We start from the raw sequence: 71,334 nt of genomic DNA, 5'->3' as shown, positions 1-71,334 counted from the left end.
TGATTTCCAAAAAGTCTGGAGGAAAGTGCTTGACTCTAACTAGCAAGCTTCGGTGCTGCTTTGCTTCGTCAGCAGTTTCAGAGGCGTGCCTTCTCTTTTCTGCACTGGCACGGTTCTGAACGTCACCTGTGGGACGGCTGGCCACTGGTAGAGTCCATTCTTTACCAAAGGGGTCTGAGGCAGGGGACAGACAAACCACTTGGGCTACAGCGATGAGGAATGCATGGTATTCAGCCTGGAAGCCTGGCCCAGGTCCACTCCATGGCACTGCAGCCCACGCAGAGGCTGTGGTCTCGGGGCTAAGGCCTAAGCTGACCTCCCCAGTCAATCCTGAGAAGGGAGGCCAGGCCAGAGCCCAGAGGAAGAACTCTGTGACTTTTCAGGAGGCCTATACCAGGGGCCAGTGTGTGTGTGTGTGTGTGTGTGTGTGTGTGTGTGTGTGTGTGTGTGTACTTTTGTGTTGTTGTGCATGTGTATGGTGTGTGTGGTATGGTATATGGGTGTATGTACAAGCGAATAAGCTGGAGGAGTGTGTCTGTATAAATGTATGTGCTGTGTAAAACTGATAATGTCTGTGTGAATGTGTAGTGTTGTACATATGTGTGAAGGTGTGTGTGTGTGTGGTGTGTATGTGGTGTTGTGCATGTGTGTGGTATTGTGTGGTGTTGTATATGTGCCTGGGGTGTGTGTATGTGTGAAGGCGTGTGGTACAGTGTATGTGAAGATATGTGTGGCTCGTTGTATGAGTGTGTGGTAGTAAGTGTGCCCATGTTCCAGGGGCGTCTGAGTAGAGCTGAGCTCAGAGTCTGAGTACCATGACAGAATCCATCACTCCAGTCGTTTCCCTAACCCTAAATGCCAGCAGCGTGGCTGCCATCTCCAGATGGTCCTGGAGCTTCTGGGGCCTCAGGAAGCAGGTGCTTCTGGAATACTTCCTGCTGCTGGACTGTAGTAAGCAAGCCAGGTCACCATCTCTTGAGTACTGCCCCTGGAGCCCAGCTGCTGCTGTATCTAGCTGGCTGGAAACCACGACCACTGGTCACAAGGCCGGTCTCAATATGGACAGGCCAAAAGCGCCACCATCCCCACCATCACCAGCCAGCACAGCGTGTCTCAGGTAGTGCCACTAGCAAAGCAGTACAGTGTGCTGTGGACTCTTGGAACACCGACAGGAAGGTTCTGAGACATCTAATTTGCAGAACTGCTGCAGTTGGTCTCTGCAGCTGCTAAGAGCTGCCTCTCTGCATCTTAACCCCTGTCTGCATTTACAGCCCCTCCCTGCACCTTCCAGCCCCACCCTGCACATGACACTGCATCTTCTGGTCCTTGCGCCCCCTCTACATCCTACACGCTCCCCTACATCTTGCAGCACCACCTCCACACCAGCCTTATCTCTTCTCCTGAGCAGACGGATAGGGGACACTGGCACCTCCAAGGTCAGAAGGGGAGCATAGACTGCGCTTGTATTAGGAGGGTCTCCAAGCCTGCCTTGTGACAATAAGCTGGGTTACACTGAGGACAATGCCCAGTCACAGGAACAAACTAGGGGCGGGGACACTGATGGGTGGTAGAGTACTTGCCTAGCATGTTCGAGGCCCTAGGTCACAGTTCCAATACCTCCAAGACAAAACCAAACAAACCAGGACAGGTTAAATGTTCACTTTTCCTTTACATAATCTGAGATGTTGGAGCAGAGCAATTTGAGTCCCTCACGGACCATTCTTACACAGTTCCTGGTGCCCATGACGTTGAGCTGAACACCAAGCACCTGACCCAGACAGGCATGGACTCTCCATGCTTTGAACATTCCACAGTAGCTTCTAGGAGCTAGCTACAGAAACCATAGGAGCTGCAGACTTGGCAGAATCCCAGGAACAACTGCTTGAAACTATTTGGACAGTTTTTTTCTTTTAACCTTTTGAATCACAGGCCTCTGTAAACCTCTTTCTCCAGGCCTGGTGGGAAGCACCTCCCTCCTTCATTTGCCTGAGATGCTGCACTGTGATTGGTGTTAATCTGCCTTCATTTGCATTCGGGCTGTACCTTGGATCAAATCCCTCTGCTGTGCCCATTCTGGACACTAAGTGGCTGGCCTGACTGGTATTCCATCCTTAGCCCTGACCAATGCCTCTGTGTCTTTGGCTTTTCCTGCTACCTTTGAGATGGTAAAACATCAGACATACCCACAGATGCCAGCAGAAGTGACTGGAGGGAAGCTTTGGTTCCTGGCACCCAAAAGCTCCCTGTATCCAAGGGAGCTGACCATCCTGCTCTCCCCATGTGGACCTTTGGGCCAGGCTAACCATTCAGCATCACAACAGATGTCTGCATTCACCTGAACTGGTTTTCTGAAGCTTTGTTATTGCTCTTTAGTCCCTAAGGAGTCTTTTAACAAGTGATTCCAGTGTTTTACAAATAATTCTGATGGAACTTCTGTTTGCAGCAGGCAACTGCAAGCATCATCTGCCCTTTGTACCCTATGGTTACAGCTAGGGCAGGCTCTACACATTTTGTATGCTCATTAGTACCCTAGTGGGGTGATTTTCAGTCTCCCTGTTTTACAGTTAAGGAGACTGACAAGAAGAGAGTACAGAGTTTGCACATCTACATGGTGAGAACTGACATATACATTGTCTAGAAATGGTTAAAGCAATGCTTCTCAACCTGTAAATCGAGACCCTTTGTGGATCAAATGACCTTTCCACAGGGGTCTCCTAAGACCATCAGAAAACATTATGATTCATAATGGTAGAAAAATTACAGTTATGGGGCTGGAGAGCTGGCTCAGAGGTTAAGAGCACTGACTGCTCTTCCAGAGGTCCTGAGTTCAATTCCCAGCAACCACATGGCGGCTCACAACCATCTGTAATGAGATCTGGTGCCCTCTTCTGGTATGTAGGCAGAACACTGTATATGTTATAAATAAATAAATCTTTTTAAAAAAGAATTTAAAAAAAGAAAAATTACAGTTATGAAGTAGCAACAAAATTTGTTTATTTGTGGGTCACCACAACATGAGGAACGGTATTAAAGAGTTGCCGTATTGGGAAGGTTGAAAACCACTGGGTTCAAATGTCTTCAGTATCCTTTGCAATGTATAACAGTTTGCAACAAACAAATGAACTCTTAAGGGTTTGGTGGAAGGGACCTCAAGGAGGGCACACAGCTCCCACTCCTGAAGGGAGGGCGGCTCTGACCAGCTACCCTCAAAACAGCCCAGCAACTGTGTTTGCTTTTTATTAGTGCTCTATAAATAACTTAGCTAACTAGTGATTTAGTTTTATATCTAAGCTGCAATTAATCTTTTTATTTGGTGATGTTTATTTCTTTGCCTTAAAAAAAAACATTCAAGTTTTAGGTGTTCTGTTGAATCTAGAGCTTAGTCACCATGGCAACATATTTACTTTGAAACATTGCAAACAAATACACTAGGAGTGCACCCGTCTAACCTTCACTAGTTATTGTGAGATTGCTGCGTAAGGCAATAGACACGTTTGTAAATGCATTATTTGCATGGGGAGAAATCTGAATTCTAGCTCGGAAGAAGCTGCTGGCTTGATGTTGTGAGCATTCCCAAAGACGAAAAGGCAACAGTAATAACTTCCTGCTCCCTTACCTCCTCGCTGCAGCAAAGTCCTTAACTGGGAAGCCTGACTCCCCTTTCTTCCTCTTCTTCTGCCGCTTCTCACTTAATTTAGGAAGCATTGAGATTACGGGTATGAATAGAGAAATAGTTTCAGATAGACGTAAGCCCACACCCTTATATTTAAAGATGAGATAGAGCTGTAATGTGCTTATATAATACAATAACATTGCTAAAAGAGAAAGTAAAAACAAAACAAACAAAAAACAGGCTAGCATGGAGGGGACAGTAACTGCACCAGATCATAGATGAGAGGTGGCTCATGCTACATGGTGAAGTAAACACAGCCATGGCATCCTGCCAACAGTCTTCCCACAGAGTGAGCATGCACACATACACATGTAATGTACCCATAAATTCATATACACATACATGTATACACATGTGTGTGAACACACACTGGTTTGTTTGTTCGTTTTCCAGTCCACCTTCTGGGTTTTGTCTGGGCCTTGGCTACTAGACACTTGCTGGAGAGGAAGATTGTGCCTGAGGCCTGCCAGAGACAGACCATGGAAGACCTGCCACAGACAAGGGACCTCACTTCTCTGAGAGAAGCTTCTCCTGCTCTTGCCTCTGGGACCAGCTGTTGTAGCTGCAAGAGAAGATTTGTTGCAGCCTTTGATGACTGCCAGAGACCAAAGACCTGCAGCTTGGCCTGGCTCCTCCAGCGGCTGGCCTGGCTCCTCCAGCGGCTGGCCTGCCCTCTGAGACATGATCTGCAAAGCATTGTTCCCGGATTCATGTCGAGGCTCTCTGAGACTTAGAACTGCAACACTTGACCTCTTTTGGTCAACATCTTGCTGCCGTGAAGGCTCTAGAAAATTCTACTTTTCTGTTTGAATTGACTGCCATATGGACAATGAAACTTCCTTAGGGGCTGAAGAGATAGCTCAGCAGTTAAGAGCACTTTCTGCTCTTGGAGATGACCCAGGTTTTCTTCCCAGCACCCACATGGCAGCTTACAATCACCTGTAACTCCAGTTCCAGGAGATAAGACACCCTCTTCTGACCTCTTCCAGCTCCTGCACTCGTGTAGTACATATAAACTCACACAGAAACACTCAGACACTTAAACACATGTACACATAAATAAAATAAAATCTTTTAAAAAAAATCTTCTGCTAGCGGGGCAGTGGTGGCACACGCCTTTAATCCCAGCACTCGGGAGGCAGAAGCAGGCAGATCTCTGTGAGTTCGAGACCAGCCTGGTCTACAAGAGCTAGTTCCAGGACAGCCTCCAAAGCCACAGAGAAATTCTGTCTTGAACCACCCCCCAAAAAATATTCTCCTTATTTGGTTTTCCTTTGCTGTCTGCCCACTCCATTCTTGGAAGGGAGGCAAGATAAAAGCCTTATTGGGAGGTTTTTTTTATAAGGAGGATCTCTGTGAGTTTGAGGCCAACCTGGTCAAAAAATCAAGTTCGAGGAGAGCCAGAGCTACACAGGAAAACCCTGTCTCAAAAAAAAGTAAAAATAAAAATAAACAAAAAACCGTGTATTCCAGAAACAAAATTTCTACACACACACACACACACACACACACACACACACGGTGCTCTGAAAGGCCATTGCTACCACTAACCCCTGAGCATGTGAGGAGATGAAAAAGTTAAAGTAAAACGTTGACTCGGTGACTCCCAGTGAGAGGTGCCATACTGGATGGGAAACACACATTGTCACTTTAGCAGCATTGCCATCGGTTTGTGAGCCAGGCCACTCTCGCAGACTATGACATGAAGAAATGATTCTGGAGACGAGCTATAGGACCCAGCACCACCCATCACTGCCTCTTCCTTGCCCCTGAGGCCTCATCGCCCTCTCTCTCCACAGGGCGTAACTTCATCAGCACCTGGAGCTCCTGCCTCCTGGGAAAGATTTGCTCAGTATTTCCTCCATTCAGCTTTGTTTGTGCACTCTCTCTTTGGGTACATTCCTCTCACCCATTTCCCATCAATATAAACAGTGTTTCTAGCTCCACTCACAATAAGCAGGGCAATTTTGGTTTGGAGTTGCTCTCGGGGAATCTCGGGTGACTTCCTGTTAAGGATCAGGAAAGAAGAAGTCAGAGGTCAGTTGCTGGCTGGAAGTCACAACCTTGGTCCTGGGATGAGGGGAGAACCTCCACCCTTGACTTTTGTATGCCTCTTTCTGTGTTGATCTTTCGGTCACATTGCCTTGTGCCAGTCATGAGCTCTAGGATCCGGGGCTGTGTGGGTACCACAGGTAGCAACTGGCTTCCCGGAGGCTATCTGAGGGTGCCTGCAGAGGCTCGGCAAACAATATTGGCAAGAGCAAAGGGTCTGTTTCAAGTGCCTGAGCTCACAAGTGTGTTAGGATCCCAGCCAGACTGCACGGGGCATCCTGGCTCTGCTGCCGATTGCAGAGGGGACACACTGGACGTGGGCGCTTGGCCAGCCAGCCAGTCTGCATGCCTGCAGCTTGGTTCTCTCTTGAACAAGCCCTTGGCAGTCAACAGACTAGGTGGAGCCCTGGATCATCTGCTGACCTGCTTGAGGAGCTGTGGGGCAAGTCACTTGCCTCCCTTTGTCCTCTGTGCTATGGAGACAGTGAAATTCTATCCAGGGCTGTGGGACGGTGTGAATTATTACCTTTAAAACTATTTAAGCCAGGCCTGGCACAGAACGAATACTCAACAAACGTCAGCTGTTGTTAGAAGGAAAGGGAAATGGGGGCAAATTCAAAGGCAGGTGGGAAGAATCTGGCTAAGGCGGAGACCATCACAAGCGGAGGCCCCTCAGCTTTCAATGTCACTGTGACCTTGTGTTAGGACGGTGCCAACATGTTTTGAAGTTGAAAACTAATCAGCGTAGTGGTGGGGAGTAGCAAGTCTGGGGAGAGACTGGTCTTCAGAAACTGTGATCAGCCAGTCGGAGGTGACAGACTGGTCTTCAGAAACTGTGATCAGCCAGTCGGAGGTGACAGACTGGTCTTCAGAAACTGTGATCAGCCAGTCGGAGGTGACAGAGCCAGTCTCTCCCCAGACTTGCTACCCCCACCACACAGCCATGATTAGCATCATGATCTCCTTGTGGCATCCAGAAAATGAAAATTCCCCACCTTAGCTTAACTGCCTGGGTGCTAGCCAAGCCAGGGTTTAAACACAGGGTCTCCCTCCTCCAGTGTCCCTTTCTTGGATGCCTGGGCAGTGGTGGCATATGCACTTAATACCAGCACTCAGGAGGAAGAAGCAGGCAGATCTCTGCATTCCAGGCCAGATAGGGCTACATAGGAAGATCCTCTCTTAAAGAAGCAAATAAAATAAAAGAGCCTTTTTCTCACAAGTTTGATTTAATTTCTGACTAGTTCACTGCCCAGTCTGCTTTGCAGAATGAGACAGCCTGTGTGCAGCTGAGCTGCCAAGGTGCTCCTGTCCCCACCCCCATCTTGCCTGGCTCCACCCCCTCTGGGCCAGAACTCACTGCCAGGCCTTCCATGCTAAACAGATGTGGTGCCAGAACCCTTGAGTTACAGAGAAGACTACCACCTGCATCTCCTGGGCCAGGCTCCGCAGTCTGAGTCACACAGTTTTGCCATCACATGATGTAATGACAACAGCACAGTTAACTGTGTTGACTCTGGTGGGGGTGTGGGGCTGTTTCATTGTGTTGGCTTTTTTTTTTCTTCCGAGACAGGGTTTCTCCGTGGCTTTGGAGGCTGTCCTGGAACTCACTCTTGCAGACCAGGCTGGTCTCAAACTCACAGAGATCCACCTACCTCTGCCTCCCGAGTGCTGGGATTACAGGCGTGTGCCACCACTGCCTGGTTGTGTTGGCTCTTCATTTCGGAATAGATCCACGGCACTAGACACAGTGTTTCAGGATTTTAAAAATGCCTCATCTCACAGACCTGCACGATGACTCAGCAGGCAAAGGTGCCTGCCACCGAACCTAACACCATGAATTTGACTTGAGGGATTCCGGTAGAAAGAAAAAGATGTTCTCGATCCTCCACGTAGGCACGGTGGTATGAGCATACGACACCCTCGATAGTACACACACACACACACACACACACACACACACACACACACACACACACACAAACACAAAGTTCTTTAAAAATAAAAAAGAGCATCACCTCATTAAGAGCCCCAAACTCCCTCCTGTTCATCCCCACCCTATCCCAACAAAGACAGGAAGTTCACAATTTACCAACTAATTGTGTTGTGTTGCTAAGATTCCTCTGTGAGGCCACTGTTAGGATGATGGAAGTGGTTCTTGCATAAACAAAGCTATAAATGGATCTGGTGCCCCAGGAGCCCCTCAAGCCTGGCCTACTTTCAGTCTGTGTACCCCACCCAGGAGCACGGAGAGGAGAGCAGACTCCCCCTTCTACAGCCCAGAGGGCAGATGTTTACTGTCTTTGGCGCTAACTGCTTGAAGAAGCAGCAGTCGGAACTGTGACAGTGACATCCGGGGTCTGGCCTCAGAGCTGTTCTGGGCACTGTGAGAACCAGACAACAGCAGTCCAGGAGTCCCATGGAAGGCCACACCCTGTGGGATGCTGAACCTTTGAGAGCCGGCCCACAGAAGCCAGGCCATGGCGGGTAGCCACACCTGGGGTTCCTACATGAAGAGTAGGACACCCTTCCTCCTGGAGAGTGGGGGCGCTTCAAAGAAACCACATGAGTCAAGAACTTGATCCAGCTTCTAGCACACAGTAGGTATTCAGTAAATAAAGCTCGCACAGAATTCATGCTGAAGGGAAAGAGGCCAAGGAGAGGAGGTTCTGTGTGCCTGGCAGTGCAACTAACCAGAGAGACTTCCCAGCCCCAGGTTCTGTCCAGTGCCTAACAAGGAGTGAGAGGCTGCCTCCCAGGAGCTGTGAACTAGGTGAGATAGTCCTCCGGGACAGCCCCAAGTCTCCTGAGAACATGAGGCCACGTGCTGCTGAGGTCATGAGAGTATTCAGAAGACCTCAGATTAAATAAGGCTGATCACCCCTGGGAACAGGTGAGGTCTTTGTGGGTTGTTGCTTCCCTCTTCTCCTGTTGAAAGATGGCTGTACTAAGATCTTGGTTGTTTCAGTCATGGACTCATGGTGCCCACCAGGATGTTTGGGACTAGGGAGTATTGCCTAGGCTATTGAATCCAAGCTTCCAGGGTGAGACCCCCAGACATCTCTGAATGCCCAAACTGCTGAGGCACAGAGCTAGGCAAAAGGGGTCCCGTCAACATCTGTGACCTCCCAGCCATCTCTCACCCCCTACTGTGTGTCTTCCGGCAGGTCATGCAGCCTCTCTGGGCTGTGGTTTTGCATCTGTGAGCCATGCACAGAACTTACCTTATGTGTGAGTTATTTTGCAGATCAGCCATAAATAGTACATAAGTACCCAACTCTGCGCAGATGTTCAAGGAGTGGTACTGTGGTTGCTAAGATGCCAGAGCCAGGACCATTGGAGGCCTTGACACCGTGAAGAATTGGGGTCTGAGGATAGCCCGCCCCTTGCAGACAGCTATTGCCTAGGTATCTTGAACCAGCAATTTGCCACTTTTGCTCTGAAAAATGGGACAGACACTATTAAGAGGGGATCCCTCCCTATCAGAAAGCCCTCTGCCATTTTTCCTTCCATCATCCTCATCCCCAGCCCTAGAGCTGGCCCTACCTGACTCGTGTCTTCTGAGACCTTTGCAGATTGTCTGTGGAAGAGAAGCATGTTGTCCTGGGCTCAAAATTGTTCTGTGAGTCTGAGAAAAGTGTATACCCTCTCTGACACTGAGGTCCTCATCTGTAACTCCGGGAAAAGGCTGACACCACCTGTTTACCCAGAAGGTTATGCAGTGCCTATTAGTCCAGGGCATACCTGCTGATAGCCTAGAGAGAGTCAAGTTTCCATCAGTGCACCAGCAATACCTAGCTGCAAGACACTCGGCTTAGTCAATGTGCAAATGCTCTCGCCCTGGCTCTGAGCAGTTCCAATGGTTTAGCAGCAGAACCCTTTGTTCAAGTGGAATCTTACACGGCACCAGGTTTAGAACTCACATCAATGGGAACTGCAAGGAGGGATGGGAACCCTAAACTGTCTTCAGGGAGTCCCAGGGTATGAAGGATCCCCTGAAAAAGTGCCGGGGGCAGGGCAAGGCCAGCAAACATCTGCAAGTGATGGAGATCTTTGTCCATCAGAGACCCTAGAGAGAGAAGCCTCCCTCCCTCTCTCTCTCTCTCTCTCTCTCTCTCTCTCTCTCTCTCTCTCTCTCTCTCTCTCTCTCTCCTTCCTTCAAATGGGAGTGGAAGGTGGGAGGACCCAGGCTCCTGTGTCTCCTGGCCAGAAGCCCCTATCATCCTGGGCAGGGGTGTATTGAGTCTGGGGTCCTGGGAAGCAGAGACATAAGGCTGGGCAGCTGGCTGGTGCTGGAAGCCAGCTCACTGCAGGCCGATTATCTGATGGAGCGCTTCCTTCATCGGTGCTAATATCCATGTTGTGAAACAATGAGAGGGTTTCCTATCAGTTTCAAATAGGACGTGAAAAGCTTGGGCGCTGAGAGTAGAGGATGCGAGAATTGGGCAATGGGAAACGCCTGAGTCACTGCAGCGGCTTTGATTCCATGGCCCAATCCTGGAAAAGGGAAAAAGAGAGAGAGTGGTTCATTAGTGACCTCGGGAGGAGCAGGAAGCACTAGCCCTTCACACAGGATCTCCCCAGAGGGCAGAGAGACACGACCAGAGAAAGAAAAAGAGCCCACAGCCTCCACCATCCGCCCCATTGCCAGCATGAATGAGCTAGCTGCCCCGTGACAGTTCCAATGGCTACAGGTGTAAGTGTCTAGTAAGGTAAGACTTTGGGGACCAAAGTTGCATATATTGCCTTTGTATGCATGCACTAGGTTAGCCAGGCTGCCAGGCCTCCTGGGCCAGAGGCTGCCTACCCACTGCCTTGTCCAGGCTTGGAGCCGTTCCTTTGTCCTTCCCTGGCCCTCATAAGAGAGGGAAAGCCACAGAGAGATGCCCAGAAGCTTCCTGTTCCTTCTGACTAGACGGGAGCTCTTTCTTCTTTGAAAAAGTGCTGGAATGGGTGCTTCTAGAAGCATGTACTGGCTGAGCATGCTGAGACACTGTCTTCTACCCCTAGCAATGCAAAAGAGAAAAGTCTCCGTCCACTGTTTTTGAAAAGATCAGGCATGAGCATGCCCTGAAGCGTTTGCTTATGGATTCTGCAGCTGGTATGTGCACTCAAGGACATTCAGTCATCCATCAGAGTCAAACCACAAGGGCACAACAAGATGGCTCAGTGGGTGAAGGCATTTGCCTCCAAACCTGATGATCTGAGTTGGGTTCCCTGGAACCCACGTGGCAGAAGGAAAGAAATGACTCCTGCATGTAGACCTCTGACCTCCACAGAGTACTGTAGCTGATCACTTACACACAACACACACATACTAGACAAACAAACAAAAGCAATGAACGTCAAACCACAGGGCTGGGGACGTAGCTCAGCTGGCTGAGTGCTTGTCTGGTGTGCATGACGTTCTCTGGTTTCCATTCCCGGGTACAAACCAGACACAGTAGTACATTCATGCAATCCCAGTGCTCGGGACTTGGAGACAGGAGAACTAAAAGTTCAAGGTCATCTTTGGCTACATAGAAAATAAGACCAGCCTGGGCTACAAGAGAACCTGCTCAAAAACATAACAAAATACGTTAAACTGCAGCCGTTATACTGATCTCAGATCCCTCGGGAGCCTGGTACAATTCAAGGCTTTCCCATATCTCACCTAGGAGCTACCTTCCCAGCCTATCTGCCCAAGGAACCAACCCATCAGGCCCAAAACTGGTGTTCAGGATCACTGTTCTTCAGGTCCACAACTCTTGTAGTGCTTCTGAGCTGTCCCTTCTGGGTGGTGCCCTCAGACAAGTCCATTTGGCCTTCACAGGTAACCCTGCATATGGTCCCTATCTGCATGCATATACTGGAGTCTACACGTTTATCCTGATAGCCTTCAAGCTGCATCTGGACAAGGAGGACCAAAAGCCTGAGCCAAGCTGTGTTCTGCTCTGTGTGGGGCTGCTCCTCTGAAAACCTGAGCTGGCGAGTACACCTAAGGGTTTCCAGAACACTGTGGAACAAAACCGAGCAGAGGAAGCAGGCTCATGCCATGTTTCCAAGCTCTCCTTCTCTGGGAAATACATGACTGAAGAAGAATGCTGGTTTGGTCCTGAAAGCTACAGACAGACTCCCCAGAAAAGGAGGCCCCCCTTGGCCTCCAGCCTGAAACAATGCAGAGGGCTTCGCCCCCGGGCAGGTGTGTGGGTGGGGGATGCTTTCCTGAAGCCTCCCAGGACAGGGCCAGGGCCAGCAGGCTGCACTCATTGTTCATTGTTCCGGGCTGGGACAGGAAGCACTTTCTGTTCCCAATTGCTTGTGTGGATTAATTTACAGTGAGGAACTCAGAGCTCATGCCTGTTCCTGCTTTTCCAGAGGCCAGCTTCTGACTCAGAGGAGAAGCCCCCTCTTTATGGACCAGCTCCCCCAGGGCTTTCAGCTGGAGCCACTGCCCGACTCCCGTGGGTGCTGGGCATGGACCTATACAGGCTCTGACAGAGGTTCTGGGAGCCCGGAACTGCTGGCCTCAGCTAACTCAGCTGCTCCCCGAATCCAGGGGAAAAGTTTAGACCAGTAGACTACACACCACAAGGATCAGAAGGAAGAACTGTCAACAAACTCCTGTGATGGCATCTTCTCCTTTATTAGGGTTCCCCTTTCTGTGGCCCACTCAGCAGATGTCTGACACCATCCTTTTATCTTCCTTTGGTTGGTGCTCTGAGTCAGTCAATTCTACAGATGAAGAAGCAGGCTAAGAGTGGCCTCTTGTACCTGTAATCCCAGAACTTGGAAGGCTGAGGTAAAAGGATGGCTTTGAGGTCAACCTAGGTTACATAGTGAGTTCTAGTCCAGTCCAGGCTACAAAGTGAGTCAGTCTGAAAAAAACAAAAACAAAAACTAAAAGCAGGAAAGGGAGGGAGAGAAGGAGGGAGGAAGATAAAGGAATGAAGGAAAGAAGGACAGAGAGAGAAGGAGAAGCGAAGGCTGGGAATGGTGTAACTACTTAGGCTCAGTGGACATCTGCTCAGAGTCCCTGAGTTCTCAGGTCTGAAAGTCTCCATCGGTCAGGGAATAGATGCAACTGTCACTGGTCTGTGTGCCCCATGACAGGTGCAGTCCAAAGCGGCCAATGCCACTGGACTGCTTTCTCCACTTCCTGCACTATGCCACCTGTAGCCCACTGCCCAACTCCACCCTGGGGTGGCCTTGAACTGAGGTAGGCCCCATGCAGCCAGATTTTCACATTGCATTTGCATATCTTTCTATTAGTAACTCCAGTGGTATACTTTCCCACACTGGGCAGGTGGGAGAAAGCCTATTTGCAGGAGCCACAGTGCCTGTGGGCCCAGCAGTGCAGACAGTAGACGCCTGTTGGATACAACCTCAAGTCTTTTCTCTGCAGCTGATGTGTGCTTCACCGTGGGAAGGGAAGACAAGACTGTAAGGGACAATGTCACTTGCCTCCAGGTACCTGGTCACTCACAGCTTGTTCAGTTCTGTTCCTGACTCTTTGTATCCACTGTTTAACACCACGGACCCTGAGGCAGAAATGGAGGATGTTGGTGTCTGGTGGGGTTAACGGGGCTAAGCCTCTTTTAGGGCTCTCCTTAGTTTTCACAGAATGACCTGAGACAGCCTCCCTGCATAACCCAGGCTGAACACCTTCTGTGCCACGTCCAAAGTTACCTCCGCTCCTTGACTTGGGTGGGTCTGATGGCTCTGCTCTCCCCACCCTGTCCAGGCCCCCTCCCTACCGGCGCACCATGTGGAAGGCCATGGTTGCTTCTACTAGGCTGCTTCCTCTAATGTCACATGGCCCTGAATCCAGGTCCGCCTGCCGTCCCCCTGAGTGACAGAGCTGCCCTTTGTGAAGGGGGAGATTAGAGGCTGGCTGGAGGCTGCACAGCTTCCCCGTGATGACAGGGGCCATCAGCCCCGCACACTGCGGAGCCCAGAGCGAGCAGAGTCTTGACAGGCCTGGAGGGGATCCAAGAGGGGAACCGAGGGAGGGGGACAAGCGCCTAGCACACAAAGGCCGAGCCTGTCTTCACACCTGCAGGGACGAACAGAGTCCAGGCCGGGGGAGGCAGGGTTTGTGGGGGATGAATAATTCTCTCTGAAAGAAGCATGTCACCGGGAGATAGCTCAGCCAGACACTTCAAATAAAGGCAAGCAGCCACAGTGACAGGGGACATTCTTTGCCACCAATGTGCTGCTGGGACCTAAGTGCTGAGATGTCGTGAAAGAAAGGCATCTTGAACTCTTCATAGTTATTTTTATTAAAAGAGAGAGAGAGAGAGAGGGGTGCGGAGGGGGAGGGGGCAAGGGAAATACCACCTCGGAAGCAGCGATGAGCCTCAGTCCTACAGAGTCCCAGATAGCGTGTTCTGGCACCTTCATTTCACTGTTATCAGAGACTGTGGATACACCTGCTGCTTGATCGACTTCTGCACCTCCGGCCCTGCCGGGCGGGCGTCTGCCTGAGAGCATGCCGCACCTCCCCACCTCACAAACACTACCCAGCCTTCCAGAACCAACTCAGATGCTCTCTGCTTACTGGATAGCCCCTGCCACCCCAGGTTCTCACTTCTTCCTCCCAAATCCTCTCTCTACCCAGTCAAAGCCTGTAATCCCAGCATCCTAGCACTCTGACGCCCGAAGCAGAAGGATCCCAAGTTCAAGGTCAGCCTGGACTGCATAGCAAAACCCTGTTGCAGGGGTGAAGCTGAAACTGATCTATGCATGTGTTCTCAAGAATGAAAGCTAAACTACCAAGTGTGAAAAAAATATATAGAATGGTGTGTTTCTGTGTTTTGTGTGTGTATGTGTTACCTTAGTCTATTTTCCATGCTATCATAAAAGTTTCTGGGTCTGGGTTAAGACTAGCTGGGGCTAGTGAGGTGCCAAACATGATGGAGTAAATTTGATTTTTGAGACTCAGTGTGGAAGAAGAGAACTGATTCCCCCCAAACTGTCTTCTGACTTCCACTCATGCACCTGTATGTACAAGCGTGTACACACACACACACACACACGGAAGAGAAAGAAAGGAAGGAAGAAAAAAGATTAAAGACAAAAAGAGGGGCCTGGAAACATGCTCAGTGGTTAAGAGAATGGGCTGCTTTTGCAAAGAACCCAGGTTCAATTCCCAGCACCCACACAATGGCTTACAACTGTCTGTAACTCCAGTTCCAGGAGACCCAATGCCTTCTTCTGGCCTCCTCCAGCACCAGAAATGCATGTGGTCCACAGACTAACATGCAGGCAAAACACCCATGCACATAAAAAATAATAAAATAATTTTAAAAATTTAAGACCCCCCTTAAAAAACCCAGATTAAAAAGATTTATCTTGGGGCTAAAGAGATGGCTCAGTGGTCAAGAACACTAGCGGGTCTTCAGAGGCCCTGAGTTCAATTCCCAGCAACCACATGATAGCTCACAACCATCTGAAACAAGATCTGGTGCCCTCTTCTGGCCTGCAGGGTTACATGCAGGAAGAACATTATATACATAATAAATAAATGTGGTGGCGCATGCCAGTAGGATTTGCTGAAGAGGCAGAGGCAGGAAGATCACGAGTTCAAGGCCAGCCTGAGCTACACATTTTTTTCTTCTCTGGCCTGCTCCACTTTTTTTAGCCAGACGGTGGTGGCGCATGCCTTTAATCCCAGCACTTGGGAGGCAGAGGCAGGCGGATCTCTGTGAGTTTGAGACCAGCCTGGTCTACAATAGCTAGTTCCAGGACAGCCTCCAAAGCCACAGAGAAACCCTGCCTCGAAAGACCAAAAAAAAAGGTTATCCTACAGTATTGAGGATGGATGTCCCAACATCACCAGCCCCTCCCTACAGTCCGTCATAGCAGATGGCATCATGGGTGACCGTGGAGGGGGAGGACCACCCTTTGAAACAGAAAGCCAGAGGTGGGAAGGGCCTGTCTTGCTCCTTCTAGCAGCCGACTTGCAGGGCACTGCACTGGTCCTGAGGGTATGCTCCGGTGGCCTAATCGCCATACCCTCTGCTCCACCTCTTAAAGCTTCTGCCCCCTCAGTGACCGGGGTAGGAATGGCCTCAGAAACCCTGAAGGCAAATGACCTGGATGGACTGTGTTGACAGCAGGCGCCCACATTGAGTGTAAGGACCCCAGTGACAACTGAGCAGGCCTGCTGCCCCGACACCCAGGTGACATTCTGGTGGCCGATGTGGCAGCAAGGGAACAAAGAACACAAGGTCCTCGGAACCCACCCAAGAACCCCCTGAAAAGCAGGCTGAGTTTGACAACCCACAGGCCAACCACAGCTCTGAGGGGAGACTGGGTCTTTCATCTCAGCAGCCTGGGCCAAGCAAAAAGCAAGCTCAATTCTGAAACAAGCTCAACAAACTGCAGGGGATTTTCACAACTGCAGGGGATTTTCCCACCTCCAGGCTTCCCTCACAACACAGAGGAAGGGGGAGAGAGCAGCTTAAAGCACCTGATTGGCAAGCTTTCCCCACCTCTTCCCCCATTTGATAGTTCTCACCAGATTGATCCCATTTTTCACCCTATTTGCATACATACACATTCAGCCAATCAGAGCCCACTTTGCGCTATATAACAAATCTGGAGGTGCGTGTGTAGCATGTGTCGTGTGGGAGTTACAGGGGAAGAACAGAAAGAAAAATTCAGACTCTGGCTCCAGGCTGGGGAGGCTGGTTTCACACCCTCCGTGGGAGGAAGGCTCATCTTATCTATCCTGAAGGGCAAGCGAGGGAGCTCACTCAATCTACTGCTGCCCGAGACTCAAAGACTCAAATGCGACTCCAAGGAGGAGGACTTGCTCCCTCCTCAGCCTCCCAGACTCCACCTTGAAGTTAAAGATGGCTACAACGGATCAGAGGCGCACGTGAGGGGGAGGGGCCAGCACTGATCTCAGACATCATCTACTTCCCAAGGACTGGGAGCCACGTCTGGGGACTCCTTCAGTGTCTAAAACATGGCCACAGGATGGGTGATCCCCCAAAGTTTATGTGTTGGGAACTTAATCTCCTTGTTCATCTCTTGACTGTGTGGTGGCAGGGTCTTTGGAAGGTGATGAAGGGTAGACACAGTCATGAAAGTGGGCCTCCGTGGTGATACTAGTGGCTTTAGAAGAGCCAGAGACCTGAGTTTACACACTGCTCTGTCTCTCATGTTACAATATAGCAAAATGCCCTCCAGGGATTCCAGAGTTTCTAAGCCTGGGAGATGAATAACCATCTTTTCTTTCTAACTTACCCAGTGTTCCACTGTGGCATTCAATTATAGCCAAGGAAATTCAATTATAACAAAAGTAGGGCACACACAGCCCTAGCTGCAAGGGAGGCTGGGATTGGGACAGGGTTGTCATAGCCTCTAGCTTACAGCAGGAGTCGCTTTTGCTCTATCAAAGGTCACCACTGATATTTTTCTTCTTTCTTAATATTTTTCCCCCTTCAAGTCTGCTATAAGTTGTTCCTCTTCTCTTAAAACAAAGGAACTATCTCTAAATGGAAATGTTCCAACTTAACTCTGTCCCTTGTTCACAGAACCTCCCCAAGCTACCTCCTGGTCTAGGTTTCCCCCATGCTAGGCAATCATTGTACCACTGAGTTGTATCCCCAGCCCACTGCTTCACCTCTTAAGAAAGAACCAATAGGCTGGGTGGTAGTGGTGCACGCCTTTAATTCCTTTAATTCCAGCACTGAGGAGGCAGAGGCAGACCTGTCTCTGTGAGTTCGAATCCAGCCTGGTCTACAAAGTGAATTCCAGGACAGTTAGGACTCTTACACAGAGAAATTCTGAGAGAGAGAGAGAGAGACAGAGAGAGAGAGAGAGAGAGAGAGAGAGAGAGAGAGAGAGAGAGAGAGAGAGAGAACCAATAAATACATTTTTAAAATTGTAGGGGATGTGGGCTCAGTGTTTAAGAGTACTTGTTGTTGCGAAGGACCCAGGTTCAATTCCCAGCACCACATGGAGGCTCAGCACTTCCTTGGGCACCAGGTATGTATGAGGTGCAGATGTACATGCAAGCAAAACACTCATATGCATCAGATAAAAATAAATAAAATAAATACATGAGAGAGAGAGAAGGAGAGAGAGAGAGCACACGCGCAACAGAAATGGACTTCAAACTTAGTAAATCTGTGCCCTGAGTGTGGTGGCTTCCTCCCACAGGGGTGGGGTGCGTGGTGGTAGGTCTCATATATAGCTATAAAATGCAGATATGCCCTACAATAGCCCTACTCTTGGAATTCAATATGATGGAGTCACAACACCGAGCCTTTACCCTGTAGCCTGTCTACTCTGCCCCTTCCCTCTCTGTCCAGTGTTCAACCCCCCATCACAGTAGCCTTCTCGTCCAGCACCTCAACTCGTTTATCCCTCACTGCCTCCCAAACTCAACTCTTGCCAGCCCAGTCTTCTAGGTGATTTTAAATCTAGTTCGGTTGACAATGAAAACTAGCCACCACACACCCTTAGAGCTCAGGCTGCCCGCCCTTCTGTCTTGAGGGTCTCCCACACTTGTTTTCTTCTTTTAAGCACTAGAACCATCCTAAGTTTGGGGACTGGTTATAAGAAGCACAGTTTCTGAACTAGGAACCAAGCCAAATTGAGTATGGAAGCCTGTGACAGGAAGAACAGGCGTGTTCATACACCAAGGCAGACGGGGTCCACCTTGATCAGAATTATTTTGGTGGTGTCATCCCATGGCCAATGGGTGACACCATGTGCTATGATGGAGTTCATGCCTAAGAGGCATTCTTACTTCCTCTCAGGAAGCCTTACGATGCTTGAGGATGAGCATGCAGGCGGTGGCTCATGCCTGTGTCCCCAACACATAAGTTGCTGGGGCAGGAGGATTGTTAAGAGTTTGATTGCCAGCTGTGGGCTATAAAAAGAGACCCATTTTCAAGAAAATTGTACAGAGCGACTTATAAACCCTATCTTTCCAGTGACCCCATGGATAGCAGTGTGGGGGCTCTCAGGCTGTGGTCCCGGAAGTACCGGAACTGGGAGCCATAAGCCATTAGAGAAGAGGCCACCTCTCTGGCCTGTGACCACACCATGGTCAAGAGCAGCAGCGGACCGGTGGCCTCTGAGCATAAGTATCTAACCCTTTGCTCTCACTTTGTTCCCACAGTCTTGGACCTTTTCTTTCATACTTTCATCCCTACCATCGTATCACGAGACACCAGTCATAGGAAACTCAAGTCCCCTGGCCTCCTAGTACCTCCGGCCCTGGCTGCATACCGTAGTCACCTAGGGGTACTGGAAAGCAGCTCTAACCTTGTCCAAGGGGTGGTGGTGGTGATGGTGATGGCGGTGGGTGGTGGTGGTGATGGTGATGGCGGTGGGTGGTGGTGGGGATGGTGATGGCGGTGGGTGGTGGTGGGGATGGTGGAGATGGTGGTAGGGAGGTGAAGTGGTCATGGAGTGGGGGGGCAGTAGGGTGGTGGGGGCAGTAGGGTGGTGGGGGCAGTAGGGTGGGGGGCAGTAGGGTGGTGGGGGCAGTAGGGTGGTGGGGGCAGTAGGGTGGTGGGGGCAGTAGGGTGGGGGGCAGTAGGGTGGTGGGGGCGGTAGGGTGGTGGGGGGCAGTAGGGTGGTGGGGGGCAGTAGGGTGGTGGGGGGCAGTAGGGTGGTGGGGCAGTAGGGTGGTGAGGGGCAGTAGGGTGGTGGGGGCAGTAGGGTGGTGGTGGTGGTAGGGGGTGGGGTGGTGCATTTTAGAACCTCTCCAACTGATTTCAGGTCACAAGCAGAGCGGCAGAGCATGGCGTGCTTGGAGCTGGTGCACACTCTCAGACAGAGTGTGGGGTCAACTCTCCTGGCTTTCCGTAACAAGAAACTGCAAAGCTGTCTCCCATCTACCTGATGGCTGCCCTGGCTTTTCCTTGTCACTTCTCTTCTGGAAACGAAAGATGGCTATTGCTATACTTTCTGCAGTGTCTCAAGCGCCCAGGCTGACTGTAGGTGCGGACCAATGACTGCGGAAAGAATCTACCTTCAGGCTCTCAGGATGCCCACATGTGTAGCCTCACTGGGCAGCCATGTGCATGGGGAGTGGGACCTGCTGGGAAGCAGCTGTACCATGAGCTGGGGAGGGAAGTCCCGGTGTCTCTCCAACCCTGTGGGGTTCCAGGCAGTGAGAACTAGGAGTCAGGTCTGAGCTGACTCAGGGGAGGTCAGGGAACCATTTCATCTCAGCTTTACTTTCATAGTGGACTTGAGTTGGATTCTGTCTTGCATCTCAGTTCCTACCAAGTCCCTGCACACACGTTCAGAGGGTGCAGTGCAACCCAAGGCCTCACACATACTAAGAAAACTAACCCATGCAGTGTTTGCACTTCCTAGACGGCACCATCGGTCTGGATGTGGTTTGTATTGTCGCCATTGTTTAGTTAGAAAGCTCTCTGTCTCTTACAGGGAGGGGTTGGTACAGATCTCAGAGTCTTCTAAGTCCCTCTGTGTCTCCCTGTCCCCAGGAGGAGCTGTGGCTCCATCTTGCTGGACCTGGAGACCCCTCAGAACCAGCAGACAGAAGGAAGTGGAGTCATGCCGAATTCTCTTCATAGAACCACACCCCCCACCTCTGATCAAAGGCCTGAGGGCCGGCCTGGACAGGGAACTCCTGGTCTGCAGCAGGGTGTCTTTTTCCTGAGCAGTGGCTGCCCCCATGAGGGCAAAGGCAGCAGCTGTGTGAGGGAAGCTCATGGGCGAGGCATCGCCACATGGAGAGAGCCCTGCTGGTAACTGACTAAGGAAGAGGTTCCTGGGAACACGGAAGCCTGGAGAGGTGGGTAGGACTCAGTGGGATGTGTGGCTCAGGGATTCCTGGGGAAAATGAGGAAGCACAGTCGGGCTGCCTGTGTGAGGGTGGTCTTCGGGGAATATGGAAGGTCCCAGGGGCTGTGTATATGTCAGGACACTCAAGTGCAGCTGAGCGTAAAGAATGGCTACCTATGGGTAGCAGAAATCAGGAAGACTGTTTCGTACAGCAGGCTGCCAAGAAACATGGGTCTTGCAGGCTGTTGTCCCCCAGGAGAGGGTGACACTATTCATGCTTGTGAATCTACTCCCTGGAACAGGGACATGAGCCAGGCCACAGGGTGGAAAATAGCACTACTTGATGCTGTCGCTAGGGGTCCCTCTTGAGCTGTTCCTGCCCTCAGCTGCCTATCCTTCCTGTTCAGGGAGACAAGCTTCTAAGGTATGGGCCCAGAAAGGCTAGTGATCAATGTCAAGTCCCCTGTGCTCACCTGGCCACACTCTGGGAAACTGAGATGCCTGGCCGGGAAAGTCACCCATCTAAGTGGCAACACTGCCACTTAAATATCTGAATAGGTCCTGATCTGACACAACCATGAGACTGATGGCACTTGATGTCCCTTTTCAAAAGCCACCACCGAGAACAGCCCAAGAGGTAAACAGGCAACTGTGTAGGAGCCCAGCTGCTTTCTCTGATGTGACATCAATTTCACAAACATCCGCAATTGTCTAAGCAGGAGTATGGCTCTGTCTGTCCTGGCCCTGGGCAAAGAGAAGCTGTAAGATTGCAAATCAGACACTTTCTTCATGGGCTGGGGTGTATCTAACCAGAGCCCAAGAGTTTAAGGACTGGCATCACAGCAAGACACCACCTCCTCCCAAAAAGACATCCTAAGTGACAATGACCTGGATACCCCCACTACAAATGAGCATCACCATCGAGTCACTCTGCACACTGCTCGTTCAGGGAAAAACAAGTCCAAATTCATAACTAACTCAAAGGAAAGATTTTGCAGGACGCATGCTGCTTTGGTACCCTAAGACAAGCTATCAGGAAGTCAGGGACATCCGGAAATGGCTTCCTAATCAGCAATGGGCACCTCAGCCTGCATGGTGGCAGCCATGTCAACACCCATGGCTGTTGGAAAGCTTAGAGCTGTCCAGCATTGAAGAACCAGCTAAAATGTGATTGTGGGAATGCAGCAGCAGGGCCATGAGTCCAGTTGCTGTCCTGTGTGGGGTGGTTGGTAGGAAATTCTTCACAGACAACAGAATGGCTTAGAGCAGTGCTTCTCAACCTGTGGTTCACAGCCCTTTTGGCAAACCTCTGTCTCCAAAAGTGTTTACATTACAATTCACAACAGTAGCACAGTTACAGTTATGAAGTAGCAACAAAGATAATTTTGAGGATCACTAGCTTAATGCTAAGCACAAAGCACACACACATACAAACACATAAACTCTCTCTCTCAAACTCTCTCTCTCTCTCGGTGCAGATAAAACTAGGGTAACATGAATCAGATCGTCTGTGACATCATCCTGTAGTTTCCAAAATTATCACCACTGGGGACATGGGCGAAACAGGCATGTGATGACTGTGTTCCTTCTCACAGCTGTGCATGAACCTAAGATCTTCTCAGTCAAAGTGTCAGCTGCTGAGGTGTAGGTATGCTTCAGCCAATCACAGACAAGACCTAGAGACAGACTGGGAGGAGAGTGGGATACCACATTTGTGCTTGCAGGAACCAGGCTGAGAAACAGGACCTCATATGGGAAATGGCCTACGAGATCAGAAGGACCCAGGAGACAGTCATCTGCTGAGGGTGTCTGCTCCTACTTTCCTGGAGCATGATGGGAATATCAGGATCTCATCCCTGTGGGGCAGCCTGGCCCAGTCCCAGCCAGGCCTCTGGGCATGAGGCTTCAGCACGGAGCCTTGGCCTCCTGGACTGTCCAGGAGGCCTGCCTTGAATCTTGTGGCGTCGGGGGTTAACTGCAGGCAGGCTGCATATGTTGGCTGTGCCCTGTGTGTGGTGGATGCTCAGGAAATGCAGCTTCCTTCCCCTTGGCTCAGAGAGGAGAATCACATTGAAGGAGTGAGTTCTGCAGTCTCGGGGCCATCCCCCATCCTTTCCCAGAGCCCTTCCCTTTATGGGCGACAAACTCAGCAAGAGAAACTGTTGCTTGGAAGCATCCACAGCCGCATCCTCCACAGGAGACGCTTCACAGGGCAGTACGCTTTCAGTACTATTTTTTAAATTACATTTATTTGTTTTGTATATATCTGGGGATGGCGCATGTGTGGAGCTCAGAGGACCATTTACAGGAGCTGGTTTTCTGTTTCCACCATGTGGGTTCAGGGAATTGGACTCAAGTCCTCAGACTTAGAGGCCATCTCATGGGCCCCACAGTGGTTTTACTTTTAAATAAGCCTCACAAGGCTAGGTGCAACTGGCTTCTGCCTGCTCCATCCTCTCTGTGCCTCGGCTTCCTCTTCCACAGCGGGACTGTGTAAGGGTTAAATAAGGTGACAGATGGAAGGATCCTGCACCCATCACTTGCCATTATCACTACTGACCCAGACAGCTAAGGGACACGTCTGTCCTGCATTGTCACCTGTGGACAGGGAGTAATCTCTCAATTGACTGAAGATGGAACAGTTAGAGTGGCACTTAGATAATGAGCCATGGCTTCAAGTCCTGGGCTCATGTTCATTAACCCTCATAACACTACACAGAACTTTTCATTGCACCCCTTAATGAATTTGTTAACAGACTTTTGTGGGTTCTCGCTTCACTAGCCTGACCTTCTTTTCAAATGAAGAAAATGGCGAGTGGAGAAACTGAACCACCACCATGGTCCCATGTAGCTGGGGTGAAGGAGCAGCTGTCTCAGTGTGGACTTGTGCCCAGGGGCTCTCTGCAGACCCCACCCCTCCCTATAGCCACCCAACACAGCTGTTCTTCCTGTAATGGAGGGGGTTCCTCGTACTCAGGCTTCTCTCAAAACCTGTAAAACAAAACAAAACAAAAAAAGAAATCAAAGGCCATAGGCTTTATAGAATGGACATGAGGAATGTCCATGGGTAACTGAACGTACCAATATCTACCCCATGTGCATCACCTGTCCCAACAGAGAACCCTGTGGGATGGTAGTGGTTTTATAATGTTCATCTCGCTAGAAGTTCCCTACAGCCCCAGCCTGGGGAATAGCACTTCTGGGCTGTCCCCGCTGCACAGCCGTGGCCCTAGGAGGGTAGACACTGTAGTCTCAGGGCTAGGGCATCCAGCCCTATCCCCAGCTGCGACCTAGGGCCCATCTAGGTTGTGGGGGTCATCCTTCCACGTGCTCCACACACGTCCTTCCATGGCACAAATACGTCCCTCTTGAGAAAGTCCCGGGGGCAAAATGTGGCCCTATGGGCCCTTCAGCTTTCCTGATGCAGTGAAGATAATGCAACGAAGATGACCAGATGCTCAGGGGCGATAGTGGCAGTGACGGCGAGGGTGCTGTACTTCCCATAAGCTGCTCGAAGTGATCTAAGATACACTGATCCACGACACCCCTGCACCCCGCCCCCGCAAGTGGGAACTCCCTTTCTAAGGAGGGAGGGGGTCCTCAGTCGGTGGCTTTGAAGAGCCCACAAAAATTTGTATTTGTTTTAACCTACCCTTCCCCTGCTTACCCACTTCAGGGAATCTAGCCTTAGAAAGTCATAAAAGGAAGGAGAAAGGAGGCAGAGAGAGGAAGAGGGAGGGAAAGGAGTGGGGAGGAAAAATGGTGCAGGGAGGAAAGAGAGAAATCTGCACTCAGTGACAGTAGGCAGGGTTCTCCCAAGTGACCATGGGGGCTGCAGGTGTGGAGAAAACGTCTGTTTTGTTTGCTTAAATTTGTTACTTCAAAAACCTTCTGAAACTGGGCATGGTCATACAAACCAATAATCCTAGGCGAAGGCAGAAACATTAGTGCACATTTTAGACCAACTTTGGCTATAGACCTTGTTTGAAAACGAACTAACAACAAAGCCCACCTTTCTGGCTGAGTGTGGCAATAATCCCAGCACTGAAGAGGCAGAGGCTGGAAGATTGACCCCAAGACAGAGACCACAGAGTGAATTCCAGGCCCACATGGACTTTGGGGTGAGAATGAATCTCAACAACAACAAAAACCTCCACATTTTTATTTACTTATTTATTTTATTATTGTGTGTGTGTGTGTGTGTGTGTGTGTGTTGCCTGCATTTATGTATGTGTACCACATTTATGTCTGTGTTCCTGGTGCCCATAGAGACCAGAAGAGGACACCAGAGCATCCCCTGGAACTGGAGTTAGAGATGACTGTGACCGGCATCAGGGTGCTGGGATTCAAATCCAGGTCCTCTGGAAGAGCAGCCAATGCTCTTAACAGCTGAGCCATCTCTCCAGCCTAACAAATATAGGACCCTGAATCACTCACCCATGAAGATGGTCAGCTTTTATTCTCTTGGGCTCATTTTCTTTGTTTTCAAAGAGTTTAATAATGATCCTAGCATTGGAAAGGCTGAGGCAGAAGGATTGTTAGAAGTTCAAAGCCAGAATGGGCTACAAAGTGAATTCTACGCCATCTTATACTATCTTGAGACCCTGTCCATAAACAAAGAGAGGTCTTAGTCTGCCACAGTGCATCCTCATCAGGTTGGTGAGATGAAATATAATGAAAGCCCGAAGTTCACATAAGTCCTTCTGAAGTTTGCCCACAGTCACCGTCCACCACCTTTTACCTCTTGCCAGAGTCTTTGGCCTCTTCCTCCCAGAACTCCTCACGCCACAGCATCCCCAGCCTCTGTAACACCCTCTGCCTCAGCTTGTTCCAGTATTATGACCTTCATCCCAAGATCATTGTCATGAAAATTGGTCAAGAAGTTAAATAGTAGAATAACATTTTAATTAATCTAATTTTTATTTGGCCTAGTTCAAAGTCAGCGACAGACTTTGTGTCTCACACACGTCCACAAACTCCAACGTGCAACTTGCAAAACTGCAGCTAATGAGCTGGGGTGCTACTCAGCAGGCAGGGTGCTTGCTGACAATACAATTTAATGACATTTAATGACAAGCAGTTCAAAAACAGGATGGCGCCACAGGCCAGTGAGTCCCCACGTGACTTCATCTGAGCAAAAAGAGTTGGAAGCAGGAAGATCAGGAGTTCAGCATCACCCACAACTACAGAACAAATTCAAGACCAGCCTATACTACATGAAACCCTGTCTCAAAAACAAACAAACAAAAAAATTAGGGGCCGGAGAGATGGCTCAGCAGTTGAGAACACTCGCTGCTCTTGCAGAGGACCCAGGTTTAGTTCCCAGCACCCCCATAGTGGCTCACAACAGCCTGTGACTCCAGCTTCAAGGGATCTGGTGCCCATTTCTGTCCTCTGTGAACACCAGGTGTTGCACGTACGTAGAAGCAGGAAAACATTGATACACAGGCAATAAAAATGAACAATTTTTACGAGTACTGATTTCATGACCATGAAATGCAGACATGTGATCACTGAAGTTAGCAGGAAAGAATTCTAGATCACAGATCAGAAACAGGTAGTGAACACAGATCGATTCTGTAACATAGGAAAAACCATCTCTTCATTGGAAATACATACTTGGGCCCCTTGGAGCAAAGGACCATATGCTCACAATTCTTCAATCATCCCCCAAACACTTGTGCTGCAAGTGTGATATACCCAGTCCAGGATGCGCGTGCATACACACAGACACAGGAGAGACCGATAGAGAAAATGTTAACATGGGGAGCTGGTGCCAACAGTTCACAGGTATTTGTGCTGCTAACAGTTCTGTAGGTTTGAATTTATTCCTTATTAAAAATAAAATTAAGGGCAGTGGTTGTGCATGCCTTTAATCCTAGCACTCAGGAGGCTGAAATAGGAAGATCTCTGAGTTCAAGGCCAGCCTGGTCTACAGATTGAGTTCCAGGACAGCCAGAGTTACACAGAGAAACCCTGTCTTGAAAAACAAACTAACAAACTAACAAAAATTAACTAATTACTTAATTAAGGAGATATGCAAATGGATATGACCACCATATCCCCTCATCAGGACAAAGGGGAGGGACCTTTGCAGTAGAACGGATGACATAAGCCTGTGATGTTGGCTGAGGGTCAATGACACTTCACAAAGGCAACACCTGGCTGGCAGCTGTGCCGCTATTAGGGTCATCCCCATGAAAGAGACAGGAGAATACCTGGGTTAGCCCAGGAAGCACCACAGGTCTCAGCCCTGCACAGCCTCCCTTGGTCAAGGACAGTAATCCCGGGTTCCTGAGCCCATGCTGATTGCAGGGCACTGGCATGCCAGTGTCTAACCACATGCTGCCTCTCCTGAGCCCCAACCTGAGCCTGGTCCCTGCCGGGTTGGTGGGAGAGTAGTGAAACACACACCATCTGTCCACAGAGGCCTGGGTGCTACCGGGGCTGGGACACTGCCCCCCCCCAGGCAGTGGACAGGGCCTCTCGCATCCGTTACTTGCCCCCAGCCCATGTTCTGCCCACCGCACGGCAGTGATAGATAGTTTGTGAAACACCCAGAGCTTGCGGTTGACCAGAATTCTGAAATAATTCCATTGAGACCGGAATTCATGCAATGTTCTGTATCCTGATGTGGTAAAGAAGGCGGCCCACAGGGTAGCAGGGGGGAGGCAGGGGCTGTGAAGGGCCAGGGATGGTAAGGCAGCCTCCAGGCCCTGCAGCAGGGACTCCTGCTGGCCCCCCTCACCCACGGGCTCCGGAAGGCCCATCTGACAGGAGCAGGGCCCTGATAAGCGCCACCTGACCATGAGGCCCCAGGCAGAGAGATTAATGCTCAAATCGTCAACAACCTCCCACAACATACCCCATGGGGAGCTGGGGCCAAGAGGAGGCAGCTGGGAAAGGACAGAAGAGATGTCAGCAAGAAGTGGACAAGGGGACAGCTCAGTCTGCCTGCCTTCTGGTCTCAGCTTGCTATGTCAACCCACACTGGCCTGGATTGGCCTACCAGGGCAAGATGCCAAGGCTTGAGGTACAGCAAGCATCATGGCGCTCAGTCGTGTTCCAAGCTGGCCCTGAGCCTGAGCAGGCCCCGGATGTGCTATGCAGGAAGGTAGCTGGTAGTTGGCCAAAGTCCCCAAAACTGGGAGATCTCCATAGGCAGGATAGCTCCGGAGTCTCCTCTCCTGGGCCAGTGCTCCAGCCAAACTTGGGTTCCCTGTCCCAGCCCTGCCAGCCCCTGGCTGCTGTCCTGAATGGCATGTGGGCTTTCTCTGTATGGTGCCCCCTCCCCCAGTTCATGCAGCAGACTGGCATCACGTCTGGGTTTGGCAGTCGCTGGGCCATCACATTCGGGACTCAGTCCAGTCCTCAGGTTCCGGCTGACTGAGGTTCCTAAGCTGTGGGGAAACCAGAAACTCAAAGGCCGGTTTTCCACGAAGCAAAGCGTGTTCTCTGAAAGCCTTCCCTGTGCTCTGCGGTTATTCTCCCCCGACTTCGTGGGGGAAAAGCCCTTTTTTTCCGAAGAAATGATGATACTAGAGATCAGAGTCATAAAGCCAGGCCCCTGGGGTATTTCACCACCTACATGGTGACTGGGTTTCACATTCTGTCTCTATACACATTTGTGTTTTCACTGTATGTTGAATTTCTAGCTTCACTTCAGAGGCTCTATGCTCTGGTAACCCAGGACACCCCCTTCCCAGCCTTACACCCAGAGCAAGGCAGTGGCCACCCTTAAAGAGGGCCACCACAGCCTTCGTCCTTGGCTGTCCTGCAACATGAGCTCTCAAGTGTAATAGCATGTCTCTGGTCCCAGTGCTGGGCCTCGGGCCTCTGCGGTGGGTAAATGTTCCCCTATGTCTGCTGGTGATGTTCCCACCCAAGGACAAAGGAACTCCACATGTCAAACCAGGTGCTGTCCTGAAGAGCACAGACGGAACTGAGTGCCCATAAGGATTTAGGTCTGAGGATGTCAGGGGACATGGTGTCTCTTGGTTTTAATCTCCTTCCTTGTCCAAGCTCTCAGGTGCAATGTCCTGTTAGTGACCATTTACAGGCATGTCGGTCTTTCTCGTTAATCTGCCAAGGACAGAGGCCACAGCCTCAGGAGCCTTGGGAGCCAGGCTAGCAGCAGAGGGGAGTTCCCAGAGCAGGTACACAGGAAGCCACAGCTGCTCTAGCCTGGTGTGGCAGATGCCATTGCCGTCAGAATCTACTTCAGACACAGATCTGTAGTCCAGAGTGGCCTTGAACTGGACGTCCTCCTGCCTAGGACTGTAAGCCTGAGCCACTGTACTCAGCTTTGAGTTCAAATCAGTGCTTTGTCTTGTTTTAGTTTGGTCTGACATTTTGAGGTGGGGTCTCGTGTAACCCAAGGTTAGCATCAAACTCACTAAGTAGACAAAGATGATCTTGAACTACCTCCTGCCTCCACTACCCCAGTTCTGGGATTATACCTATTCTGTCACATCCAGCCCTGAATTTAACTTGTAATATTGACAGAATGTTGTATAGAGAAGATCCAGGTGCCTGATAAAAGGAACCTCATTAGGGAGAAATGAGCCATCTCCATAGCTACCCTGTATAACATCTTCTGTGTATCTTGTGTAGGCCTGACTCAGGCCTAGGGGAGCTGGTGTGGAGCAGGGCACAGAGACATACAGTTAGAGCGTGACCCTCCAGGGAATCCACTAGAAATGGTTAAGGAAGTTTTGGGTGGGTAGCGGGGTGGGGGGAATGTGGGGGCTTCCGCCCTCTTCTGTGGCCTTCTGGTCAGTTTGAAGGCTTGCTATGAGCATGCCTTGTTTTTACAATCTAAAAACAAGCACACCTCCTGGAACCCGCAGAGGGCGTGCTGCGCTGGCCCTGAAGAGTGGAGTGGGAGAGAGGTGATGGTGATGGATGGAATGCAAGCTTGGCCATGGAGACAGAACCCAGGCTGGGGGTCTGGGCAAGCCTTCTTCACACACTCGTGTTAGTGGGCCCTAACTAGCCATCGGAGCCTTCTGATGGGGCAGGATGAGGGCCTCACCACAGGTCCTATTTTGTTCTGATGGCCATCTGTGCCCAGTTTCCGTGCCTGCTCACTGGGGGGACTTAGCTCACCTCCTACAGGGCCAGCATGGGAAGCTACTGACGCACCATGCATGAGCTGACCACAGTCAGCCAGAACCTCAGCAGCCACATGGAGAAGGGCTAGCCCAGCAAAGGGGAAAGGCCAGCTTTGTCCAGCAGCCAGGCTTGGGAGGCAAGTCTCTCACATGACATCCATATTCCTGTCGGGTAAATCTCTCCACGGGTCAAAGAGCCATGCGTTTCGCTGGTTCAGCTTAGTGACTGCTGGCTCTGATGCCCAGGGTAGGCAAGAGGAGGACCCTCAGCCTGAGAACAGATGGGTCCCCATGGGCCCAAGCCACAGTGATCCCCCAGAGTCCCAGGGGGTGTCTGCACCCCGCAGTCAGCTGGGTCCCCTGCTTTTTGATCACACAGGCCTGACAACAGTACCCAGGGTAGCTGCCAGGAACTAATGGGGCTGGGGAGTGTCTCAGTAACCTAGTGTACCCAAGTTGTGGGTTCCAGCCCAGAACCAGGGAAAAAATGGAAAGGGACCAATGGTATAAGGGGGCCAAACTCAGAACAGGAACCTGACAAGAGGTGACAGTGTGGGTACCTTGATGTCACCAGAGTCCTCTGCGCTGGTTCCCAGCATGAACTTAGGTCAGATCACAGAGTGAGGCCAGCAAGGCCAACCACAGCCAGTGCGGGTAAAACAGGGACTGGAGGACGGGAGGCCCCAGTGTCTAGGCTCCCTCCATCTCTGCATGCAGACACCCACCTTCTCTCCACCCCAGGCTGGAGCAGGGTTGGATTAGGGTTGGATTTGCAGGGTTTGGGGCGCCCTCTTGTGGTTATGAGGCTCCAACTCAACCCCTACCCCAATCTCAAGATGCATGCAGTGAGATAAAACTAGTCCAGTACTTCCTGGGCCCCGTGTCCTGGGGTCAGGGACACCACCCCATTTTGCAATGGGGAAACCAAGGTACAGCCTAAGTACACAAGCCGACTGGAGCAGGCAGAACTGCGGCCCAGCACTCCTGTGGTGCATTCCAGGGGCCTCCAGCCTCTATGGAATGGCTGCTGTATGCCCAAACGCAGTGGCCCCAAGCAAGAAATTATTCTCTTCTATGGACAAAACTCAAAGTCACTCTACATCCCTGGATCAGAAAGTCCCCAGAACAGTCCCCAAGTCTCACTCCACACAGTGGGGCATAAGGGACTTCAGACCCCTGACAGGAGCTGAAGGAGCCCAGTGCCGTGTGAGCAGTCACGTGGTCTCTCTCATCATTAGCAGTGTGGTGTGCACCTGTCACCCAGCTCGGACTTCACAGGGAACAAGATTCCACCTCGGGCCACCACCAAAGGAGCCCCACTGGCTGGCTTATTTGAGGCTCACGCCACTCTAAGGAATTAATGCTATTGCATTTTAAGGATGGAAACAAAGTTCCAAGCCATTGGGTACCTTTGCTACGTCCAGCATGTGGGGGCTGTGTCCAGGAGGGGCATTTTCAGTATTCTGCTTGGAAGCTGAGCAGAAACTAACTCCACCTTTCAATTTACTTCCTAGTGAGGGTTTATTTTCCTAATCTGCATAAACACCCCCCACCTGCCTCTCACAAGAAAACTGCACAGCTAGGCATGGCGGTTAAGTGCTGTAAATACCACAGGGTGTGGGGTGAGGGAAGATGGCGCCGGCCAAGACACATCTCTGAGGCCAGCCTGCTCCACATTAAAGTTCCGGGCCACGCCAAAAGTTGTGGTACACACCTTAAATCCCAGCACCCGGAAGGCAGAGGCATGCAGGTCTCTGAGTTTGATGTTAGCCTTGTCTACAGGAGTTCCAGAACAGCTGGGCTACACAAAGAAACCATATATAAACAAGCCAGTAGACAAACAAACAAACAAACCAAAAAGTTCCAGGCCAGTCAGGGTTACATAATGGGATCCTGTCTAGAATTGATTAATTAATTAATTTATATAGAAAACTGAAAACCACACCTGTAATCCCAAAACTTGGGAGAACCAGAAATTCAGTGTCATCTTCAGTTACATATTCATTTTGAGACCACGATACACTAAACTATCTTGGGGGGGGGCTGTAAAAATTAAATACAATTTAAATCCTAGATAGTGACCCATGGTGATGATACTGGTCAGTGGGGAGCACACAGTCTACAGTCTAGACTTAGCTCTCTGTTTCCTTAAAGAGATGTATGTGTCACCAGAGAGCAGATCGCTACGCTGTGCCATGTACCCCAGGAACAGCCCTGTATAAATACCAGCTCCCACTCATTCTCTTCACTCCTAGAGTCAGCAGGACGCAAAAGAGGGAAGGGGTCCCTCCATGGGGGGTGGGGGTGAGGGAAGATGGGGAAGTGTGCCACTCCCTGAGGAATGGAGGGTGAGAGGGAAGATGTGACAAGGTGTGTCCTTCCCTGGGGAGTGGAGAGTGAACGAGAGGGGAGATAGAGAGGGGTGTTAGGAGAATAGGTAATAAGTGAATGGTGATGAGTCAGTGATGTGATGTATCCACTGAGACCAGTGCTGGGCTCCAAACATTTCAATGTCACAAAACCTGCTTTTTGTCAAAATAAATACTGTATTGTTTTAATTGGTTATTTTCAAGAAATCTGTCTTTGTATGATATTTCAAACATTTGTAAACTTTCTGGATAGTCCTTCAAAGAACAATGTTAACATTTCAACCACTTTTGACTAAAATTTCTCATACAAAGAAACATAAGTTGAAAATTATAAATGCTAGAAGACTGATTTCTTTGAGTCTTCAGATGCTACTTTATACAAGTATTTGACACACATAATAAACCAAACAGGAAATCACTTTCCTTTTCTTTCAGAAAACCCACAAGTTTTCAGTAGTTAAAACTGAGTTAAAATAATTTATATATGAGGGACATAAGTCTAAATACAAAAATCTATGTATGGCAATAAATTCACATATTGAAAACCTATCCTGCAACTAGTGAGAGGAAGGCATCTGAGTGTAGCTCTTGGGCCAGGACAGCAAAGACTCATGACTGGATTCTGGACTCTGAGACAAGAGACCCCCACAGCCAAGGACCTTCTGCCTGGTGAAGTTGCTAAGAGGCCTCCCAGAGCATGAGGAGTTGGCACAGGAATCTTGAAATTCCACCCTGCAGAGCCCCAAGAAGTGAGCACCGCTGTAGTAAACCATCCAGACAACTGTTGTAAGACACATGAAATCACACACACTCCTGGGGGGTACACCCATCACTGGCAGGCACCCACTTAGTGGGCTGGCATCCCAACATAGGGGTGAGGATGTGGGAAGATGCAGGGAGAAGAGGGCAATATGTCCCAGCACAGAGGAAAAAGGAGATAGAAGACAGACAGACAGACAGACCAGCTCATTTAAACCCCAGGTCTTCCATGCAGGAATTGGCTGAGCCATCTGGGCGGGGTCTGTGTGTCCTCACAAGCTCGCATGTGGCTTCAGCTCAAACATACTGAGTTGATGGCACCTTTGAGGCAGAGAGTGGTAGAAAGTTGAGTGTTCTATGGGGATTCAGGAAGAGCTGGTGTTGGCCTTATGCAGTGGGCTGGGTTTCCCAGGAGTCTTTCAGCCCCCTCCCCAAGCCCAGCTTGTCATGGAGAGAGTCTACCACTCTTGTGTGCACTGTGTTCATTTTATTATCGTTACATTTATTATTGACAGGCCACGGGCCATGCGTGGAGATCAGCTTGGGGAGGAGTCAATTCTTTGCTTCCACCGTGAAAGTCTTAGGGATCCAACTCAGGCTGTCAGGCTTGGCAGCCCAGGCCTTTACCGGAAGAGCCATCTCACTGACCCTGCACTACTCTGATCCATTTCTCTGCTGCATTGTGACTCTGCCAGGGCCACCAACCAGAAAGTTGGTCACAACCTGTTTCTGATGGACTTTTCAGACACCAGAATCATGAGCCAGGAAAAACCACCTTTGCTCTAGAAGGCACCTCTTCCTTAGGGAGACTGTTAGAGCAGAAGACAAGGGACCGAGGCAAGGCTACTGCGGATTGTGACAATCTGTGTCTGCAGGTGGACAGTGTCCTCAGAGTCACAGGCAGCCACACTGGAGCTGGCACCCGCCAGTCCCAATCCTTAAGAGGTTCTAAAATCCAGCACAAATACACACAAATCCTCCTGCTGTGTGTCTAAGTGCAATGTGTACCTTGATGGTTTCACCCTCACAATACCAGGATGGTTTGGACTTCTGTTTGATGGGGAAATGGGAGAAGCAACTTGCCTCATAGTCACCTGGCCATCAAGACTAAGTTCTTCTCCCACCCTCTTCCTATTGTCCCAAGCTGCCCTACCTCATCCGTAAAGAGGCATGAACACGAGCCCATGGACCCCCACTCAGACACAGATGGCAGCCACATACACCACTTCCCTGGAGCTAGCCCTTCCGTCTCCTAGGCCAGGCTCTACTGTATAGCACCCGTATCTAGTGGTCTCTTCTAGCCTCGATCTGACAAGTGAGCTGAAGCCCACAGAGCCCTTCTGCAATGCTCTGCTGCTCCCGGCTCAACCTCTAATGAAAGCCTGGGAAGAGCTGTGGGAGTTGAAGGTGGGGACTCAGTGGCCATCCCTGCATTCAGTCCTTACCTGCGTACCTTCAGCCTGACCCACCTTCTCCCTCCAGGCCTTAGTGCTGGGCACAGGACCTGCTCAGCATGTTTCTCCTGGCCGCAATGAGGGGATTACAGCTTCAGCCTGACAAGAATGTATCCACACAGCCCAGCCCCTGGGAGCTAGCTCCATGTGTGTTCTGATTCTCAGGACTTGGCAAGAGTCTCTGGGTATCAAAGACTCTGAGGATAGGGATGTTACCCCTGTCTACTGTAATTTTCCCAGGGTCAAGAACAGCACCCAGCACTGACCAAATAAATGCCTAACAAAAGTCCACCTACCGGCACACGTGTTTCCCTGTATATGCATATGCACGACAGTGAGCCTTGGTGAAGGTAGTAGCCTGTGTATGCACGGCAGTGAGCCTTGGTGAAGGTAGTAGCCTGTGTATGCACGGCAGTGAGCCTTGGTGAAGGTAGTAGCTTGTGTATGCACGGCAGTGAGCCTTGGTGAAGGTAGTAGCCTGTGTATGCACGGCAGTGAGCCTTGGTGAAGGTAGTAGCTTGTGTATGCACGGCAGTGAGCCTTGGTGAAGGTAGTAGCTTGTGTATGCATGGCAGTGAGCCTTGGTGAAGGTAGTAGCTTGTGTATGCACGACAGTGAGCCTTGGTGAAGGTAGTAGCCTGTGTATGCACGGCAGTGAGCCTTGGTGAAGGTAGTAGCCTGTGTATGCACGGCAGTGAGCCTTGGTGAAGGTAGTAGCCTGTGTATGCACGGCAGTGAGCCTTGGTGAAGGTAGTAGCTTGTGTATGCACGGCAGTGAGCCTTGGTGAAGGTAGTAGCCTGTGTATGCACGGCAGTGAGCCTTGGTGAAGGTAGTAGCTTGTGTATGCACGGCAGTGAGCCTTGGTGAAGGTAGTAGCTTGTGTATGCATGGCAGTGAGCCTTGGTGAAGGTAGTAGCTTGTGTATGCACGACAGTGAGCCTTGGTGAAGGTAGTAGCTTGTGTATGCACGGCAGTGAGCCTTGGTGAAGGTAGTAGCTTGTGTATGCATGGCAGTGAGCCTTGGTGAAGGTAGTAGCTTGTGTATGCACGGCAGTGAGCCTTGGTGAAGGTAGTAGCTTGTGTATGCACGACAGTGAGCCTTGGTGAAGGTAGTAGCTTGTGTATGCACGGCAGTGAGCCTTGGTGAAGGTAGTAGCTTGTGTATGCACGACAGTGAGCCTTGGTGAAGGTAGTAGCCTGTGTATGCACGGCAGTGAGCCTTGGTGAAGGTAGTAGCTTGTGTATGCACGGCAGTGAGCCTTGGTGAAGGTAGTAGCTTGTGAACCTCCAAACTTTGGAACGACTGTGAACCTGCCTATGGCTCTGTGCCTCACGTGCCCACAGAAGACAAAGAGGTGTCAGTGTCAAAAGCTCTCACACATCTGTCATTGCACAGTGTGCCAGGTGGGACCTAAAGCACAGCACTGCACCCAACACCCCTGACCAGGCAGTGAGGAAACCCACTGTGTACCTCAGCTCCACCTGCCTCGCCCAGTCTGGGAAGAGCCGGGCCTGGGACAGAGACGAGGCCAGCCCTGCTATCCTCCACTCGGGCTGTCCCAGACTCCCCAGCACCACCAGACCCATGGCAACCAACGCTCAAAGGCCCTCAGATACCTGTCACTACACAGTCAGACGTACGGCTTGAATCATTGCAGGAGGTGATGGATACTGTGAAAGAAATAACTAGTCTCAAGGTAGGCAACCGTCCCTGGCAGAGAGAGGATATGGGAGGCAGGGAGGAAGAAAGAGATAGAGAGAGACCTGCTCTAAGCTGTGTACATGCTGGCTATATAGTTTGTGGCCCAGGTCTGGGGGACTCAGTAGGAGTGACATCTTAGCTGACACCTCTACCTGCTGTTGGCACCAGATGTATGCAAGCTGATAAAAACTTGATAAACACTATCACTCGGTATAGCTTCCTGGCTGTGGCTGCCCCTGCTGCTGTGGAGGGCAGACCCCTGTACTGGGGGTCTGTGCTAGGCCTCACAGATGTCAAGTCATAGTGCCCTTCCAGGCCTTCTGCAATTCAGTCCCTATCCTCCTGATGACAGTTCAGGATTCGAAGAACCACAAATACAAGTCTCCTGAGTGGATGGTCCTGGGTGCCCATTAGGCATGGCCGCAGCCTCCAGCAAAGGCTAGAAGAGCTGGCTCCAGGAGCTGAGCTCTGGAGAGGAAGCTGGGTGCTAAGAGGAGGGAGGCATGCTGGGAAATTGATTCCAAGGCAGGAGGTTCTGCAGCCACCAGAGGCCTGGATGGGTGTGCAGGAGAGAGACCAGGAGAAAGGACACTAAGAGGTAGGGACACACTCTGTCCTCTGTCTGCCAAGGAGGACTCCAAACCTTCACCAGATCCGTTCATTGCTTCACCCGGTCACACAGTATCTGTCACCACTGCAACAATTCACTCCGTAGGGGCTGGTTCCTCTGCAAGTCACAGGAGGGAGGCTGTGTCCTACTTAGCAACATAGACTTGGTGCCTAAGACAGGGCCTGACACAAAGCAAAGACAGTTTTTGAGTAAACTGACACTCTGCCTCTGCTTCAACTGCTTAAGAGCAGAGTGCAGACGGGGGTGGGGGTGGGGGTGTGCAGCCATCAGCCCACTTCAGAATGCAATGCGGTGGGGTGGGGTGGGGTGTGCTTAGCCCTGGGTACGGTTGGCAGCACCCTTTCACAGTCCCACCTACCCCGCTCTTCAGCTCTTCTCCCCTGGGTCTAACAGCCTCCCCTCCGCGTTACCTCCTCCTCACCCACTAGGATTTCAACAGGCCAAAGCCGCATGCGTGGCCCCCATATCCGCGTTGGCCTAATCCCTAGTGGGCGCATGTGCGAGGTGATTAGGGCAGGGCAAGGAAGAAACCCTCCTCAGTGAGACGCGTGACCCGACAAGCAATGTCCCCGAGAGGTTCTTCTTCCTTCCCCAGCATGAAGGACTCCGTGAGAAGCCCACGGAGAGGAGGCTCACCATACCCAAATGCCCACACTTCCCTTCCTGCCTTCTCCAGAACTATGATGGCAAAACCCTGTATATAAATAAGCTACGCAGGTAGCGTTTCAGTGGCAGCTGCTCAAGAAGACTAAGACATGGGTTTTAAAAGGAATCCCTCTGGGTTCCACAACAAGAGCGGAAGTCAAAAGAAGGGATTGGAATCTGAGCTTCTCCCTTGCCACATCACCACAAGAAAAGGCTTCACTCGGAATTCTCGATTGTCTTTCCATCTGAGTACTGCCCTTCTGGGCTCTCTGGTTGAGGTCTAAACCAGTCACAGGTCACGTGCAAGCTGAGGCTAGAGGCCTGGGAAGACAAGGTGAAGGGCCTTGCCATGCAAGAAGAGAGGGGCTCCTGACCCTTGGACCGGGGCCAGGGGGGTGGAGGCTAACTGTCCCGACCCTGCCACTTCCGCAGCCTAGTGACAGGCTGGTGAACAGAGCAGCATCTGCCAAGCCCCAGGAGTCCACCTTCAACATGGCGGCAGCTTGGTGTCAGTGCACGTCTGCAGAGGCCCCTGGTGCACCGGGGCGCTTCCTGTCCCAGCCTGCGGCCCCCAACCGCTGGCAGCGCGGTTTCCGGCAGGGCTGCGGCCAGGGCCTTCACTATCAGCTCGGCACCAGACACCCGGTCAGGATACTTGTGGTGAAACTGTGAGGGCGACTGGGCCTTCGGGGTTTTCTCCATGTCAGCCTCCAAGACAAATGGAGGCAGCTCAGAACCCGCAGACCTCTGCTGTGCTCTGAGCCAAGACAGGGTTGCCCAGTGCTGGGCCCACCTGCCATGTGGCCTTGGGACACGTGGGCTGAGGTGGGGGCCTGGTTTCTGGGCCACCTGCCATGCCTGAACCCAAAGTGAGGCTTGCATCGTCCAAGGGCCCAAACCTGGTGAGATGTGGGGCCAGATCTCCACTCCTCTCAGATTTCCAAGAGAGAAACTGAGGCTCTGCTTGCTACTGGGGAGTTCCTTGCTTGCTACAGGTGCAGGTAGGCATGGGGCTGTGCCGGTCTGAGGTTCTTGACACCAGGGCAGCAAGGAGGATGGAGACAGCAGAGACAAGCTGCACCTACTGCGCCAGGCCAGGGATTCCGGAGCACCACTGCTGGGCCGCCACAAAGCCAAGTCCTCCGCCCTTCGACCTCTTGACGCAGGGCTACGTAAACCCCAGATGTAGTAATACGGAGCCCGGTCATATAATGGACCCCTTGACCAGGTGACTTTGTGCAAGACTGGACAGGACCAGGCCTTTAAATCAGGAGGGGTGCGCGCATGCGCGGGATTGCTTGCCGGTGGCCATCAACTGCGCTTGCGCATCCCAGTCTTGGCGCCTGCTTCTCCCCAGCACTTGAAGTGATGCCAAAGTGCTAACGTGGCCCTTTCCCCCTCGGGTCCACTAGGGGGCGATCGGAGCACGTTCAGATAACTTGCTGTTTCCTGAAGGCTCCAAAATACTAAGACAGAGGCCTGGTCTTCAGTGAGCATGGCGTTGCACTGGGTACCTGCACTACAGGCAGTTCCCGGAGCGAGCATCACCTTGACACCGGCTGGAGCCCCAGCTCCTCCTAGGGCCAGCACCCAAAAGAATTAGCTCCAGTGCCTTAAGCCATTGTCAATCTATGAGCAGGTTGCTCCATATTGAAGAGTCTTGTGTAAGGCCAGAGAGGCAGGCCAGGATTTCACTGCCCACAGGTCACCTGATATCCCATCTTAAAGTCACCACACACCTGATCCCTTGCTTTTCGTTGTTTGTGAGACTGGATTTCACACGTAGCCCAGGCTGAACTGAAGGCCTGATGCACCATCCCCCACCTCCCATATTCTGAGATTACAGTCCTGCACCAGCCACCACATTCAGCACTCCAAGTGTTCCTGACTCAACAGCAAATGGCTGGCCTGCCCACTCCTAAATCCTAGGCATTGCTGTCCTGAAACCCAGTGCTCACTGGTTGCTAGCTCTGGTTCATCTTGTAGTATTTTTTCACTTGCCTTCCTTCCCTGATCCACACACGTGGCCACTGTCTCAAGAGGTCTAATGCTGTCTTAGGAATCTTTATTGGGGTTAAGATGGTCTTTGTCTGGATTTTGTCTCAATGACTTCTGCTCAGTACCAGAAGATGGGCATGTTTCTATAACATAAGCATACTTTTTTGTACATTGTGCTAATAAAGTGAGCTCACTGTTGGCCTGGAGATATTAAAAATAAAATGCCAATTCAATAAATGCTTTAAATAAATCTCAAAACCAAGCAAACAAAACAAAAACAAACAAACAAAACACCAAATCAAGTGATCCTCCTGCCTTAGAATTCTAGATAGCAGGCACTACAGACATATGCTGCCACACAGGCCCTAGGTCTTTTCTTTTTTATGTGTGTTGTTTTCAGGACAGGGTTTCCCTGTAGCCTTGGCTGTCCTGGAACTCACAGAGATCTGCCTGCCTCTGCATCCCAAGTACTGGATTAATGGTGTTCACCACCACCCTCTGGCTGGCCTCTTCTAATTCTATATTCTTTGTAGACACTCCCAACCACCACAACACCCGATTTCCCTAACCAGCTCTGGACAAACCATTTGTCATCCCAAACCACATCTCTTCTCCTTGTCTAACCCTAAACTGCCTATGGACATCCTATTTGGAGATCTTAGGCACCTTGCCATATCTGAAGCAAAACTTCACCAGTTTCTCAACATTGGTCAACTCACCCCACCAACTTAAGAATATAGCCACCCACCCAGTAACCACCCACTACTATGTGCACACCTGTTAGCAGAAAGGTGAGCTTGTCAACAAACTCCCATTTGTCTGTCAGCCCAGTGGTCACACTGCAACAGTGGACTATGACACGGGAGACACGAGAGCCTGACTCAGTCAGGTAACAGCTTCCTGACCCGTGTACTATGTGAAGGAGGACTAGCCAAAGATGGGACTATAGTCCAGGCAGACACTTCATAGCATCTTCTAAAGCACCAAACGGTCCCTGGCCCCACCTATTACTACAATATGCTCCTGGCTTTCTCATACCAAACTTGCCCAGCTCTCATAGTGGGCAGTCTATCCTGATGTTAAGGTAAAGCCAAAAGCCTTGTCAGACCTGTCAAACTATCTTGTTCTAGACTTCTACCTCTCCAGCCCAGTCAGATATTCTACAGATTCCCTGTGGGTGCTCAAGCACCAGCCTCTTCCAGAGCCTTTGCACACACACCAGCCACCGCTTGGAACACTCTATTCTGTTACCTCCCCTTCTACACACACCCAGACTAAGACCAGTGTTCTCCAGGCCTGTGCCCTTCCTCAGAGTGTGGTCAATTTGAGATCATGAATTTGTAGGTATCTGTCACTCTCCCACAAAGCACCTCTGCTCTGCTTATCAACCTTTTTCAATGTCCAGAATGTGACACAGATTTAAGGAATATAAAAGGCTTACTCCACCACTGCTATGTGACTCTCTGGGTCTCTTGGCTTGTATTAGAAAACATCAATGTTCTGACACTTGCCTTGCAAACACTCTGAGAAAACCCACAGTGATATATAAATATTAACTCCTGGCCAAGCATAGTGGCACTTTAATCCCAGCTCTCAGGAGGCAGAGGCAAGAGGATCTCTATGAGTTCGAGGCCAGCCTGGTCTACAAAGTGAGTTCCATGAGATTTCAGCACACAAAACATTTGTTCACAGTCCCTCCTTTATTTTCATTTGGTCATACACACTTTAAAAAAACATGCATACACTCACAGAGAACCAAAAGTTAGGAATCAGAAGGGCATAAAACAGGACATATACATGGAAACAGCGCCCAACACCTCAGAACAAACCAAATCAACTGAAATGCCTGCCTTGTTCAAAACAAACCATATTTGTTTTTTATACAGGATTTTTGGTTTTTTTTTTTTAAAAAAGGGGAACCATTCAGAAATAAGGGACAAACTTCTTAGGCCACTGTGGGTGGGCCTCGGCTCTTCTTTCTTGAGGCCTCCCTCTACCTATGCACTGTATCTGAAAAGGTAGGCAGCCTGGAGACAAGGACTACAGAGCATCCAGGATGTGATCGATCTTGGTGACCAGCTCCTGGCGCTTCCCTGAGCTGACCTTTTCATTCTCGATGTATGTATCCTTCTTAAGCTTGCCAGCCACCAGCCTCTCTGCCTCCACTGCCGACTTCAGCACCAGCTCCTTGACCTGGGCGTCCAGCTTCTGCATTTCACTCACCTGGCAGAGACAGAAGCAGGGAAAGCTTTGAGAACTCCCTTTCAGCCCTACTCAACAAGCCCCATTGCCTCCCAGCCCTACAAATTCAGAGCCCCACAGGAAGTCCAAACTTCAGCAAAAAGCAGTTCCCATGGCAGAGGGCTCCTCTGCCAAACAAACAAGCAAACAAGCCTGGCTCCCAACAGAAGCCTCATCACTTACAGGCCATGTTCCCTTCAGCTCTGACATGCAAGCTGCTTCCACCCTGACAACTGAGGGTGAAAACCACAGGACCCCAGTGTGGAACATTCCTTTCATTATGTGAATATATGTCATTGTGGTTGGTTTAATAAAGAAGCTGACTAGCCAATAGCTGGTCAGGATAAAGTTAGGCAAGAGAACAGGGTGGAGTCAGAGGAGTCGCCAGACAAGGAGGGGAAACAGGAGGTGCAAGATGAAAGACAAGTAATGCCACATGGCAGAATGCAGATGAATAGGAATGGGTTAATTTAAGTTGTAAGAGCTAGTTATTAGTAAGCCTAAGCTATCAGCCAAGCATTTATAATTAAGTCTCTGAGTGGTTATTTAGGAAGTGGCTGACAAAAAAACTCTGCCTACATCCCAGCATCACGACTGACACACAGGCTCCACCAGTGTCCCCTCTCTCTACCAGGACCAGACGTTAGTTAGGACAAAGACCAATAGGCGATGTGGAGGGTGACAGCAAGATCAGACAACGTCCACTGTCACCTGTTTCATGGGTGCTACAAAGGAACTAAAGTGTTAGTAAGAGATCCAAGGTAGGAGTGGAGGAGCTAACAGGGAGCCTAAGAAGAACTCTTGAGGAGTACTTTGTAAAATAGGTAATACTTCCTTTACAGATAATAGTTGGCTCACACAGCACATAATCGTCAGAGCTCTAAATACTGACATGAACCACCTTTCAGGTATTGTGAAAGACTATTGAATTCCCAATATCCAGAAGGACACTCAGGCACAGAAATTAGGTAATCTGCCTAAGTTTAGAGAGTCTGGAGCAGAGCCTGGGACTTATGTCTGGTTGCCCCACCCCACCCCCTTTTTGAGAGTCTCATCCTCTGGCCAGGATTCACCTCGATCTCATTATGTAGCATGACCTCTACAAATACACACACTTCCAGAGTGCTGGGGCGACAGGCATGGCCATAGGGAGTTGAAGACTGACATCTGGAGGGGGAAACATTGCCCTTACTGCGAGTTACATGGACAGAGCTGCAGAAGCTGCAGAACGTCTCCAAAGCCAGCCTACAGACATCATAAAGTTTCGTGTCCCACCACAAGCACTGGCACCATTTTAAGAGCCTACAGTCCTGCATCATGTGAGTGCCCAGCCCAAGGGATAAGATGGGTGCTGCTTCCGACAAGTGGAATAGTCCCTGAAGTGGGGTGTGGAGTCACAGACAAGAGACTCACAACACTAATACTTACTCTATCACACAGGTCAGAGCCCTCTGTCTTCAGCCTAGACTGCAGCACAGCAATCTCACTGGTCACAGCTTTGTGCTCCATCTCCAGGCTCTTCTTGCCACTACTGAGGGTAGACATATCCCGGGACTGCTTGTACCTATTGATAGTCTCGTCAAAGTGACGGTAGAGGCCTAACCTCTTATTGACTAGGGTTAAGACCTGCTCTGTGATACAGGCCACTTTCATCCTGGCTTCTGCAGCTGGATCCTGGAGAGTAGAGAGACAATGTCTGTCAACAGATAGGCTGGTGCTCACTCTGACCTATCTGCCATAGGATGGCTACTGCCACCAGCCAACAGAGGTCACCGTAGGAAGCCAGGACTTAAGTAAAGCCTTCTGACATTTAGAGGAGCAGGCTCTACAACAAAGACTGGAGGAGACATCAAGAAGAAGCAAACACCACTTTACAGTTCCGCCGGCACATGCGTGATCAACAGTAATGGTAGAAAGCGCCACGACACTGGCACAGAGCTCATCTCTAGTGGTGAGAGACTTTGGGGAGACCATTAAGTCTCACCCTTCAAAGGTTTTCAGGGACTTCAGAGAAGAATATGAACTCTCTGACATTTACCATTCCTCAGAGGCCCACTCTAGATTCTCTCATTATGTGTCCACTGGCAAGGCCTACCCGACAACTCAGAGGCTGGCTTAGGTCTGGTGGACACAAGTTACCTTTACATAATAAACCCTTACTACTTTAACATGACATAGTTGTAGACACAGTAAGCAATGATTCAGCATTCAGTGTCATATCTGCAGATGTGAAATAATGAGGATTGCTCTGTGAACTGACAGAGAGGAATTCCAGGATAAACTTGACAAATGGAAAATGCCAAGTAGAAAATAATAATAATAATAATAATAATAATAATAATAATAATAATAATAATAATAATACATTCAGTCTCCACCTTTAAAGTAAAAGAAGAGACAATAAGTGTGCTTCGGGTCCCCAACACAGGGCTCCAGATTCCCTTATCAAACAGTACGACTGGCAATAATGAGAGAGAATGGGAACTGCAGGGAAGGGAAGAGACGCTGCAGTACCCTACAGCCCAAAGGAAGGTGGCTTTCAGTTAGCAAGCAGAACTCCAAGGGAAGAAAGGTAGTGACCTGGGCCAGGTCAGCAGTATCTGATTAAGTCTGGTGTCATCTCCCCACAAGGCACTCCCATAGGGGAAGGGACATGACAGTTAAACAACAAGTAGCAAAATAGAAGAATAACCACCACCAATCATGCAATGATTCTCCTACCTTACCTAGTGTCCAGGGTGTTTCCACAACCAAAATAAGGCAGGAAGCAGAGACTCGGATCACATTCTCAGATATAACATACGAGGCTATGGTAGAGCTCAATAGCTGCCTGGCATGCCTGATACTCAGGGTTCCACCCCCAGCACCACAAGGGGGAAGAAATATCTCTCTAGTGAGAATTAGCAGAGGCCTGGAAGCCTCTGGTCCTATCTAGCTCATTGCGGAGATGTGTGTGATACATCACAAGGGCACAAGGACTATCTGACACAGTTATGAAGCGAGCAGAGTACCTTGGTGATGGAAAAGTCCAGACGGACATAGACAATGACGGTGAAGAACAGAATGTAGAAGGCAGCCACGACCAGCAGAGGCTCCTGCAGCATGAGCACCTTGTTGAAGGTGTAGTGCACCTGGAAGAACCCGAGAAAAAAACAGCTCAGATTCAGAGCCCAAAGCCACTGCTCTTAGCAGCTCAAACAATAAACAGCAGAGCCACTCACCACAATGTCCTGAATGTGCTGCTCAACCAGATTTTTCTTGTAGGCAACAATCACTGGGCGGCCAAATGTGTCTAGGTAGGTATAGTGCAGCTCATCTGCAGCACGGCTAATATCGTAGGGACTGTCTACCTGGATGTTCCTGAACACACAGAAGACAGAACAGCCTCAAACAAAGCACAGCCACAGATGAGGGTGTGGACTGCAGAATTCTAAGACTAAAGGCTAGCAAGAGGCTAAATTCACACTGTGTTGCTCTGTCTGCTCTAGGCATCTGACAATACTCTCCTCCTCCTACTAACCGTCAGAAAGCTGAAAAAGCTGAAGATCAGACTGAAAGTCTCCCTCCAGCACTCACAAAGATGGTTCACCGAGCAACACAGTTTCCCAGAACAGCCGACCCAGGGAGTCTCTTAGAGACCTAAGAGTGCCTTAGGAGCATGTATGTTACTTTTTGGCCAGGCCTACAGTCCCTAGAGAAATAGTAACACAGTAGCTTGGCTTGAAGGAACAGTCAAAGCACGTGCCATCCTGGTCATCAAAGTAGATGTATAAGCCAACAGAGACCATTCAAACATCGTGACATGAGACTATGTAGGTGACACAAACTATAAGCAGCCCACGCTAAAGATAGAAGCTCTGTAACCCATCTGCTCCCCCGTCCATCTACTCTCACCAAATGGACTCCTCCAGACATTCCTGGCTCCTTCCTCAAGTCAGTGGTTCTCCATACACAGACACCAGCAGTACTGGAGCTTGAACCCAGGGCCTCCCCAACAGACTAGTGACTACTCTACCAGAGAGTTACACAGCGCCAGCCCTTGCCTTCACACCTTCCTTCCCAACACCTGGCTCTTTAAGTTAAACTCCCATTTTATCAACATCTCTTTCCCAAGCTGCTCAAACTGACCAAAAATGATTCCTCCTATTTGTTATGAAAGACCCTGAGACAGCCCCCAGGAAAAGAATGGCACCAGAGCTTCCCCACTTACTCACTCTTTGTTAACACAGCAAAGTCTCCCAATTTTTTTTTAATTGGTACTTTCTACATAGACAGTAGCCCAGGCTGAGCTTCAACATGAGATTCCCCAGGCTCACACCGCTATGATCCCCTCCACATTCCTCTGGGTTATTGAGGTAACTCTGGCTTCTGCTCCTGGCATGTGGATACACTATGTTTTTGGAAAGCTTCCTAACTAAATCATGTACTCTCCTTTGAATCTAACTTTTCTTTCCTAGCTTCAGTCAACGGTTCCATAAAAAAAGGTTTCTCAGTCAAAGCTATTTAATGAGTACATACACTATACCGCTAGAGCACACGTCTCTCATGAGACACCAGGCACTGTCAGAGAAACTTGGGTGGAAAGGACGGGAACAGTCACTTACTTGGCCCCCTCAGGCAAGATGATCTTCACTGTCAGAGAATCTATCACTTGCTCATCAAACACGTGGTCCACAAACCGCATCTTCAGGGCATACTGGTCACCTGAGAATCACCAACAAGTACAGGCAATGGTGTGAGCAGAAAACAAGATGACAGACAGGAAATGACAAGATATGAACCTTCCCCTTTTACACAAAGATAGAGATGTTACCAAGAAATCATGGACAAGAGCTGGAGATGACAGTGCAGGCTTTTTGGCTCTTTGAAAGACAGAACAACTATAAATAATGTCAAAACTCTGGGACACTTACAATACAGCATCTTCTTCAGTTCAGCCGTGCTTACTGGCAGATCACCCACCACGGCTGGGCTTGTGGACCTGACATTCCCTCATAGGAGGAAGGTCATGGGATCCTCCCCTGAACATCCAGCTATGACTCTTAGACATTTACATAAAATTATGCCCTAATGCACGTCAGCCTTGGGGCCTCTCAGGGAGGGGCTGGAATAGTTATTGCTGGGGAAGGACTAGGAGAAGAGGGCTCTCTTTTTCTAATGGGGAAGTCATCATCCATACCAACTTTCCAGCATGACTACTTTAGGGTCACCCACACTCCTGCCAGGAGCCCCTCACCTAGACTCTGTAAGTAAGCCCAACAACACTGATTCCCCAGAGAAAACTCTGATGGACTCTAACTGATTTGTCATTGGGACCTTATAGAGGATGAGGGCAGTAGATATGGCCTAGTCCTCCCCGTCCCAGGGAAAAATTTCTCACACTGTATCAAGAGCCAAAAGACCTACAGGCCAGCAGTGACAGTGACGGAGAAAGCTACATGGCAAGTGATGGAACCCAGGAGAGAAGAACCGCAATAGGAATGCTTCTCCAGAGAACAGGGCAGGTCAGCAGATGAATCCCAAGGAATACTGTTCCTGGCTCAGCGGAAAGAGACCCAAGTCCTAGATGTCTAGCCCCTGAAGAACTAAAAAAAAACTGTGTAATGTAGATGTGAGCAGTTTCTTACACCCACATCCCCACAGCAGTGCTGGGGACTGAACTAAGGACCTCACACATGTTAGGCAAGCACTCTTGCCACTAAGTGACAGTCCCAGAGGCAAAGAAAGCTCAGAAGGCAAGTCACACAAGAGCAGAGAACTGAACCATACAAATGGTGCCGTGACAAACCCTACTTCAAGTTCACAGCAAAAACCAGCATTAGAAAAGGGTTTGCACTGGGTGTTGGTGGCACACACCTTTAATCCCAGCACTCGGGAGGCAGAGGCAGGCAGATCTATGTGAGTTCGAGGCCAGCCTGGTCTACAGAGCGAGTTCCAGGACAGCCTCCAAAACAATACAGAGAAACCCTGTCTCGAAAAACCAAAAAAAAAAAAAAAAAAAAAGGGTTTGCAGGCTAGGGAGATGACTCAGAAGGTAAGAACGCTTGCCAACAAACCAGATGGCCTGAGTTCAATACCAGGGACCCATAAAGAAGGAAGAATGACTTCCAGAAGCTGACCTCTGACCTTCACATGAATACTGTGCCAAAGGGACACTCACACACATGCACACAAAATAAAGATAAATATGTAATAATGAAGAAAGCAAATATGTTTGTAATTCCAACCATCTGGAAGAGACCCTGTCTGGAAAAACAAACAAAAAAAGAAAAGAAAGAGACTGAGGCAGGAGGATCTCTAGTTTTAAGAAACACACTATCTCAAAAAACTAATGCTATAAATCTACAATTCTGCCATTCCCTGTACTCTTCAAAACCAAAAATTTTCCTGTAGAACTAGTAAAGAAATATACAAGCAAATGTACTGTAAATGTTTTGTTTTTTACAGAGAGATAATGTATACTGAGCCCCATGACATAAAGGCACAGAAATTGGCAACCTTAGAGCAATGAACACCCCTAGTTCTCATACAATGGACTTAAAAACCACTGTCACTAGAGCAAACCAAGGCTTCTTGGAGACATGGCTGATATGAAGTCTGGAGCACAAACTATACAAGTTTACAAGGTAAACTTTTTTTTTTTTTTTGAGACAGGGTTTCTCTATGCAGCCTTGGCTATCATGGAACTCCATCTATAAGACCAGGCTGGCCTCATATTCAAAAATCTGCCTGCCCCTGACTCCTGAGTGTTACACCACCCATCTTTTTATAAGTCAGTGAAGAAGTTAAGACACTACAGTCATGTCAAAGATTCAGGAGTTTAATCTGAAGATGTCCAAGCACTAAAGGCAGACGAATATAAGCATCAATTAGAATACCAACAAAGAAATAAATGAACAGTATTTTTATAAGGGCAAAATATAACAAATAGTACCTAAAACTATAAGTGGTAGTAAAAGAAAAAAGCCTACAAAAATAAGCCTTTAATCACAGTACTCAGGAGGATATTTGTGACTTTGAGACCAGCTTGTTCTACACAACCAGATCAAGGACAGTCAAAGTTATAAAGAACCCAGCCTAGAAAAATAAACAAATAAATAAATAAGAAAGAAAATATGACATAATGTTTATACTCATTAGCTCTGGGTATTTGTACAAACCTTTGTTTTCCCTCATCTCTTATTAGAGACAGGGTCTCACTCTGCAGCTCTGGCTGACCAAAAAACACTATATAGATCAAACTGGCTTTTAACAGAGATCAGCCTGCCTCTGTCTCCGAAATGTTAGGAATAAAGGTGTGCACCACCAAGCCTGCCCTTAAAACCTTTTCTTGACTTTATTTATTTTTTTTTAAAGATCTCAAATAAAGACTTGGGTGGGCCTCAGTGACATTTGCTTGGATGTAGATTCAGTCTTCAACACTACACAAAAAAATAAAGGGGATCTGTGAGTAGTGAGATAGGCCAGTTAGATGGCTCAGCAGATAAAGGTGCTTGCTGTCAGTGCTGGCAACCTTAATTCCTACCTAAAAACCAAGAGACGGAGAGAAGCCGAGCAGTGGTGGTGCATGCCTTTAATCCCAGCACTCGGGAGGCAGAGGCAGGCGGATCAATATGAATTCGAGACCAGCCTGGTCTACAACAGCTAGTTCCAGGACAGCCTCCAAAGCCACAGAGAAACCCTGTCTCAAAAAACAAACAAACAAACAAACAAACAAACAGGAGAGACCCAACTCCAGCAAATTGTCCTGACTGCCACACATGCACTGGGGGGTGCACGTGCGCGCACATACACACACACACACACACACACACACAAAAGAATTAAGAGGAAAAGAAGCTCAAGAACACATCAAAGAGTTTAAACAGCTCTGCTCTGTCTCAACTGATACTGAATGTACGCATTACATTTACCAGAGTAATTTACACCAATGCACAAAAGCACAGGTACCCCAGCCTTCCTAAAAAATAACATGAGATCACTCTCCTTACATATAAGCATTGGTTTAAAAAAATACACACCTACAAGAAGTTAAAAGAAAAAGCTGGCCCTTTGCAATTCTATTCTTACTATGTTCAACACTCACCCAGATTGTAGAGGTATTCATAGCTTGGGAGGTTGTAGCCAACAATGTAGTGTGTCTTCCATCCTCCAAAGAGAGGAAATCGAGGCCGGATTTCCATTTCCACAGAGTCATCCAAAATTAGGAGGTGACTGGTGGAAACATTACCAATCTCATCCCGGTAATACACATCCTGGGCAGCAGCAGGAAGGATGGTCTGCAAGAGAATAGAAATGCCTTCTAGAAACTCCAGGAACCTCTGCAGAAATATGACCTAGTAAGTATAAAGCCTGCATAGACCCCAGACAGTAAACCTTCTAAATTATCAACTTTTCCCAAGGTTTCTAAAGACCTAGACATCCCATTTATTTCTCAATGAATGATAAAATCTTCTCAACAGGAAACGACATATTTGCAAAGAAAGTTATAAGACAGAAATTAAAGAGACAAGGAACTGCATCAAATTGCTAGTGGTTGATTTTAACAGTTCTCCATCCAATGTGCTTACACATCTTCCAAGGATACTAACCAGGGAGATTGTAACATTTGTTTACACAGTAAGTGAGCATTTCTGTAATATGTAAATATAAGACAATATTTGTAAGATTTCACTTGGACAAAGGCACAGTCAATCTATTAACTTTAATAGCTTAAGACGACTTCAGGAAACACATATCCACACTTTTCAGCTGTCTTTCCATCTGAGAGGCTCTTCCATTCTCTTACTTTCTTTTTTTGTTTGTTTTTCGAGACAGGGTTTCTCTGTGGCTTTGGAGGCTGTCCTGGAACTAGCTCTTGTAGACCAGGCTGGCCTCGAACTCACAGAGATCCACCTACCTCTGCCTCCCAAGTGCTGGGATTAAAGGTGTGCACCACCAATGCCCGGCTCCCATTCTCTTACTTTCATATTTAAAATTTGTATTACATACACATCACACACAAGCACACAATAAGTTAGTAAATGTAAGTTTTAGAGTCCTTTAATAAACCTCAACCCTGCTTCATAAAAACAAAAACAGCCTAAGACATGGTAGTATACCCCTGAACTTGAGAAAAAGCCCCAAGGAGCTCAAGGCCATCTTCAGATACATACCAAGTGAGAGGTCAGCCTGTTACACCAGACACAGTCTGAAAAGCAAGCAGCAAGGACGGAAAGATGGCTGAGCAGCTAAAAGCACTTGCTACTCAATCATGAGACCAGAGTTTGGATCCCAGCACTCATGTCAGGCAGCTCACAAATGCCTGTAACTCTAGCTCCAAGAAATCCAACACTTTTCTGGCTTTCTCAGGTAGGTGCCCAAACACTCAAACAACACATACACACATACATACAATAAATCTGTAAAACAAGGGAACGTTTGGGTGTGGGTGGTACTATGAATATGTTTTTTCTTTATTCACATTTTCTAAAAAAAAAAAAAAAAAAGACCAACCACAGTCTAGTGTTGGGAGATGTCATTCTGTAAAAATGTGTCTGATTGGTTTGAATAAAGCACTGTTGACCAATAGGGAAGCAAGATGGGTGGGACTAGGAGTCAAGGAAGATTCTGGGAAAGAGAGACACAGAGAGACAATGTAGCCACCAGAGGAGTAAGAGGTTTGGACCCTTTCTCTTGTAAGAGAAATACTTACATTAACAATTATGAGTTAAATACTTAAGTCAGAGCTAGCCAGTAAGAAACCAAGCAAAGGGCCAACAGCTTCATAATTAATATAGCCTCCTGTGTGTTCATTTGGGACTGATGTGGCTCTGGAACCAAGCTGGCGAGGAAGACTACACTCTGCAGTCTAGGGCTGTGGTTCTCAACTTGTGAGTTGTAACCCAATTGGGGTCACCTAAGACCATCAGAAAACACAGATATTTGCATTTCTATTCATAACAATAGCAAAATTACAGTTATGAAGTAGTAACAAAATAATTTTACAGTTAGGGTCACAACATGAGGAACTGTATTTTTTTTTTCCCCCAGACAGGGTTTCTCTGTGGCTTTGGAGGCTGTCCTGGAACTCCCTTGGTAGTCCAGGCTGGTCTCCAACTTACAGAGATCCGCCTGCCTCTGCCTCCCGAGTGCTGGGATTAAAGGCATGTGCCACCAACACCCGGCCCATGAGGAACTGTATTAAAGGCAGCAACATTAAGAAGGTTAAGAACCGGCCGGGCGTTGGTGGCGCACGCCTTTAATCCCAGCACTTGGGAGGCAGAGGCAGGCGGATCTCTGTAAGTTGGAGACCAGCCTGGACTACCAAGCGAGTGCCAGGACAGCCTCCAAAGCCACAGAGAAACCCTGTCTCGAAAAACCAAAAAAAAAAAAAAAAAAGAGGCCAGGCCAGAATAGTGGCACACATCTATAATCCCAACACTTAGGAGCCAAGGTAGGAGAGTTTGGCCAGTCTAAGTTACACAGATTGTTCCAGACTAACTCATGCTGCATAGAGAGAAAAAAGAAAAGCACTATTTTATATAAATACAGAATTATTCACATAAACACAAAAATGCTTTTCTTTAAAGATCCTTCTGACTAACACTGATACTCAACATCACCATTAGTTAATCCCCAAAAACTGAAAAGCAAGAGAAGGGACACACTGATAAAGACACAGTCCCCACAGTGTCCAAGTTGGTCACTCATACCTTAAAAGAACGGATGGAGGAGATGCCACTGTCAGGCTGTCTCTGGTAATCATAGCGGGAGAAAGGCCCCTTCAGCACCGCACCTGTGTGCTTCAAGTCCACATTCTCTTCCACAGCAATATTACCCCAGTGAGAAACCTCGATGACCCGGGTCATACTGGTGATGGTCAGGAAAGGGCTGTTGTTCTCATAGTGTACTTTAAAAGTATCCTAAAAGGGAAGGAAATGAACAGTTCACAGCCTTGGCAACAGAGAAATCAAGGTTAGTTTAACAGTAATTAACTAGAGGGCCCACGCATCATCCTCAGAATGGTTACCAATCACTATTACATGAAGTGGGTTTTTTGAACTTACTTCTATGTACGTGCCTGCCTACATGTGTGTGTACCAAATGTTTGTAGGTACCGAAGGCCAGAAGGTGTTGGATCTTCTAAAGCTGGCATTACAGGAGATTGTGAGCAGCCAGATATAGGTGCTGGGAAATGAACTCAGGTCTTCTGAAAGTGTAGCATGTGCTCTTAACCACTGAGCCATCTCTCCAGTCCCTATCTATAGAGACGGATTTTTGTTTTGTTTTGTTTTGTTTTGTTTTGGAGAAAGAGTCTTGCTCTCAACTTGTCGCCTTCCTGACACAGACTGTAAGTTCTGGAATTATAGGCCTACACCACCACTCTCACCTTTTTTTGTTGTTGTTCTTGGTCATTTATGCCTATAATCCCAACACTAAACAGGCAGAGGCAGGAGGATCACAACTGAGTTCCAAGGACAGCTTGGGAAATAGAGACCCTGACTTAGACAGACAGACAGACGAGGCTGTTGCAGGATATTTGTTTACACTGTTTGAAGATGTGTCTATGTTTTGCCTCACCTGCCTAATGCACCTGGTTGGTTTAATAAAGAGCTGAATAGCCAATAGCTAGACAGGAGAGAATAGGCAGGATTTCTATGCACAGAGAGGAACTCGGAATGAATCTAGGTACACAGAAGATGTCAGCAAGACATGGAAAAAGTCAATCATACAGAAAGGAAGAGAGGTAAAAAGCCATGTGGTAGAATGCTGATTAATAGAAACAGGTTAATTTATTTATTTTGGGGGGGGTTTACGAGACAGGGTTTCTCTGTATTGTTTTAGAGGCTGTCGGTCCAGCCTGGCCTCGAACTCACAGAGATCCGCCTGCCTCTGCCTCCCGAGTGCTGGGATTAAAGGCGTGAGCCACCACTGCCTGGCGAAACAGGTTAATTTAAGTTATAAGAACTAATTGGGAACAAGCCAAAGCTAAAGGCTTTCATAATTGACAGTAAGTCTCCACGTCATTATCTGAGGGCTGGTGGTCCAAAAAAGTCCAACTACATAAGGCTAGGTGTGGTGACACACACTTTTAATCCCAGCACTTGGAGAAGAGGCAGGCAGATCTCTGAATTTAAGGCCAGCCTGTTCTACAGAGAGAACTTCAGGATAGTCAGAGAAACCCTGTTTCAAAAAAACCTAAAAAACAAATATGGTCAGAGGTCCAGCAGTCTCCCCAGCCTTTGACTAGATGATAAACACAAGCAACAATACTAGGTCTTCAATGAATAGAAATTCTGAGTCCAAGTGTCTGCATAAATCCTCAAGTTTCTCTCCTTATCCATCACCACCCTGCACAGAATACCCCATTGTCTTCTCCCATGATGCCCAATTTATAGCCTCTGAACTCAGTTCTCAAGAGGAAGCTAATGGGACTAAGAGTTACTTCAAGATAGGTTTAGAACAATTTCAGAATGCCACCCAGCACATTCCATCCAAACCTGGGAGTGACTTTCTCTGAAACCTACCTGACTGTAGGCAGGGGTATCTTTGAAAGGTCCATAATCCAAGACATCCTCAGATCGTGTGGGGTTCCCCAGCTTGGTATAGCTTTCCACATTTCGGGAGGCAAGTTTCACTCGCATGGTCTGGGTCTTTGTTGGGTAGGGAGAGTAGAAATAATGGTTGCCCTCAAATACCACAAACTGTTTCTCTGACTGAGTTATCTGAGTCGGATATGGATGAAGCACATGGGTGTAGACAGTTTCCACAACAACTGAGATCTTGGATCCAGGATCAAGAGCAACTGGAAGCTTGACTGTGAAAAATCTCCCACTGAAGGAAACAAGCAAGAAAATTAAAATTAAAGATGCTGGCCAGGCATGGTAGCACACACCTTTAATTCTAGCACTCAGGAAGCAGAAGCAAGTGGATCTCTGTGAGTTTTAGGCCAGTCTAGTCTACTATAGCAAGCTCTAAAAAAACAAAAGAGGAGCCGGGCATTGGTGGCGCTCGCCTTTAATCCCAGCGCTCAGGAGGCAGAGGCAGGTGGATCTCTGTGAGTTCCAGACCAGCCTGGTCTACAAGAGCTCGTTCCACGACAGACTCCAAAGCCACAGAGAAACCCTGTCTCGAAAAACCAAAAGAATAAAATAAAAAAATAAACATGTTCCCATGGAATTTATCCCCAATGACTAGAACATAGACAACTTTATATAGACCAGCATTGTACATCATATTGCTATGAAAAGTTTACAACTAACACTCCAAGCTCCCCATCTTCTCCTAGGACAGTTTTATGCCCTTCTTGGCTTCAAGTATCAGATCTGCTTCTCTTTTTACTGCTGGTCCTGAGTAAGCAGTGGGCACGTTTCCTTGTCAGTTCTGCTGACAGCCCAGTCAATCCAACATAGCAATACCATTCCCAACAGATTCCCTCCTCTGTTAATAGCACTGCCATGTAGCCAACTCTGAGCTAGGCAAGTAGGGGACCTTTTGTTTTGTTTTGTTTTGTTTTTCGAGGCAGGGTTTCTCTGTGTAGCTTTGGAGGCTGTCCTGGAACTTGCTCTGTAGACCAGGCTGGCCTCGAACTCAGAGATCAGACTATCTCTGCCTACCAAGTGCTGGGATTATAGGCGTGCTCCACCAACATCCAGCAACTAGGGGATTTTCTGATATCTCTACCTACCTTACCTATCCCAAATATCTGGTTATCTGGTTAGTCCACCTTAGAAATGTCTCTCAGTCTGTTTGCTTACCTTTTCCCTTTAATTTTGGTTTCTCGTACTTCTAGGTTGCTGTCTTCCTCATCTTCTCCTTTTACCTACAACAGAAAGAGTAATTTATTCTTTTTTGTATTTTCAAGTTCTAAGTTTTAAGCTAATTATTAACCAACAGTGGGTTTGAATGAAAATGTCCCACAAAGGCTCATGTTTAAATATTTGGTCCCCAGTTAGTGGAACCACTGGGAAGGATTCGGAGGTTTGCCCTTTGTGGTGGTTTGAACAGGAATGGACCCCACAGACTCATGTGTTTGAATGCTTGCCCCAGAGGGAGTAGCACTATTAAGAAGTGTGGGGCCTTGTTGGAGAGAATGTGTCACTGTGGGGGTTGGCTTTAAGGTTTTATATGCTAAAGCTACACCCAGTGTGCCACACATTCTCATTCTGCTGTCTGCAGATCAAGATGTAGAACTTGGGCTGGAGAGATGGCTCAGCAGTTAAGAGCACTGGCTGCTCTTCCAGAGGTCTTGAGTTCAATTCCCAGCACCCACATGGTGGCTCACCACTGTCTGTAGCACACAAGTGATGTACAAACACACATGCAGGCAAAATGATCATATACATAAAGTAAAATTAAAAATATTAAAAAATAATAATAACTTTAAAAGGGAAGATTTAATCTGAAACATCACCAAAGACTTACTAGTGCACAGAGTAAGTTCTATAAACTTCCTATAAACATTTTCTGAACAATCAAATGCACATTAAGATCATGTTTAAATATCTCCATGTTCACTTCCCAAACATTCCAAAGACTTCTTTCTAAACATTTTCTTTCTTATATCAAAATATCTGTAAGTACAAAATAAGGAAACAACAGAAGTCCCATCTGTGACCAAAACTGTTGATTCCAGAGAGGCAGCAGTGGCAAAGGCCTTAGGGGAAAGGAGCCCTAGTGGCCGCTATGGCACACTCTGTACTCTGACCGTCTACTGCCACGAGAAAGGTAGCCAGGTTAACCCCAGAAGGCTGCTGAGGTGTTATCTGGAGTCACAAACTGTGGCCGTCTATATGGAAAACATACATGCACTCCACTAACTCCAGACTAACTAATCACCACACACACACACACACACACACACACACACACACACACACACACACACACACAAAGACTAGTTTCGTGCTAGAGAGATGGCTCAGTTAAGAGCACTGACTGCTCTTTCAGAGGTCCTGAGTTCAATTCCCAGCAACCACATGGTGGCTCACAACCATCTACAAGTCAATTTGGTGCCCTCTTTTGGTATGTAGGCAGAACACTGTATAATCTTTAAAAAAAATCTTTAAAAAAAAAAAGACTAGTTTCTAGGAATGAAGCAGTAATTACCAACAGAGAACATAAGGCTATGAAGAATAATTTTATGTGCTGTGCTGAGCTGAGACTTGCACTCGTGGCCTGGTGCAGCTAAGTCTGTGCCTTACCACTGCACCACACCCCAACCCCACAGGAAATTGTCTTTTGTTTTGAGACAGAGTCTCACATAGCTCAAGCTAGCCTCAAACTCCCTTTAGATTGACATTGAGCTATTGATCCTCCTGCCAACTGCTATAATTATATAAGCCGTCATCACTATATCCCAACTCCAAAAGCAATTACTTAAACATTATTTTTAGTATTTTTAGAAAGCACAAAAAGTTATGTAATCATTCTTTTTATATAATTCATTACTTTGACTAGAATCTTACTAGGATAGCATTCTAGTAAACTCATGCTTATTCAGAATTCTTTGCTAATGCATTATATTAATGAAAAATATTCATTATTTAGTAACGGTAAGAAGAACCAGGCATGGCAGTACACAGCTCTAGTCCCAATACATGGGAAAAAGAAGCAAGATAATATGAAGTTCAAGATCATTTTTAGCTTTCAGCATTCTGGAGCCTGCAACAGGGATCCAAGTTCTAAAAGTCTTAGGACTACACAACATGACCCTGTCTCAAAAACAAAAAATAGTAAAAGAGAAAGTGGTGGCTCAAGCTACATAATCACTAATATCTTTCTACCAGTTCCTAAAAGGGTACCTGTAACCCATGCAACCTCACCCAAATCTCCAACGCAGTATGTGCTCTCTGCTACATTTATCATCCAGCCGTTTCTCACCAAGTATCGGGATTAAAGGTGTACACCACCACTGCCCAGCATGGTGGCCATTGTTTTTTTTTTTCTTTTTTTTTTTTCCGAGACAGGGTTTCTCTGTATTGTTTTGGAGGCTGTCCTGGAACTCGCTCTGTAGACCAGGCTGGTCTTGAACTCAGAGGTCCGACTGCCTCTGCCTCCCCAGTGCTGGAATTAAAGGCATGTGTCACCAACGCCCGGCTTTTCCTTTCTTTTTAACATGTCTGTGCACCCTGGAACTGGAGTTACAGATGGCTGTGAGCCACCATGCCGGTGCTAGGAACTGAACTTGGATGTTCTGTGCTCTTAACTACTGAGCCACAATGAGTGACCCAACTGAGTGCCTTCTCCACCTTGGCGGCTATTGATTATATTGTGACCTCATTAAGTCATGACTGGCTTTCACAAAACAGGTCTGAACATACAAACCATTCACAGGTGGCACTGTAAGCTAAATGAAGCCATCAGTGTCTTTCCAGAAACGTGAGTAAACTGTGCTTCGGCTGACCAAGGGTTCGGTGTGAAGGGAACAGGAGTCACTTCAGTGACAATTTATAAGCACAGCTTTATAGCTCCATACAGTCAAGAGAATGAGGTGTGTTTAGAACTGTGTTACTGTAATAACTAGTCTCTTAATAAATTGGGTAACCACTTAATGAAATAGTTTAGTGAAAACTAATAAAAAGCAACCTTTGTGGATATTCCCAAAGCCAACGACGTCTTTCCTTGAAAGCTGTAAAAGTGTTCACTGAAAGGCACAGGCTAATGCTGAGGTGTTCCAATGAGAGGCCGTGCGGAGGAAGAGACGCGGGTTTCAACTTTCTGTACAGCACAGGGGGCCGATTATTACTTGATATTACTTGAAAGACTTTCCAAGTGGGAACATTTAACAAAGTGTCCAGCCGCAGCTTTTAGAGGTGAGTTATGACAAACCTGGACACCAGAAACCTTCCGAACGCTACTGTCGAGAACAGACTACATCGGACAGACAACTGCCTTCAGGAATTAACTTCGATTTAACTCACTTACGGTCCTTTACTGAACGAGCACGTCCAGGGGACAAGGGGAAAGCTAGGTGCCGGAAGAACCGCACCTGGCCACAGCCAAGACGTCCCTGTGGCGAGCGAGGCGGTCACCAGGGGACCAAGGGGTCGCCGCGGGCTCCGGAGCTGCCACGTGGGCGGCGCCCGCCGCTCTAAGCTTGCGCTGACGTGTCCGAGTGGACACACGGGCGGCGGACCCCGGCCTCTCCGCTGTGCCCTCCACACCAGCCTTTCAGGCAACCAGACGCCTCGTGGATTCCCTAACGCCCTCAACTTCCCCGCCCCGCCCCGGCCTCCCCGGCCCCCTCAGGAATCCCGTGTGCGGCCTCGCCGGCCCCTCTGGCCGCTCACCTGCACGCCGAGATGCGCCAGCCTCGACTCGAGTTCCGGCTCCAGGGCCAGAACGAACGAGCTGGCTCGGGATGTGGAGCCGCCGCCCGGGTGCGCCAGGACCACCTCAGCCGTCACCTTGGCCAGGTGGCTGCTCAGGTCCACCGTGCGCTTCACGTCTTCGTTGACCAGCGGCGGAACCTCCAAAGAGGCGCTGCCGGGCGCCGGGGTCAAGGCCCCGAGCCACAGCAGCAGCAGCAAGCCGACCGGCGCCTCCATGACCGCGAGCTGAGCGCCGGCGACACGAGCCCCGCCCCCGCCACGGAGCAACCGCTGATTGGACGACAGCAACACAAGATGGCTGGACCGGGCCAGAAAGGACCCCGTCTCCAGGGCAACCCGGCAACCGCAGGGCGCCTGACTGAAAAATCTTAAAAGTGCAGGCCTACCTCTTGGTGTGTGCTTTACTACCAAGATGACACTAATGAGGCATCACCTAAGGAAGGGATTCCATACCCTCATATGGCAGAAAGGCAGTGAAGGGCCTCCCTGCTGCAAGCCCCTTTACAAAGGCGTCTTCAGGATGTATTTCTCTGGTGCAATCATCTCCCACAGGCACACTGAAGAGTTAGTGCAGAAACTTTCTGCTCAGCTTACTGGTAAGTACACCTGCCTGACAAGGAAGCCAGCATAGTAATGATAACATTCGCTGGCATTATTGGGCCTTGATACCAATAATAAAAAAAAAATTACTGTGTAAACCTCTCCTCCCCACAAGTTCCCTTTTCACCCTGTAAAGCCTCCAAGCACCCTGCACCAACCTAGGTGTACAGGCTCCACTCCCGTGAAGAGACTGCTGCCCTTCATTTGATGTGGCTTAAGGACAATTCTGTTTCCGTAGAGATTCTGCAATTCTGCTTCTCTTTGATCACCACATCGCCTCAATCAATCCCGCTCTAACGAACACTCCCCAATATTGTTGCTTGGAGGATTTAGTTCCTATGTAAATTTTTGGAGGAAATGGAAATAGTTGAACAATAACACCAGCTAATGGAAAGAGAAGGGAGGGAGGACATGCTCTACCTTACAGAGCAAAAGTCAGAGAATTAGCACCTGCGGGCCAACACTCTATCTATCACGTTTTATTGGGACATAGCCACATTTATTTGCCTGCGGCTTATGACTGCTTTCACACTGCAACGGGAACAGTAGAATAGTTAGTTGCTAAGCAGACTGTGTGGCCCACAAGGCAAAACTGCATACTGTTTGAACACTAGTACATACATGAGGCTGGAGAGATGACTCAGTGGTTAAGAGATCTTGCTGCTCTCCTGAAGGACCTGAGTTCCTCCAGTTCCCAGAGCCCCCACAAACAGCTCACAACTGCCTGTAGCTCAAGCACCAGGGGACTGGATGTTCTCTTCTGATTGCCAGTCACCCACACACGTGTCCTCCTCTCTGTTCCTCTCTGTCTCTCTCTCTGTCTCTCCCTGTGTGTGTGTGTGTGTGTGTCTCACACATACACACAAATAAATACACATTTAAAAATAATTCTGAATGTCATCTGGGTGTAGTAGTGCGTGTCTGTAATCCTTCAGTACTTGGGAGACTAGAGAAAACAGCAAATTTAGGACCAGCATAGGATATTTTGTTTTAATATAATAACAATTATTAAAATAATAATGACAGTAGGAAGTATGACCACTGCTGCTCTAGTATCACGTTCACCAGGGCAAAGATCTGCAAAAGAAGCAGGGGCGATATGGCAGTTGCTTAGGATAACAATCAAAAATTAGAGACAAAATTTTTTCAACTCTTCCCAACTTAAAAATTATAAAGTTTAGGTGTCTGGAGAGAAGGTTCAGCAGTTAAGTGTGTTGGCTGCTCTTGGAGAGGACCCAGGTTCAATTTTCAGAACCCACATGGCTTCCAGTTCCAGTGGATATAACATTCTCTTGTGGACCACATTGGCATTTCAGGAATATGGTGCACAGACACACATGCAGGCAAAACTCTCAGACACATATAATAAATATTTTTAAATAAAAAGTTATTATTAAAGAGTGTTTAGAGGAGAACTAGGTAGATATGTCAGTCATAAAATCCTTGCCACACAAGCATCAAAACCTGACTTCGATCCCCAGAACCCATGAAAAAGTCAAGCACAGTGATACTCTGACTGGGAGTCAGAGACAGATAGATTTGTTTTCTACCTGGGGTTTGCTGTCCAGCATAGCCTACTAACTGAGTTTCAGACCAGTGAGAGATCCTGTCTCAAAAACCAAGGTAGACAGCTCCTGAGGAATGAAGCTGTTCTCTAGCTTCCTTTGCATACATACATACATACATGCACCAAGAAACATGTGAAGAGGGATTGGTAACAGGACGTGTCAAGTGTGCTGAAGGACTTTAGGGGTGTTGCTCAGTGCTAGAGCATATGCTTCACATGTACAAGACCTAGGGTTCAATCCTCAGAGCCATGCACACATACGCACAACTGTGGAAAGCAAGCCTAGAGTGGAAGAAAACACTGAACACATGAAGACTGACACCCAAAGTAATAGGAAAAAATAAGAAGAAAAGTAATAGTAGAAAACGAGCGGAAGAATTTGAATAAGCATATCTAAAAAAATATGCAGGCTACTTAGTTCAATGAGAGAACATCTGCCTCATATGCACAAAGCCTGAGTTCTAGCCCCAACACTGAAGTAAATAAATAAAGCCAGTGCAACTGATATGATCAACTTATAAGCAAGGTTTATATGACTCACAGTTTCACAAGTTTCAATCCATGATTGGTAAGCCTGTTGCTTTTGACTTTGTGGCAACACATTATGAGAAAGCAAAACTGATCATTTAATAGCCAGGAAGAAAACAGAAGAGGAGAGGCTGGGTCCCCAGCATCCCCTTTGAGGCTATCTTCCCCGTGACTTTAAGAATCCCCACTTAGCCCAGCTCTTACAGTTCTACCACCTATCAAAAGTGCCAAGATGGAGGTTAAGTGCGCTGGTTAGTTTTTGTCGGTTTGACACAAACTAGAGTCACCTGGGAATTCACCTCAGATGAGGAATTGTTCCCATCAGATTTGTCTGTTGCCATATCTGTTGGCTAGTTTTCCAATACCAGGCATGATTTCCCCCCTCTTGATTGAGCCAATTAGACAGTTGTTGATTGCTACCAAGATTAAATGCCACTATTGCACCATTAGGGATATTTGCCACGCTTGTGGGGAGCCGGGAAAACCACGAGTGAGTGAAGTGCTGAGTAAATAAATGTGTTCTATCAACATGGGCATGGCCGAGTTAAGAACTCCATAGCCTCTGGTCCAGAAAGATTGCAAAGCCTTCCTCAGGCAATTGAGTGTTAGCTTTAACAGTGTGTGCAGAAAATCTCCATGACAGCGGGCGCACGCCTTTAATCCCAGCACTCGGGAGGCAGAGGCAGGTGGATCTCTGTGAGTTCGAGGCCGGGCTGGACCGATAGTCTCCAAAACAATACAGAGAGACCCTGTCTCGTAAAAACCAAAAAAAAAAAAAAAATCTCCATCCATGACAGCCTCTCCCCCTGATATGACTGCTTGCCTACAAAGACTGTTTCTACAAAGATCAGCTAAGCCTATCCCCTTGGTCCAGCTGTATACCATAAACCCCGCTTACTTGTTTATCTGTATATAATAACCCCCATCTCCTTGTTCACCTGTATGAAACAACCCTACCTCTCTATTCAACTTTATGTAATAAATGTGCTAAGCTTCTAAGATGCTGTAGTTTCTTCATCAGAGATCCCAGTCTGCCCAATGCCAGCCTTTCTGTGTGCCCATGTGTCCAACCATCCATATATTTTCATTCCCTCACTGTCCCAGTCAAGCCCATCCATAAAGTCATGCTTGATGTGACACATGCTGGTCATTGTCATGGTTCATAGGCATCACAGCTAGGTAGGGCTCTTAATTGCCTCCCTCCCATGGAAGCTTGCATAGCAGCTTCTAGCACTGTGAAAGCCAGCCCTCAGGGAATGTCTTCACATTAATGATTGATGTTGGAGAGCCCAGCTCACTATGAGCAGTGCCCATGGGAAGGTGGTCCTGGGCTATCTAAGAAAGCAAGCCGAGCAAGCCATGGAGAGCTGAGCAGCATCCTCCATGGCCTCTGCTTCAGTTCCTGTCTCCAGGTTCATGCCTTGAGCTCCTACTCTGACTTCCCTCAGTGATGTGGAAGTATAAGCCAAATAAGCCCTTTCCAACAGAAAGCAAGTAGCAACACTTTTAATTATTTACTTATTTTTATTTTGTGTCACATGTGTGTCTGTGTTTACAATAGTGTTTCCTCTGTATCTCAGGCTGGCCTAGAACTCACTGTGTAGTCCAGGCCACCCTTGAACTCATAGCAATTCTCCCATCACAGAGTGATGGTGCCATAGGCCTGTACCAACCTGCCTGTCCTCAGTGGTATTCTGACTTACCTTATTCTTATTTCTCTCTCTCTAAGCCCATGGTGGCCTTGCAAAATAAGGCAAAAGAAATCATGGTGGAAACTAGCCTGGTACCCTCTGGAGGGTAGAGAATGGCATGACAGCTCCTCTAAAGCTCAATTCCTGTTGTTGTTTAACCGCTGACTATTCCATGGGAAGGCCCACTGAGAAGGTTTTTCTTGGGCTTTGCCCCAGGAGCATTTGTGGGAAACAACAGTGGGGATCCTTAAACATCACAGTGACCTGAAGTGGTGATAACAGGGCAAATAACAAGCTGATTAAAGCATCTTAAAAGGGAAGAGAAGGAGTTTGGGGCTCTAAAGTCTGCACATCCATGGAGCTGGCACAAGCACCAGAATACACAAAGGACTGTGAGATCTTACTGTCGGCTGACCTTTTGGCTCTGTGCACACTGGAGGAGTGAGATAGAGCTGTGAACTGAAGAGTCTACCTGTGTCTTGGCCAGCATGGCTTGGTCATGATTTAGTTTACTGCATACAGCAGAAGGACAGCTCAGCCGGTCTCAGTGCAAGGTCTCTGTGGATGAGCTGTGAACATCTGCAAGGAGGAAACAGCAGCCTGCACGTTCTGTGCACTCTGTCACTGCACACAAAACCGAGGAAGGCTTTGACAGTTCCCCTGGGTCTGAAGCATTAGTCTTTGTTAACAATGTACACAGACTCGGGCCTTCCTTCATTCCTTACACATTCATCCAAGGGTTCCTCCACTCCCTGTGCAAGCAAGCGTCAAGGGTAAGGAAGTTTCATGTGCTCACAGAACAAAGTTGGGAGATTTAGTAATTCTAAACATGTAAGGAAGCCTCTCTCCCCAGTAACTTTCTGGTCATTCAGCTAGCTGTTCAAACAGTTGAAAGAAAAATAAAACTAGAGACTGGGTATAGTGGTGCACATATTTAATCCCAGAATTCTTGTGGCAGAGGCAAGTGGATCTCTGGGGGCTCAAAGCTAGCCTGGTCTACATAATGACAAGGCCAGTTATGTAGAGAGACCCTGTTTCAAAAAGAAGAGGATTAGGAGGAAAGAGAAAGAAGGAAGGAACGAAATAAAAGAACAAGAACACTTAACATTACTGAGAAAGTAGACAGATAAAAATGCAGACAGTGGGACTGGAGAGATGGCTAAGTAATTAAGAGCTCTGGCTGATCTTGCAGAAGTCCCAGCACGACGTGCTGGCTCACAAACATTAGTAATTCCTGTTCCAGTGGATCTGACATCCTCTCTGACCCCTATGAGTATCAGGCATGCATGAGATATGTAGACATACATGCAGGCAAAACATTTGTATACATAATATATATGAAGTGTCATTTCTTCAGGTGTGATGGCAAATGTCTGTAATCAAAAGTGCCTGAGGACATAGAGGCAGGAAGAGCAGGTGCTGAAGACCAGCCTGAGCACACAATATCCTGTCTCAAAAACAAAAAGCAAGCCAACAAGATGTTGTTTCAACATAGTGTATTAGGTCAAGTGAATAACCATATGGAAAATATTTTTTGTTTCTTTTATTATTCATATTTTTATGTCTAAACTTTTCATTTTGGGGGAAATCACACACACACACACACACACACACATATATATATATATATACACATATTTGAACTTTGTTTTTGTTTGGTTGTTTGAGACAGGGTTTCTCTGTAGCTTTGGAGGCTGTCCTGGAACTCAGAGATCAATACCTTTGCCTCTCCACAAACCTTTATATTGTTGTCAGGCAGGAAAGATGGTTCAGCAGTCAAGAGCACTGACTGCTTTTCCAGAGGACCCCATTTCAATTCCCAGAATCTACATGGCAGCTTACAACTGTCTGTAACTCCAGTTCCAGGGGATCCAATGCCTTCACACAGACACACATGCAGGTGTAACACCAATGCACATAAAATAAAAAATAAAACAAAGTAAGTCATTAAACTGTTATCGCCCCAAGATTCCTAGCACCCCCCTTTTTTTGGTTTTTTTTCGAGAGAGGGTTTCTCTGTGGCTTTAGAGGCTGTCCTGGAACTCGCTCTGTAGTCCAGGCTGGCCTCGAACTCACAGAGATCTGCCTGCCTCTGCCTCCCAAGTGCTGGGATTAAAGGCGTGCGCCACCAACGCCCGGCACCTAGCACCCCTTTTATGATATCTATGTTTGTTAATTTTTTGGTGTGTGTGTGTGTGTGTGTTCACCTGTATATGCGAATGTGCACATTTGTTTGTATGAATGCAGGCAAGCAAGTATGTATGGGAGAGAGTACGTTATCAGGCATTGGCCCTTGCTTTCCTCCTGATTTGAGACAGGATCTTTGTTGGTTTTCTGCATATGCCAGGCTAGCTGGCTCTCGAGTTCCTAAGGGCTCTTCTATCTCTATCTCCCTCTCCCTTTAGAAGTGTTATGATAACAAAATCACGTTTAGCTTTTATGTGGGTTCTGGAAATTCAAACTCAGGTCTTCATGTTTATGTGGCAAGTGTTTCATACACCTTGCACCTTTCTTGGCAATTCAAATACACTGTCCAAAATGTTTCCTCTAGGTTTCACTCCAGTCTTTCCAGGTCTCAAACACCTAACATCTGAATGTAGGCAGAGGCAGGCAGATCTCTGTGAGTTTGAGGCCAGCCTGATCTACAGGGCAAGTTCCAGGACAACCAGAACTGTTACAAAGAGAAGCCCTGGCTCCAAAAACCAAAACAACTAAGAAAACAAATAAATGTTCAGACTCTTTCCTCTTGTGATCCTTCATCAGGAATTCTACATTTTTTTAAAGATTTATTTATTATGTATACAGTGTTCTGTCTGCATGTCAGAAGAGGGCACCAGATCTCATTACAGATAGCTGTGAGGCACCATGTGGTTGCTGGGAATTGAACTCAGGACCTCTGGAAGAACAGCCAGTGCTCTTAACCACTGAGCCATCTCTCCAGCCCCCCAGGAATTCTACATTTTTCTCCCTTACTTCATCCTCTACTACATTAAGCTAGGGGATCTAATATCTGGTTTTCCCCCCCAAGACAGGATTTCTCTGTGAAACAGCCCTGGCTGTCCTGGCACTCACTCTGTAGACCAGGCTTGACCTCAAACTCACAGAGATTTGCCTACCTCTGCCTCCTGAGTGCTGGAATTAAAGGCATGTGCCACCACCCCACACCCTCCTCACCCCTGGTGGAGTCTAATTTCTATTTTAGCTCTATGTATGTATATATGCATGTAAAGAATTAAATTTTATATATAAAGAATTTAAACCATAACTTGTAATCCCAGCACATTAAGAGGCTGAGGCAGGAGGATAGCTATGAGTAGGCCAAACTGGGTTACACTGAATTCCATGACACCCTAGGCAACAGAGTGAGATCCTATATCAAAAACAAAACAAAACAGTAAACACTTCTGACCCTTTCAGGCACCAGGCACACCATATAGTGTACATATACACATGCAGGCAAAACAGTCATATGCATAAAATAAATGCGTTTTATAATAAAACCAAAACAAAATTAAAAAACCGGACACTGCAACTAAAAACTCATTAAATCTTGCAATGATGAAGGCAAAGGCCTGCAAATCTATCTCAACCAGAGTTTAGCCAAGTGCGTGAAGAGGAAGAGCCTCGGTTTTGTCCCCGGAAAAGTTTAGCAATGTTCTCAACTCTTGGCCTTCAACTCCAAACCGACAGGCCACGCCCCCGTCCTTTGAGTAAACTCACCCAGGGTAGGGAACACACGGCCCTCTCCTGCTTGCTCCAGGCCGACCCGGAAGCAGAATTCTCAAGTCAAACACCACACACCTGATAAAGCACGGCCACCAGGGGGCGTGCAAGCCGCCGTAATGTCCGCTTTAACGCAGTTCCGCTTTAAACCAGCCTGAGCCTCCGAAACGAAGGCTTCTTGCATACATTCTGGCCCTTTCCTGCCTGTTTTAGGAGTGTGGAGAGGTATCCTTGCTTCTGGGAAGTGCAGAGATTCACCCCACAGAGCCACCTCTGCGGAGTTTCTGTAGCGGCGACGCTGGAGGCAACCTAGAGGAGACTATGACGACTCAGCGCTGTGCCCCAAGCTCTTGTGCTTGGGGGCCAGGAGCGCGAAGGTGCCACGCCATGTGGCGTCCTGGCTGTGTTTCCTTGCACCAAGTTGAGGGGTTTCCAGGAGCCGTAACTTGACTGCAGACAATCTGCTTTTTCCAGTTTTCAGCCACAAATCGAAACCCAGCATGGTGAAACCCTTTCAGCGGAAATCTCTAACCCTTAACAGTGCAGAACAGTGTTGTATGTGCTGACATGGAGCTGAGGCAGTTTAGAAAGCCAGGGAAAATTAGGGACCATGGAAGAGAACAGAGACCTGTACCTGGAGTCTCCTGAGGGTCAAAAATTGTGATACAACAAAATTATCTGCGAACATTGTCTTCACAGACGATTTTTATTAAATAGGAATATTTCAATAGCTGGGTTGGTGGGACATCCATAATCCCAACACTGGAGGAGGCTAAAACTGGAGGATTGTAATGAGTTTGGGATTAGCCTGAGCTTCAGAGTGTGGCCTTGTTTCAATTCAAAAAGAAAAACTCAAGGTCTTAGCCTCAAACTTTAACAGTGGTTCTCAACTTTGTGTATCATGACCCCTTGGGAAGTGGGGGCGGTAGAACAATCTTTGTTCACAAGAGTCCCCAAGGCCTCCTGTAACCTGTAACCCTTCGAGAATCTTCGACGATAACTAACTTTATTTACCAGTCAAACCACGGCTTAACTTCAATGTAACCGCTATAATAAAGATGCCTTTGACACTTTGGACCTAAGGCCATCTGCTTATCATATTTACATTAAGATTCATGACAGTAGCAAAATTACAGTTATAAAGTGGCAACGAAAATGATTTTATGGTTGGGGGGTGTCACCACAACATGAGGAAATGTATTAAGGAGCTGAAACATTAGGAAGGTTGAGAACTACTGCACTTAAAGTATGATTCATTGCCATTTTAGTTTATTTATTTTGAGAGGTTACGTGTAGCATAGGCGGCCCCAAGTCTACATAGCCAATGCTGTTCCACCTCCTGGGTGGGGAGTCAGGCATAGGCTGCCACACCTAGCTTCAATTGATTTTACTTTGAGGCAGGGACACTAACCAGGCTAGCTCAGGGCTGTCCTCTGGCTCATGCCTCAGCCATCCCAGTGCTAGGGTTATAGATATGACGCCCCACACCTTAATACATCTTTGAGTCTAACCTCGAGTATCCTAGCTGTAACCTGTAACCCTCTGAGAATCTTAGAGTTCACTAGTCTAACCTCGAAGTATCCTAGGTGTAACCTGTAACCCTCTGAGAATCTTAGAGTTAACTAGTCTAACCTCGAAGTATCCTAGGTGTAACCTGTAACCCTCTGAGAATCTTAGAGTTAACTAGTCTAACCTCGAAGTATCCTAGGTGTAACCTGTAACCCTCTGAGAATCTTAGAGTTAACTAGTCTAACCTCGAAGTATCCTAGCTGTAACCTGTAACCCTCTGAGAATCTTAGAGTTACCTAGTTTTATTTACCAGTCAAAGCATGACTTAACTTCAAATTCTATCCAGCCCACCTTAGAAACCACCCCAGGATCACATTCACCAAAGCAAAAATAAATAAAATTTTAAAAAAAGATGAAACAAAGTTCTTTAGAACACTTTAAACAATGCACCTTCAAAAGTCACTCTGTTGAGAAACCCAAACACAAAGATCAAATCAAAACAAAAAGTCTTGGCCTCACCTGAGTGGAAATCCCTGAAAAGAAGTCTCTTACACCGTTTGAAATAGGGTTGAGCTGTATTTTCTCTCTTCACCACTATTGCCAGAACCAACTCCAAAGTGTGTGCGAGCAAAGACGTGTATGGACAGGCCATTGTTTTTAGACAGGAAGACCCACACAGGTAAGGACATACACGAGTTTATGTAGCACCATCTCTCCAAGAAATAACTGGTAACTTCCCAACAAAAGCACAGTTTTCATCTAAGATCAGGTCTTCTGAGATTTATAAATTATGATGTTTTTGCTGCTGTTGTTTGGTTTTTCAAAACAGGGTTTCCCAGTGTGGCCATGGATGTCCTGGAACTCTCTCTCTGTAGACCAGGCTGGCCTCAAACTCAGTACTGCCTGCCTCTGTCTCCGAGTACTGGGTTTAAAGGCATGCACCACCAATGCCTGGCTTGAGAATCAGATTCTTAACACTGGGTCATCTTGCCTCTGTCTGATCTGTCCACCTAAAATTGCAGGATCACAGATAAATGTCCAGTGAGGCAAATGGACATTGACCCCTGAGCCAGCATTGCCTTCCCAGCAGGAGGAGTTGCCTCAGCACCAGGCTGGCTGTTGCAGACCACCCCACCCACCCCAGCAGTAGGGACTCCTTTGACTCCTAAGGCTAAGATATGCAGAGTCCTCTGCTCTGGCCTTTGTTCTTCCTCAGTAGCCTCAAGATATAGGCACATTGAAGCTAAAGCCCCCTTTCCTGTATCACTGCCTTTCCTGCCTGGTTTTCTTTCCGGGTGAGTAGCAAAATCAAGTCTATCTTTTCTTCTGGGGTTCTGGATATAGATTCAACACATCTGAAAAGGTGAATGATACAGTCTGCAGGGATAAAATGTTCAAAGTTAGTATGCAGCACATGCTGCCAGTGACAACCTCTTGGAAGTTACATGAAGTTATTTTGAAGGGGATGGAGAGTGAGCAGGGGCATGCAGATCTACCTATCAACTGCATCTGTGCCTTTGTACTGTACACCTGCTATGGTTTTCAGTTGTCCTTTGGGGTTAGTATTACAAAAAGCTGGTAGAATTAAGTTAGAGTTGGAGCCCAGTTCAGTCTTAAAATCATTTGGAAAGATGTCTTCCATGCTTAAAAAAATAAAGTAACATTCAGAGTGAGGTCTCATGCCTAGTTTCTCAGCACTTATATATAGGTTAAGACAGGAGGATTGTGAGGCCAGCCTGGGCTATACAATGTCAGATCCTGTCTCAAAAGAAAAGAAGAAAAGAGAAAGAGAGAAGCATAATACAGTAGCAGTCTGAGACTGGTGTTGATCTTGAAGGTCACATTTAATGTGAAGAGAGGAATTGGTCCAATGTCCTAAGGAACTTAACCTCCTGGAATCTTGCCTAGTGTGCAGTCTCTGACAAGTCGGACATTCTTTTTTTTTGTTTTTTTTGTTTTTTTTGTTTTTTGAGACAGGGTTTCTCTGTATTGTTTTGGAGGCTGTCCTGGAACTCACTCTGTAGACCAGGCTGGCCTCGAACTCACAGAGATCCACCTGCCTCTGCCTCCCGAGTGCTGGGATTAAAGGCATGCGCCACCAACGCCCCGCCGGACATTCTTTTAAGACAGCTGTCATGCAGAGGAGGCTGTGTTCAACTCCTGATCCTCTTGCCTCCCTTCTTAAGTGCTGAGATTTGGGGCTTGCTCCAACACTGAAAAGAGAGCTAAATTGAGCGCTCTCCAATTGGGTAATTACACACAGCACTTGGGGATCTTGGAGGTGTTTTGTTTGTTTGGTTTTTGTTTGTTTGTTTCTGTTTTGGTTTGCTTTGGTTTGGTTTTCCAAGACAAGGTTTCCTCTTTATTGTTTTGAAGGCTGTCCTGGAACTCGATCTGTAGACCAGGCTGGCCTCGAACTCACAGAGATCTGCCTGCCTCTGCCTCCCGAGTGCTGGGATTAAAGGCATGTGCAACCACTGCCCGGTCTATGGATCCTTCAATAAGTTACTTAACCTTTTCCAACTTCAACTCCATCCAGAGGTGAAAATAGCAAACCTTTTTCAAGGGTAACAGTGAAAATTGTTAGGAATAATTTATATAACCAGGCATGGGGCTTCATATCTGTAATTCTAGCCTTGGGTAGGTCAAGTCAGAAAGAGCTCAAGTTTGAGGCCAGCCTTGGGCTACATAATGAAATGCTGCCTCAAACAAAACAAAACAAGACAACAAAAACAAAACCCTCCTGCCAGTCACACCTACTGCTTCAGGTCACGGTCTGCTCTGAGTCTGGCAGACACTCAGCCCGTGTTTCTGACACTCACTTTCAGCCTTCCCCATTTTGCTTCCCAGAGACTACCCCGAGTGTTCTGAAATTCACACTCACTTGGGTAGCTGAGGATGACTTTGAACTCTGTCTTCTCTTTGTTTTGTTTTGGTTTTCGAGACAGGATTTCTCTGCATAGTCCTGGCCATCCTGGAATTCTGTAGACCAGTCTGGCCCCAAAC

The 71,334-nt window shown here is 48.1% G+C and overlaps 1 protein-coding gene and 2 long non-coding RNA genes across 3 annotated transcripts; 1 reads left to right on the top strand and 2 right to left on the bottom strand.

Moving 5' to 3' along the window:
* Window positions 1-40,835: 40,835 nt before the first annotated feature.
* On the bottom strand, window positions 40,836-58,963 carry Rpn1 (ribophorin I). Its single transcript, XM_005071139.4, has 10 exons — window positions 58,669-58,963; window positions 55,135-55,199; window positions 53,905-54,211; window positions 52,090-52,299; window positions 49,482-49,674; window positions 46,000-46,099; window positions 44,617-44,755; window positions 44,407-44,526; window positions 42,824-43,069; window positions 40,836-41,377 (listed from the first exon to the last, which is right to left on the bottom strand). The coding sequence occupies exons 1-10, from the start codon at window positions 58,924-58,926 to the stop codon at window positions 41,195-41,197; spliced, it is 1,821 nt and encodes a 606-aa protein (XP_005071196.1). The 5' UTR covers window positions 58,927-58,963; the 3' UTR covers window positions 40,836-41,194.
* A 97-nt stretch (window positions 58,964-59,060) lies between these two features.
* On the top strand, window positions 59,061-67,896 carry LOC121136608. Its single transcript, XR_005873647.1, has 2 exons — window positions 59,061-59,306; window positions 67,033-67,896. It is a non-coding gene; the product is annotated as an uncharacterized LOC121136608 (long non-coding RNA).
* On the bottom strand, window positions 60,287-65,142 carry LOC121136607. Its single transcript, XR_005873646.1, has 2 exons — window positions 64,835-65,142; window positions 60,287-60,387 (listed from the first exon to the last, which is right to left on the bottom strand). It is a non-coding gene; the product is annotated as an uncharacterized LOC121136607 (long non-coding RNA).
* Window positions 67,897-71,334: the final 3,438 nt, after the last annotated feature.

The sequence above is a fragment of the Mesocricetus auratus genome, unplaced genomic scaffold (genome assembly GCF_017639785.1).
Source record: "Mesocricetus auratus isolate SY011 unplaced genomic scaffold, BCM_Maur_2.0 Super-Scaffold_100676, whole genome shotgun sequence".
Lineage (NCBI taxonomy): Eukaryota > Metazoa > Chordata > Mammalia > Rodentia > Cricetidae > Mesocricetus > Mesocricetus auratus.
This window is presented reverse-complemented; position numbering and strand designations above follow the sequence as displayed.

What these genes read in the sequence shown, in the direction of transcription:
- Rpn1 (XM_005071139.4), bottom strand. Translation starts at nt 58,926, where the DNA reads ATGGAGGCGCCGGTCGGCTTGCTGCTGCTGCTGTGGCTCGGGGCCTTG. An exon ending in ATACCCCTGCCTACAGTCAG is followed by an intron (nt 52,300 to 53,904) that starts GTAGGTTTCAGA and finishes CTTCCCTTTTAG; the next exon opens with GATACTTTTAAAGTACACTA. An exon ending in CCTCCATCCGTTCTTTTAAG is followed by an intron (nt 49,675 to 52,089) that starts GTATGAGTGACC and finishes ATTCTCTTGCAG; the next exon opens with ACCATCCTTCCTGCTGCTGC.